At 46.6% G+C, this 60,948-nt stretch overlaps 2 protein-coding genes across 5 annotated transcripts in view; one reads left to right on the plus strand and one right to left on the minus strand.

Annotated features, from left to right (window-relative positions):
* The window catches only part of ARHGEF37 (Rho guanine nucleotide exchange factor 37), a 10,295-nt gene extending 8,288 nt beyond the window's left edge, over nucleotides 1-2,007 (minus strand). The window contains exons 1-3 of the mRNA XM_086471057.1: nucleotides 1,804-2,007; nucleotides 1,283-1,406; nucleotides 735-882 (exon numbers count right to left, since the gene is read on the minus strand). Coding sequence (XP_086327183.1) covers nucleotides 735-882; nucleotides 1,283-1,406; nucleotides 1,804-2,007 — 476 coding nt within the window. The remainder of the gene's footprint in view (nucleotides 1-734; nucleotides 883-1,282; nucleotides 1,407-1,803) is intronic.
* Nucleotides 2,008-23,659: 21,652 nt separating this feature from the next.
* Nucleotides 23,660-60,380, plus strand: CSNK1A1 (casein kinase 1 alpha 1). 4 transcript variants are annotated; one of them, XM_086470988.1, is made up of 11 exons: nucleotides 23,660-24,036; nucleotides 24,917-25,023; nucleotides 37,890-38,016; nucleotides 39,765-39,863; nucleotides 42,267-42,350; nucleotides 45,672-45,811; nucleotides 48,935-49,013; nucleotides 50,017-50,091; nucleotides 51,355-51,461; nucleotides 52,330-52,478; nucleotides 57,679-57,721. In XM_086470988.1, exons 1-11 carry the CDS (start codon nucleotides 23,914-23,916, stop codon nucleotides 57,684-57,686), a joined length of 1,098 nt encoding a protein of 365 aa, XP_086327114.1. In that variant the 5' UTR covers nucleotides 23,660-23,913; the 3' UTR covers nucleotides 57,687-57,721. The 4 variants fall into 4 exon arrangements, with proteins under 4 accessions (XP_086327114.1, XP_086327115.1, XP_086327117.1 ...); XM_086470989.1 differs by having other exon boundaries at nucleotides 52,330-52,442; XM_086470990.1 differs by lacking the exon at nucleotides 42,267-42,350 and having other exon boundaries at nucleotides 23,661-24,036.
* The last annotated feature ends 568 nt before the right edge of the window (nucleotides 60,381-60,948 follow it).

Genomic DNA, 60,948 nt, shown 5'->3' on the forward strand with positions numbered 1-60,948 from the left:
CTGGCTGTGACCCCCTACTCCCTGCCAGCTGCGGGGCCAACCCGCCGGGAGCGCCAGCAGGGGGATGCTGTCCCCGCCAGCCCCGAAGGCTGTGCCAGCCCCGGGCGGGTGTCCTGCCTCCCTGAACAGTGCTGCGCTTGTCTGGCTAGGAGGCACGGGATTAGCGCTTGCTCCAGGGGCAATGAGGAGGGAGGCTGTGGGCGAAGTGCAGGCAGGCTGCAGGCAGGACTCCTCTTCTACCTGCACGCAAGGCATCGCTCATTTGGGAGTCACATCGCCTGTGCCCTGAAACAGAGAGCAGCAAATCCCAGCAGCAAACCTGCTGCCGCTCCTGCTTTTCCTGGCTCTGACAGTGTTTGTGACCCCCTTGATAGCTGAGGAGGGGTTTGGCCAGCCCATCCCTCTGGTCAAGCTGGGAAACATGTGCTCTTTGTGGGCAGAGTGTCTTGGGCTGTGGAGCAGGCGGGAGCTGTGGGTGTCACCCCATCGTATGTTTTGGGGTCCACCATAAAGGACCACCAACCTCTAGCGCCCCTTTGGCAAGTGGCCCCAAGGATGCAGGGCAGGCTGACAGGGGCTACACCAGGCAATGCCACAAAGGTGATGGCCGTGACATTACACTCACCCTGGTGGCATGTACCCATGCGGGTAGCTTGTCCAGAGAGAAGGAGAAGGGTGAGGCCAGTAGGTAAAACAGGGAGAGTGAGGTGGTGGTCCTAGGAGCAGGTACCTACACGGTTGCATTCAGGGTCTCCAAGATCTCCTCCTGCAGCCTGGGGTCCTTGCGGTAGCTCTCCACCAGCAGGAGGGCATGCTCGTAGCTGGCGCAGTAGATCTTGTAGACGGTCTCCATCTCCTCCTTGAACTCCTGGAACAGGGTGCCTGGGGAAGAAGAGCAAGGCTGGAGAGGATCATCCTTTTCTGTGGCCTCAGAGAAAGGCAGATGTTTCTCGGCAGCCTGCTGGAAGGGTGAAGCTGGCAGAGCAGTGCCAGCCAAATGTGCCAGGGTGCTGCTCTGCACCCTGGGCACCTCCACTAAGCTGGGCCTGATTCTGGACCCCATCTCCCACCTTCTGCAGGCTGGGCAGGTCTGCCTTGCCCCTGTGGGGTAAGTGTGGATGGTGGTGTGCAGGCAGCTGTGATTCCTGGAGCCAAGGGAGGTGCAGGTGTCAGGGTGGGTGGGCTGGGGGCTGCATGCAGGCACAGTGGCGGGCAGTGGCACTGCCAGCACCAGCAAAGGCATGGGTGGGTATGGGTCAGCTCTTGGTGCTGCACCACTTACTGATGCAGAGCAGCTGCTCATGCTCCTGGGTGGCCGTGGCCTCAAGACCCTTCAGGAACCGTCTGGAGACGTGAAGGATGTCATCTGTGTTAGAGAAGAGTCCTTCCAGGTCAAGATCAGGCAGCTGAAGGGAACAAAGATGCTCCAGGGTAAGCCAAATACATCGGACAGAGGTGGATCGTGTGTACTGGACCCACTCACACCCTCCTTAGCACTTGTGTGCTTCCAGCTGCCCCATGCAACACCCAAAAAGCTGGAGTGATGCTCTGTTTCATCAGGCATTGAGGGTGCTGAGACCTGGCCCTTTCATGTTACAGGCGCAGGGTTAAAGCTGTAGGATGGCTGTACTGGATCAGACCCCTTATCCCTCCAACCCAAGACTTTGGCTGTTGGGGGAAGCCCAGGAAGGTGGAAGGTGAGCACACGGTGACCTCCCTACAGTGATCTGGGCATCTCACAGCTCTCAACAGATTCACCCTACGGTCCCCAGCCCCTGGGCGGGGGGACATATCCCCTCTCACCTGCTTCTTCTGGAGGTGTGTCCGGATGTCTGACACGCAGAGCTGGATGTTGTGGACATAGCTGGCCTCAGTGGTGATGAGCTCCTCCACAGCCAGCCGCTGGCTCAGCTCCATCCTGTCACAGGGCATCAGCTCCTCGTAGATGGCCTTTTCTGTCTCGGCTGCATCCTCAGCATCAGGTTCTGCCTCATGGGTGCTTGCCATCTTGGCAGGACACTCTGCAGGAGGTTAGGGACAGGCTGTGGCAAGGGCAGCCCTGCGACTGGTGCTCTGGTGCCCAACCCAGCTCAGTACCCCTGCTCCCTCTTCTGTGCTGGGGGCACCCCACTGAACATCCCTGGAGACAATCAAGCCATCTGCATTTGCAAGAAAGCCGTGGATGACACTCCAAAACCATAAAACCACAAAGTGCTGCAAGCCAGGAGCGGGCTGACTGCGGAGCGCAGACACCCACATGTGGCGGGCAAGGACCTGCCACACACACGTGCCCAAATTCCAGCAACCACCTGCAGGGCCAGGGTGCAGGGGTGGGGGGGCCCAGCAGCACTCACCCAGCACTGGGTCCACACAGCAGCTGGTCCCCAAAAGCAGAGCAGGGTTTGCTGCCTCCTCTGCAGCTCCTCGCTGCTGGGGCTAGCTGTTCCCTCCCTGCCTTGGCCACTGGTGCCTGGCACGTTGCCTCGCGTTCAAGAGTCCTATTCGAAGTACAAAGAGTGTTTTTGCAGTGCTGGAACAAGAGACTTTACTGTGGCAGGGAGAGATGATTTAGAAGTGATAGGAATGGGGGGAGAAGTGGGCGAAGCCATGGGTGCCTCTGCCAGAGACACTGGCAGCTGCCAGTGTGCAATGCCCATGCGCTGCCCAGCACAGCCCGCTACCCTCTTCTCTCTGCCTGTGGAGAGTGAAAAATCAGAGCTGATTCACGGTTTCCTTCTCAGGGAATGTCCTCTGCTCTAACTGATGCTGAGGAGGACGGAGCAGCTCCAAAGCATCACAGATAGTGCTCGGTCCCAGGCAGGAAACCTTGAGAGAGAGAGGGCACAGCCCACGCCAGCCCAGCACACAGCTCGGCCGGATCCAGACCCCAGCTGGATGGAGGGATGCTGCCAGGCCGCCTGCTTGTGGAGGCTGCAGAGGACGTAAAGAGCAAAGGCAGGCTGGAGGTGGCTTGGCAGGATAAAAACAAGACGTCACAAGCAGCAGCACAGGGAGGGCGGCTCTGCCTCTGCCCTCTGCCGCCTGCCCAGCCAGTGCCAACCTCCACGACCAACCGTCAGCCAGACCACGGCACGCCAGATGCCTGCTTCAGAGGCTGCAGCCCCCGGTGCCTGCGGAGGGAGCAGGGAGAGGGGCTGGCAGGACAGCCCAAGCTTCCACTGGGGAAGGGTCCAGCCTACAAGTGGGTGACGCAGTTGTGTGCACTGCGCAGAGTATATGTTCCCTCCTGGCACACGCCCACTGCTGCGCTGGAGGAGAGCTGGGCTGGCACAGCAAGCAAACGCGTGTGAGAAGGTATGGGACCTCTGCCCGCCTTACAGGGACACGTTACCCTGCCAGCTGTCATCTCTGCCCTCTGTGGATTTGGCTGCCTCCCCTGCCTGTCGCGTGGCATTGGGTGCTATGGGACATGGGGAGTAGAAGACACTTTCCTGCACCCCTTTGCGTGCTTCGGAGGTGTCCAGGCAGAGGCAGGCCCATCAAGGACTGCTGGACAAGCCCAGCGTCCTCTGCCTGAGGGTGACAGCAAAATACTTGCTCAGAGGAGAAGCTGCAGTGGAGGCAGGTGGAAAGACCTGATCTGAGACACCCCCCCCCCGAGCCCTGGAGAGACGCTTGGGGCCGTGCAGGTGCTGGGGCGCCACTGCCCCCTGCACCAGCAGCCCCCAGAGCACACAGCTGCTTTGGGGGGGGGGTTGTCCCCAAGCTGGGGAAACCTCTCCCCCACCCCCACGCTGACACATCAGAGGAACACGGGAATTGTGCAAAACTAAACAGCAGCGTTGGACCAGGCGGGGAGAGCAGGAGCAGGCTTCATCCCCCAGCCCTCCCCCCAGGCAGCTGCCCGCCTTGACGCGTCACTGCCCCTCGGCGGCTCCGAGCATCCCTGTCCGTAACGGGGGACCAGGCAGCGGCGCAGACCCGCACCGCAGACCCGCACCGCAGACCCGCACGCAGGGGAGGCCGCGGGAGGCGGTGCCGGCTCCAGGCCCGCAGCTCCCGCCCCGCGCCCCCAGCGACGGGCTCCGGCCCGGCCGTGCCGCCCCCCGCACCCCTCGCTGCTCCGGCCCCGGCGTCGCCTCCGCCCCCCGACCCCCGCTGTCCCGGTGCCGGCTCCTACCTGCGGAGGAGGCGGGGGCTGGCGCCGGCGAGCCGTGCCCGGCTGCGGCCGCTCTCCCGCCGCCCGCGGGGAGTTAATGATCAACCCGCGGCGCCGCAGCCGGGGCGGCAGGGCCGGGCAGGGCAGCCCGGGCCAGCCCCGGCACGGGGGGAGCCCGCGGCGGGGGGGGCGGCCCCTGCCAAACCGCACGCCGCGGGGCCGCAGGCCGGCAGCGCCGCTCGGATGAGCGCCGACGCGCCCGCTGCGCAAGCCCGGCGGCGGCGGGGGGGCTGGCAGCAGGGCGGGCAGGCAGCAGGGCAGGCGGGCGGGCAAGCAGGCAGGCGGGCAAGCAGAGCAGGCAGGCGGGCAGGCAGCAAGGCAGGCGGGCAGCAGAGCAGGCAGGCGGGCAGCAGAGCAGGCAGGCAGCAAGGCAGGCAGGCAGGCAGGCAGCAGGGCAGGCGGGCGGGCAAGCAGGCAGGCAGGCAGCAGAGCGGGCAGGCAGCAAGGCAGGCAGGCAGCAGGTCAGGCAGTAGGGCAGGCAGGCAGGCAGGCAGCAGGGCAGGCAGTAGGGCAGGCGGGCGGGCAGGCAGGCAGGCAGGCAGCAGGGCAGGCAGGCAGCAGGGCAGGCAGGCAGTAGGGCAGGCAGCGGGTGTTCGCCGCCTCCGCCGGCAGCCAAACCTGACCGGGAGGGGAGCTGGGAAAAGCGATCCGGGGGAGTCCCTGCAGCGGAGGTGGCGAGGGGCGGCAGGGGCTGTCATCTGCAAAAGCAGCTGGTCCCCAAGCGCCGCACTTGGGTCTGTGTTAGCCCCCGGCATGGCGGCAGCAGCCACCCCTTTTTTCCACCTTATCCATCCCTGTGTCCGTCCGTCCATGCCCTTGTCCCCCCCAACCGTGGGGCAGCGCAGTCCCTAGCGTCCTGGTGGCCTGTGCCGGGCAGCAGCTCCGGCTGGAGAGCAGGGAGCGCACCGGCTCGGTCCTGCCGTAAATAAACAGGGACAAGTCCTCTGTGTCTTTTTGTGGCCTTGCTATGGCCCCAGTGTGTTGCTGCCCCAGCAGTAGCTAGGGGAGCCCGGTTGGTGCCCCGGTGCTCCCACAGCCCATCCATGAATGCACAGGCTTCCCCCTACAGGCAGGCATGCCCCTGGCCGCACGCCCTTCTGCTCTGCCATCACTTCCCAGCCACCGAAAAGGGTTCTGAGCAAATAGAAACAAAAATATATAACCGAGGAAGCGGTTGCACAGATTGGGCCATTGGGAGGTAGTGGCCATTTGTCGTGAAGTTGTTTTTTTGCTCGTGAAGTGTTCACATCCCTATAAACAAGCTATTGAGAAGAGAGAGGCTGATCTGCAGCCAGCCCCTGTGACGTGGGGGCTTGTCCCCAGCCTGGCCGCAGGGAGGGGACGGTGGCACCTGAATTTTTCCAGGCTGAGCCGCAGTGTCCAAAAAGCGTCACAGTAAAAAGGACTCTGAGTCTTTCAGTGACTCGCACAGGCCACAGGCTGCGTCTATGTCTAAAGCCAAACCTCCCCATGGGCAGGACAAGCTCTCTGGCACAGCCCTTCTATCTGGGTCCATTTCTGGGCGTGCAAGCCAGCTTCCCCAGCTGAGGTGCAGGGGCTGATGTGGGCTGGGCAGGGCAGCATGGAGGCCCGCATGCATCTGCCCCACAGGGTCTCACCCAGTTCTGGTGCCAGGAAGGCCAGCCTGCCCTGCTGCCTTCCCTGCCTGCATCCTATCCTGCCCGTGGGGCTGTGCCCTGGGCCCCGAGCCAAAAGCATGAAACCACCCTCCCTCATCCCTGTGCTGGAGGGATGCTGCAGCACGCAGAAGCGGTTGCGGATGGCTAAGCAGAGCAGCAATGCGGCAAGAGGAGCCAGGGTTGGGAAGAGGCAGGAGCCCTAATGCCCAGTCAGGTCTTCAGGGGAGAAGCCAAAGCACAGTGATGTCTCCTGGATGGGTGGGCGGCTGGGGTAAAGCCACCCTGTGAGAGCAGTCCCCAGGCTGGCCCACGCTGCATGGGCTTAGGGAGAGACACGTGGCCATGGGAGCAACCCGCACACAGCTGGACAGCGAGGGCTTTACCTGGCTGTGGCCCTGGGGACACAGATGTCCCTCCTCCCTTGCAGGTGGCAGCAGGGATTCAGTCCTCACCCAGGTGCTTTCTGAAGCAAAATGCCTCACCAGGTGGCCTTTGGGCTGGCATCGCAGCGATGTCAGGATTTCCCCAGCTCCATCCTTGGGCAGGCAGTCTTACTTCTTCATCCAACAAAGCCATCACCCCTTGAGGCGTGTCACCGCTGCTTTCCTCCCATCAGCATCTTGTGACTGATCATGCCAGAGCACAAACTGCACTCCTGTGGTTGCCAACGGAGTCCCAGCAGGGCAGCGTTCCCCCCTCGGATGGCGTCCTCGTCCTGCCAGGGCCGGCACAGCAGGGCGGCATCCCCAGCCACCCGCTCCACCCCATCCAGCTCACGCCGTGGGTGTTGCCTAGGTCATATTTTCCATTCCAGTCTGGTTTTTTGGATGCCGGGTAACCTGGCTCCAGCAAGTTACTTGCAGGATGGCCTTGTCGTCGGGCCCTCCAGGGAGTGGCTGACGCCTTCTTCCCTTGCCCCAGTGCAAGCTGTTTCCTTCCTGCTGTGCTACCGGCCCCATGCTCCTCCTGTCCAGCCCTGGGGCTGGAGCTGCTGCAGCTCCACTCGCTCGCCCAGGGACCCGGAGCAGTGTCACAGTGCTGTCACCACTCCAGGGCTCCCCAGGGAGGCGTGAGAGCAGGCTGGCTGCCCTGGCCTGGCTCTCCTTACAAGGGAAAAGCAAACAGGTGCCGGTTGGTCGAGCACAATTGTTTGTGTCCCAGGACGAGGTGTTGTGCTCAGGTTAAGCTAAGCTAAAAGGTCCCAGTGGGGTAGGCTGTCCTCTGGCACTCTTGGCATCGGCACCGTTGTGGGCAGCCAGCACTCCCACCCTGCCAACATGAAACCTGGCAAGCAGTGGCAGGGTGTGGGACCACGCGTGGGATCCTGCAGCCGCTGCAGAGCGCGGCAGGGAGGCAGGACTGCCTCCTCCTACAACAGAGTCAGGTTTGTGTAATCTCATTGCAAAACTGTTTTTCACAGGATGCTTCTCACAGACCAGCCTCCATGGCACCATCCAGCCCTCTTCATACCTGCTGCTGCCACGGCAGGAGCACTCTGCCAGCTCTTTCCTGGCAGTATATAAGAAAGAAAATAACCCCAAGCTGCTGGTGGGACAAGGTCCCCCCATGACACTCTTCATATGATGACCACAGGCCCAGTCCAGAGGCTGGAGAAACACCTGCTTGATGGCGCCAGGCTCCAGGTTAAAATAGGCGTCGTGGTAAAAGCACCAGCAAGAAGGAGGCAGGTTTGCAGGGCAGGAGGCTGATGGCTGCCTGAGCTAAGCTCAGGCAGGAACGTGTAGCTGCCCAGCCTGTATGCAGCCATCTCGGGAAAAGGTACCATCTCAGCCAAGAAGGTGGTTATTGCCCCCCTACATCCCACTCCAAACTTCTGCTGGCTTCTGAAAAGCCATTTGCTGTCAACAAGGATTTTCCCAGCTGAAAAACCCAAAAGCTCAGACTATTCAGATGAAAGCTAAAGCCGTCAGGGGGCTCTCTGAGAACATAACAGATAAGCTCTGAGTTAGTCAGGGCTTGCTCAGAAAATAAACACAACTTCCAGCCATGCAAAGCACAACAGTTCAGGCTACTCCTAACAACAGCAGGCGGGGGTTCCTCTCCATGCTGCAAGATTGCACAGGAAAGTTACATTTCCTCTATTTAATCTTTTCCATTATTACTGTTCTTTGGATTTCTTTCCCGTCTTGAAAGGACTTTGTGACCACATGCCACTATCAGCCATTCATAGTGGAAATGAAAACATGGGGGAAAAAATAACAGCTCAAGAATGTGCTTGCAGGTGCGTCCTAATCACAAAACTTCCTCCCACACTGCAGGTCTAAGAAGTGGACTTTGCCTCCAACACCATTGCTTCTGTGTGCTGTGCAAAGCTGGGGAATTAAAGCTAAGGTGCTAGGGAAAGGAGGAAAAAGCCCGTGAAATGAAAGGCCTTCATTCTGCTGAGCGGGTCATCAGCATGAGCAACTCCTGAAAAACCACACAGATGTTATTCCTTCCTCTTCCTTCTTCCCTTCTCAGCTTAAATCTGTGCTTAAATTCTCCGTGGGAGGGAAGCAGGGTTGTGTGTACCTGCTCGGGAGGTATCCCATCCACGTACTCAGCCAAGGCTGCGCCAAGGGCCTGCTCCTAAGCAGGTAGAAATGGTGTTAGCTCCAGCGATCTGGAAGGAGTTGCAGGCTCCAGCCTCATGGCTGGGGGGCACTGTCTGCACCACGAGACAGAGCACAGCCTAAAAATAAGCAAATGGAATTTGATCCAAGCAGAATAAAAGAGTCAGCTCTGTATTTCTAAGAGGGTTATTTATGGGCCCTAGGCAGACCTCCTTCATGGAGCAGGCTTCAGCCCCTCTCAGCCTCTCCGAGGCTACAGCAGCTCCAGTCTCCTGTATTCACACTGTAGTGCTTGAAGCTTCATGTCCACCAGCTTCCCTGGTTCTTCCCTCTCTCCACCAAGTCCCTGCTGCCTTGCATTGCTTTTACTACAAGATCTCCATTCCCCTCCCAGGACTGGTGACTCTTTCACCCATCTATCCCACATCCCTGTTATCAGCTGAGCCAGCTGGTGGTGAGGGCAGCTCAAGGAGGAAGCCAGGTGCTGATGTTTATTATTTTCTTCCTTCCATTAGTTCAGGGATGCTGGTGGCTGCTTTTCTTGTTGGTATCTCTGCTGGTGAAGGATAACAGTTTACTGGAGAGCACAACTACCCAGTTAGCAAACAGGTTATTTCATAAGGGCTGTGGTCTGCAGGGTCTCCCATCCCTGCTCGTCAAGGACACATGCACCGGGCTCTTCCTGGACACTGGTGTCTCCACACCTATGAGCAGAACAGGCACTTAGTCTCTGCCCTGGCCTGGCCTGGAAACCCATGGCTAAGTAGCATCCCACTGAGCAACTTCTGCCTGGACTGCGGAGGTAATGAGACACAAGAAAAGTAAGAAGAGTTTAGAAAATTCTGGTGGTTTATGCTGACTAGTCATTTCCACTGATCAAACCAACATCTTCTCCCTGACTTTGTACAGTTTCTGTTCCTGCCAAGTCATTACAACCACCCACCTGCAGAGCTGGAGCTCCTCGTGACCACCGCCTCCTCCCAGCGGCACACCACGCTTTCGCCTTGGGCCACCCACACACCCAGGCACCCTGCTGCTGGCACCCCACCCCTGGGTGCAGTTTCTCTCCTGCACAAGGTGAGGGCGCGAGAAGATAAGCAGAGGTGCATCCCCTCGAGATTCACCTTCTCCTTTGGATTCAGGTACCTCTGGAGTCCCACCAGCACCCAGTCCTCTGGGCAAATTCCTGCAGAGTGGTTATTCTGGAGTCACCGTAGTAGCTGCTGCCTGTGCAGGAGACGTTGCAGGAGCAGACTTCTCTTGCTCGAGAGAGAAACCAAGGGTGGGAGGGAGGCAAGAGCAGCCCTTTGAAGCTGCCAAGCCAGTCCGTGTGCAAGTTCTCCATCCTTTGTTCCACTGACGCAACTGGGAGTGCCTCTGCCTTGACAGGGCTTGTGTCCCTGCCACAGGCAAGCGTAACAGCTGCCCCCTTGAGAGAGATCGTCGTGTGTTTGTTTCACTGCTGAAGGAAGAAACCCAGCCCAGGAATCTTAGCCATTTGCTGCGTCTCACAGCACAGTAAGGACGCCTGAAGCAAAGACCTTGCAATAGGCCACCAGCTTCATGCTCTGCTGGGAAGGAGGGCAGGGGTGAGCAGCCCCCAAGCTTTGTGCAACGGGCTGGAGGAGCCCACAGCCAAGAGAGCCTGTTGAGGGGAACAGCCTAATGCCTGGGCTTCCCCTTCATTTCATGAGCAGATGAACAACCAAGCAGGGAGAACTGGGCATCTCCACTGGAGGCTGCGGAGACCTGGGGGTGGGCAGCTGCCTGGGATTAATGAAGGTCTGACTGCAAATCCCTGGCAGGACAGTGCTGATGGGGCTGCCACATGCCAAGGCTCAGAAGACAGAGATATGGCTGAACAAACCCAGAAGGGGTGAAAAGAGTTTGAGGTGGAAGGAGAGGTCCAGGGGTCCCTGGAGCCCCAGCAGCAGCAGGGCTGCAGGATCATCTCGCAGCGTTGTCCACATGTCCTCCTTTACCCACCTCCTTACATCTTAGCAAGGAGGATGTTTTACTGGGGAGGAGTTTGCTGTGGAAAAAACCCAGCGGCTAACACCATGGACTATAAAAAGGTGGCCAGGAGTCCCAGGTGCTGGTGGCACTGAGGTCTGGCAGCTGAGAGACTCCCACTCAGCCTGGGCAGCACCTGCCCAGGCCCCGTACAGCTCAGCCCACCCCGTACCTGTCGGATTATCCTGGCTACAGCAACATGGGGCTTCCAAAGCAGCAGTGCCCAGCTGAGGTGCGCTCTGCCCGTCAGTCACTTCAGCTGAAAGCAGAGCTCCTCTGTGCGTCAGCAGCCATTACTTCATCTCCTTCCCTCCAGCCACAAGATGACTGCAGCGTCAGAGAGACATCTCCATTATTAATGTGTGTAGATGAGATGCCAGCTCTAGCTCTTCCACCCGCCTTGACTCATCAGCCTACGCCCCAGCTGCAGGTCTCCTCCCCAGGCCATGATGATGGAGGGCCACCAGCCTTGATGCCTTCCAGTTAGAGACCTCTCTGCCAAGCCTTGGGTCCTGCTCTCGGCCAAGGGGGATCATGGAGCCATCCAGCAAGGATGCGTGGAAGGAAACCTGGTTCACGTGGTCCGCTGGGGTGTCCAGCATGCTGCCTGGCCAGGCCTCCCACCACAGGCCCTTGGGGACATGGTGCTCTACAGGAGGGAGAGGGCAATGACCCCCTAGACAGATCAGTTGGTACAGGCAGGAAAGGAGGGAGTGAAGTAAAGGGTCTGTTTTCACAGTGAAAGGATGTTAACTGTGGAGAACCATTGAGTGTGTCCAGAAATGACCTGAAAAAGGGCAAGGGTGGCACAGTGACCGTGTTTGCCACTAGCACCAAGCTCTTCAGAGCACAGCAGATTAGGGCAGGCTGTGAGGAGCTGCCAGATCCCTCTCCTCAAGTGGTGGGACAGTAAGGCGGCCAAGGAAACTCAGGCAAAGGCAGAGCAAACACACAAAACCCAGTCCTAATGTTGGTAGCCTAATGATGGGCTCCGACCAGTGTGTCTCCTCCCAGAAAGGAGATCTTGAGAGTAGTGCTAAATGATGTTTGCAAAATGTCTAGAGAGGAGAAAGCAGAACATTGAATGTTGGAAGTGAGTAGGAAAGAAACGGGACAAGAAAGGAAACACTGCCGCTGCGTAAGCCAGCGATGTGTCCATGCTCAGGAGGTGCGTGCGGGTCTGGCTCTCTCCGTTGTCTCTGTCTCAAGAAGGGTATGGAAGAGGCTCAGAGAAGGGAAGCAGGAACGACCCAAGCTCTGGAGCATTCCTCTGTGTGAAGAATGGCTCCATGGCCCAGAAAAGGGATGATGGAGTGGGGTGTGATGCAGATCTGCACCATATTGGAAGGCATGTGAGGGTACGGAGCGGTGATTACTCACCACCTCTTCCAGTATAGGAGTACGAGCTCCAAATGAAACTACCTGGAGGGAAGTTGAAAACAAGGAAAAGGAAGTGGTTCTCAGTGCAACGTATAGTTAAACCGTGGAGCTCCTCACCACAGGATGTGACAGGTGCAAAGCATTTAAACAGGAACTGGATGAATTCATGGAAGAAAAATCCTTTGGGTTATTAAATACAAAGAACCACCGTCTCTTCCTTAAGGCTGGAGGACTGGTGAGAGCTGGGGGACTGTTCTCAGGAAGTCTTGCTGCACCCTTACTCTGTTCCTCTGTAAACATCTGCCACGGGTCACAGCTGGAGCCAGGATATTTGCCTAGAGGAGCTGTCACATGGCTCTTGTCTTTTGCCAAACCGCTGCCCTGAGGTGAAACCACAAACCACGCAGCTCCCCAAGAACATGGCACACCACGTCCTCACCCAAGGGAAGCCCAACCCGTACCATGTGCCAGACCAGCCATGCTACCATGAGATGATCCCTTTCCCTTTGGTTTTAAGAGAATAGTTGATAATAAACACTGAACTTCACTATTTTTCTTGAAGCGCTTTTTGAAATGCCTCACCACAGGGAACATCCCTCTGCCCAGTCTCCTCTGGATTTTCAGGCAGCATTCAGCCTAAGGAAAGCAAATACTTCTGCTGCCAACAGCTGTCTGGTGATGTCCTTGAGACAGCGGAGGGGAAAAGAATCTGGGAATTCATGGAAACGACAATACATGTTCTGGTCACAAAAAATCATTTCTGAAAAGTTCTTTTGCTAGAACTCAGTCCCACCTCCTTCACCAGCCCGCATGTCTGCATGCACATCTCCCCTCCACTGCTTAATGCTTGCAAGAGTTTTAATCAGCTCAGAGGTGGCAGGAACTGGCTATTCAGACACAGTGGCTGACTCCAGCATCTTCTGTTTGCCTGCTGCCACAGGCTCTGATGATCTGATCTGATCATTGTGATAGCCAGGCAGCCCTACTGAATTCAGTCTAAGTTTGGAGATTTCAGAACATCATCTCCAGTTCCCTGGGGCAATAAAGCAGCAAACCTCACAGCCACAACGGGCATGCAGAGACGCTGTCATGTGCCTGGAGTTCCCTGCAATGCACCAGTTCTCAGTAGCTGGCTACCAGCTACTTAACAGATGTGACGCCACCAGCTTTAACAGGAAAATGTGACTGTGGTCTGTCTCCTCTGTTGTTTAGGAGAGGGTCCAGCAGAGGTGAAACAAGGAGACATTTCTATTTTTAGAAACATTTGTTTTCGGGATAATTTTTCAAAGAGGTGACTGACAGGGCTTCGTGTGCTCCAGAGACTGAACACACCAGTCGCAGCGTGGGTCACTCTGGCAGCTACCTGATCCTCAGGAAGGGAACAGGACACTTTGGGGGGAATAATCCTTTTTGTAGCTCCTGTCCCAAGCTGCCTTGAGAAACCATCCTGGTACAGCAGCACAGAGATGCTGGGGATATCCAGCACCATGGCTGGCAGAGAGCTCCCAGCCAAGGCCTGGCACCTGCTTTGACTTACTGCATCGCTGCTGCAGTTCATGCTGCAGCGTACAGGGGTGCTCTGGATGCATTGTCTACATTTTGGCCAGTGGTGACACAGGACAGAGGAACACTGTTGTCTGCTGCACCCCATGGCTGCAGCAGGTCTACCCTTGGGTGAATGTCAAATACTCATTCCTTCCCCTCTGGTCTCAGACCTTTCTTTGTCTCCCTGCAGAGGGGAGGTAGGTCCCACAGGTCTGAATTTTCCCAAGAAGCTTCAGAGTGATGTAAATAGCCTGTCTGAGACAGGCCAGTTGGGTGCCTGTCCTAGGAGCCTGGCTCCACCAGCCCAGGTATCGCGGGATCGCTGTGGGGAGACACGGCCCATCCGCCGCATGCCTTCCCCTCCTCTGGGGACCTGGGAGGACTCTGCATCCTGCTGGAGGCAGGATCACCAGAGACAGCAGGGGAACTGCCTCACTTCGGAGAGAAGTCTAGTGCCTGAGTCACATAAGATTTTGATCTGCTCCCCAGGTACTAGTGGGCTTTGGACCAGGCCAGAAGCGCCTGTAATCAGGGTGAGCCATCCTTGCTGCGTGACATTCCTGTGCCAGGTGTCAGTCCCCACCGCACAGACGTGGCCTTGCAGACCCAAAGGAGATGGCTGCTGAAAGGAGTGTGGGTACAAGAGCTCTGCACCCAGAGCCGCACACAGTGATAACAAAAATGCCTATATTTTCCCTCAGTCTCAGTGCCAACAAGACCAGGCACAGAGCAGTGACTAGCAGAGCTGTGTTCCCGCCATGAAGCCACTCCGCAGCTGAATCTGGTTATGGGCTGCCAGAGGTGCTCGCCTGCTCTGTAGCAGGGACCAGTCCCCACCAGCACCTGCTCCCCCTCGGTGGAGGGTGATGCAGAGGGAGCTTGTGCCGCTCACGCCAGAGCTGCAGTTAGTGCGGAACAGAAGGGAGGCTCACCCCAAATTTGCATCATAAGCGTCAGCAAAGCGCCCTGCTTGTCAAGGCACCCAGCTACTTCCCAGGGCACTCAGATGACTGGCCCTGTACCTCTGAGCAGCAAGCAGCCGTTCACTCTACTGCCAGAAGACACAGTGGCCAAAAGCTGCCTTGCTGTGTCACAGAGCCCAGCTGTCCCCACAGGGTCTCGCTGCCAGCGAGATCCCACAGACCCATTTCTGTGTTGGCTGGAGAGTCTAACATGGACACCTGCTTTTGCAAACCACAGCCCCTGCCCCCCGGAGCTGTGCTGAGCTGCTCTTCAGCTAAAATTAGCTGAAGACCCATCAATAAAGGAGCCCTTGAAAGAGCTCGCTTTTAAGAGCATCAAAGCAGGACAGCCTGCCCCCTTTTTATCTGCTTGCTCTGCTCCTCAGATGATAAAGTGGTACCTGCACGGTGTGACTGCTGCTCCAGAGGAGATGTGGAGCAGGGCCTTGTGCATCGAGGGGCTGATTGATTTGTTAGTGATATTTCCAGTGCTGTAGTGACAATAACATGTGATGAGCCTTTCCCCTTATCTGGCACTTTCCACCCTGCGCTTTTCACAAACGCTAATGAACCGGAGCTCGTGATGATCTTTGGAGGAGGGGAGAGAAAAAAATCAGGCATAATCAAACAGCATCTCTCAGGCCATGTTTTTTTTTTTTAACTCAACAAGAATCAGCTTTTGAATTACATGAAAATCTGCTCCATTGGGTAGAGATGTTCAAGTCTGCAGGTGACTGTTGGAAGGGACAAGACACAAAGGGATCCTACCCCTGGGGGGGCACGCTCACACGGGGGCTGGAGCCCCAGGTTTCCAGCCACAATTTGTCTAGAATCAGGTGCTCTGGCCTGATGTTTTGCCCAGTAGCATCCCAGTGCCATGCCCTTGTGCATGGCTTCTGGGAGATGTGCCAGCACTCAGCATCCATCAGAGCTAGTCTCCTGTGAATCTCCCCCAGGATTCCACCAGGAGGTACGAGGCTCCTTTCCACTGCGCTGCGCTCTCCAGGCTCTCTGGGGTGCTCTCAGACATGCTTTGCTTTCCAATCTTGGGAGAAAGCAACTTGCTTTAAAAAAAAATGGAAGGAACTGTAGTGCCCTGAGGCCACAGGACTAACTCCATGACCCCTGAGGAGGTGCTGATAAAAGCTACCATGTGATGTGCTGTTAGTGATAAAATCACTGGACTCAGCAGCGCCTGACTGGGCCCCTCACCTGCAATCTGCTCAAGTGCTGATTGATCCTCATCCAGAGGGAGCCTCTAAGTGTTTTAGGATTCAGGAAGTGGGAGGCAGAGGGAACATCCCTGCTGCGGAGGGGCCTGGAGGACAGGGGTACACAGCCTCTGCTCACAGCTCCGTGTCACTTCTCCTCCAGTGTGTAAAGAGATCCAGAGCACACCAAGAAGAGGGTGATGGGGAGCCCGCTGGGATGGACTGTGCTCAGCTGGCTCCTGCCACTGGAGAGCAGCAGCATCCACCCAGCACAGCCAAAGGCTGCACTGGGCAGACAGGATTGAGCTGGACACATCCTGCACTCCAGGTTCTCGCACTGCTGCTGCAGCAGACACTCTGCACCACCTGCTTTCATTCCTCTTATCCTCCCTGGCATCCTAAACCACAGCACATGGCATGTATAAAACCCATGTTCCCTAAAATGATTCAAGAAATTATACTTAGGGGGAAGATTTACTCCCAGGTGCATCAGCCATCATCCACAAGACGAATTATTTTGCGTTAGAGCAGACTCACCTCAGTGATCTGAATCTGACTGATTTAAGCAGTCTCACAGAGGAAATGTGCCTCGGTTGCCAAATACCAGTTCTCTGCACTAGCAGGGTAATTAATTCAAAAGCACTGGAGAAACTGCTGCCGAAGACTTATCCATAGCACTTGACATGCAGTGAATCAGCTGTGCTGCCATTTACATCTTTTTTGGCCCATGATTTCTTTGGAGTGTCTTGCCTCACCTCCCACTGCATCTGCTCAAGTACCCAAAGCAATTTCAAGCCTGACATCACTGGAAAGTTTGGACCTCAGCTTCACCCCCATTCAGCAAATTGTCCCTAGCAATTGTGCCAGAGGAAAGGAGATGCAGTTCTTCCATCTACCTGCAAACCCTTCTGGAGCTGCACAACCTCTTGCCATTGGATTAGGGAAGGAACCTGTTTTTGGAAATCTCATGGCCTTTCAGAGATTTAAGGCAAGATAAAACAAGGTATCCCAAAGGAAATCAGATGAACTCCATCAAGAAAGAAACTTTTAGGGATTTCATGTCTCTTTTTGCCTGGGTGAGTAGTCTGAGCTCTGCAGCAGAGTCAAGGCAATCCAAGCAGCCTGCAGATGCTGCTGCTTGGCACTAACATGTTTGCTAGAGAAACTCTGCAGGAAAAAGTCTTCCAGGGAACAAGTTCACTAGTTTCATTCCAGCTGTGCACTAATGGTATTTCCTATGAATCATCAAAATTACTTGAAAATCCCCCTTTTCCTGCAATACTTAAAAAAAACCTCTCTCCAAAGAGCCAAGAAAGTCCCAGACTCCAGAATTCCCCTCTAGCTTCTTGCAAGGCTTGGAAACAGTGCTATTAGTTTATGGATACCTTCTCCCTGGATCAAGATACCTTTGGTTCAATTCAAGCACTGCAAGAACGAGATTTTTCCCACTGTCCCAGCCCTGCTCCAGGCTCTGCCCAACCAGCCAGAGCCATGCTCCAGCTCCAGAGCCCCCCCCGTGTCCCTCTCCCACTGGAGGACGAGCAAGGCACGATGCTCGTCATGGCTGCGGATGATGGGGTCTGTCTGGAGACACAACGCGGCCAAATGCAAGGGTTTGGCACAAGCGGGGAAGGCTTGCCCCAGCCTTGCCTGTCTCTGCTGCCCTTCTCCTGCAGCAGTGCCAGAAAGAACATCTCAGGCTTTGGGGCAGACATGGCATGCCTGTGCGTATCTTTTCTGATGTAATAAGGCAGCACTCGTGCCGGCTGTAACCCTGGACTACAAGGGATGACAGCTTTCTGAGGGTTATGCGAGAACGCTTAAAGCAGGCACCCTTGCCAAAAATCATGGTGCCTCTTGCCTTGTGCCAGCACTGGCATTGAAGCTTTGTGCTGAGAGCCAGCCTGGCAAATGCAGCCAGTGTCAGACTGCTCTGGAAAAACAGAGTTATTTTCAACCTGGACCAGTTCCCTGGGCTGGCTCCCTGCAGCCCCGTGCCAGCGCAGGGGAGGGAGCGGTGGGAGGGCAGGGATGAGTAGCCCTGGCAGGGGTGGCCAGCAGCACCTCTTTGGTGCCTGTGGATGCCCTTGGCGTGGGTGGGTGTTAGGCAGGACATTGCCCAAGGAATGCAGAGGGACCGGATCCCTCCTGCCCCACTGGAATGCTGTGGTGAGCCCCACATCACCCCGCTCTGCCAGAGGCACCTGCAGGGGAGCAGCGTTTGGCCAGATGGGTGGCAAAGCCACCCCATGAGGTTCCTCGGGCATGCAGACAGGACCGTCCAAAGGTGAGCTACCTCACATGGGGTCCCAGCACAAGCCTGGTTTGGTTCCTACCGGTACAAGCTGCTTCTCTCCAGCCATTTTCCCAAATGCCATAAGCTCTGCTAAAAATAGCTGAATGGAAAATCAGCCAAGGTCAGCACAAAGCCAAAGCCCAGGGGCTCAGGAGGGAGGGCAAAGGCCCCTGTGTGAAGAGTGTGCTGCTGGTGTAACGGCATGGGCAGGGGAAGCACGAGGAGATGCTAGAGCAGAAGGGGTGTCCCCAGACAAGCCACTTGCTGTGTTTACAAACCTGCAACCCAGATCTCATTTAAAACACAAATCCCTCAGCTGTGTTAGAAGCTCACTTGCCCCATACTGAGATGACTTTGACTGCCCAGGACTCAGTGAAACCCATCAGTGGTGTCTTTGTTCATCTGCACCTGGGTTGTGCCCACTTACTGGCAGCAAAACTGCCTTGGGTTCTCTGTGTCTCTCAGACAATAAACACTTTAGAGAGCAGATCAGACCTTGGGTTGAAGATATGGACCTTGCTTTTTCTTGGCTACACAGAGTACACAGGGTGACTGTGCCCCTCTGGAGAGGTGGCTGGAGGGGCGAGTCAAAAGACAAAAGATAGCAGTTTTAATTCTGAAGATCTTGGGCTTCCTTTGCATCAGCTCCACCCTTGCACAAAGGACCTTGCCATGAGACAATTTGACTTCCTAAACCATCAGTAAACTGGCAAAACAAAGGCATTGTCTCATGCCAGGTTAGGAGGTGCATTGCCTTGGTGAGAGGCTGGCCTGCTGGAGCAGCTGGCTAAGAGCGAGCAGGACTCTGCCGCTGGGCAGGGGCTGGGATCTGTCAGCTCAGCTCAGCTGTGGCCCGTAACTTTGCCCTTTGCAGCCCATACTGTTGCCCTGTGCCGTCTGTATCGCAGGAGTGCTCAGGAAGCTCATCCCTGGTGCTCCTGGGTCCTACCCGCAGCAGCAGGAGGAAAGCCTTGGAAGATGGCGGCGCCGCTCCAGAGAGGCTCTGAAATTATAACTTGACCTGAACACGAACTGACCGCTCTGGAGCAGAGGCGCTGCGTGCCCTTTGGCTTTTTCAATCACGACTTTGCTCAGCTTGTCATTTCACTGTTCCTCCCTCTCCAGGAGGCTTTAGGCAGGAGCCCGGGATATCCCTGCTGCCCAGGCGGATGAGCACTTCCCTCCTGCTCCAACTTCACAGAAGCACATATTTGCTGACGTGGTTACAAGCATGCAAAGAGGATGCTGCTCCATCAGTGCTGCATCAAACAGCTGGTTTATTACACTGAAAACACTCCTCTCCTTCTCTGGGATGAAATTGAGAGGTTTGGGGATGCTCAGTTGCAAAGCAGGCAGAACTAGAGGATGAGCAACACTGGGATCGAGAAGGGCCAGTCACAGTGGAGGCTTGGTCATGCAGCAGGACTTCTGGCCTATCTTCTGGAAAGAGAAGAGAGAGGATTTATTCCTTTCACTTTATCAAGTGATGCCGCTATAAACATGTTTTCATCATCTCAGTGTCCCTGAAAGATGTGACAAATAATAACGAACAGGAGCTAAAGCATAGCTTGTGGATGCTCTAGCTGTCCAGTTCACCCCATCCTCTCTGGTGATGCTGCTGAGGCTGGTGCTCTCCCCGTTAGCAGTGAATTCAACGATTCTCAGGCTCCCTCCTGGGTGTCTGCAGAGCGCCTTTCCAGGCAGCAGGGGATGTTTCTTCAGTTTTCCCATCTGACTGCTCCCGTCTGGTGTTTTGGCTGACAGCGTGTCATCACCAACAGGGGACCACCCTTGCACTGTCCCCTGGAGCTCCTTGAGCCATTCAAGTCATGAGTCTGGCAGAACATTAACCCAGAGAAAACACCCAGAGAAACCATTTGGACAATTTTCTGTAGGCTTGGAGAGCCAAATTGACCACAGAGGGTCTGATGAGGTGCCAGAGCTGGGCATTGGCAGCGAGATGAGTAGGAGGGGAGAAGGATGCAGAAGTGAGACCACCCTGTATGAGCAGCAGTGAGCCCTTAAATCAGGCCAGCTGCTGTGAAACAACAGTCTAAAATTCCCCTCCTAAGTTACATTTTCAGTGCTTTTAACAGATATAATTTAAAATCCAATCAGTATCTCCATGGGTTTTATGTTCATGCAGATCTCAGTATTGTTCCTGTTTGGCTTCACCTACTTCTGTGCTTTCCTAAAGACTAAGGACACAAACCACAGGGCAGAGGTCGTGGTGGGATTTTTACAAGGCCAGGACTGCTTTCAGACTCAGTATCTTCACTGCTCAGCAAGGCAAACTCCAAACGTGGTGCCACAGCATGTGGCTTTCCGCAAGGGGCTAGGAGGGGAATTTTCCTGCCCTGTGGCATGAAGACAGAACAGATCTGTTGGTCAAAATAAAAAACAGCAAAAGCTCTTGCACAGGTGGACTTCATCCTGACACAGGAGGAGACAGCACACCAGGTGAGACCTACCTCCAGATCTGATCAGCTTCTGGACATCTAGGATCCACTAGGATGTGAGTCTCCTCCAACCCATGCTCTGAATAGTGCTGTTTGTTCACTGGGTTAAATGCTGCCTACCCAGAAATACACATGTACCTTCCCTCTTCTCTGAAACTGAACAAAGCTCTCCTTGCTACTGTGGAGACGTAAACAGAGCGCTGGAGTGGCTGAGATGTGAATCTGGAAGGTAGGATCCGACATGGTGTCCCCAGCCCACAAACAGATGTGGGTGCTTGGCTCTTCCTTCATGGAGCAGCCAGAGATGGAGATGGGGTGGAGGTTTTCCCCACGCTCCTGGTCCCAGTGCAGGAGGGTGTGCACAGGTATCTTCTTCACTGCTCCTGGCCAGGGGGGATGGAACTGCAGCTCTGCTGATAGGTCTTTCTTCTCTTCTGTGTCCTGGTTTTAGCCTGGCTTATGATCCAGACTGATCGTCCTTCGAATCGCCCCGTTCCCATCCCTCCTGCAGGACCCATCTGTAAATGCACGTTGAAAACAACCAAGACAAAAAATACCAAATGCTGATTGCTGGTCATCTTTTTTGCACAACACCCAACCAGACTGCAGACATGGTGGGGAAGATGCGTTCCTGGGTGCGTTTGCACTGGGCTCGCCTCGGCCAGTCCCTGTCCTGTGTGATGTTCCCCGGCCCAGGGCACCGGCAGTGTTCCCGGGCCCCAGAGATGTCCTCCGGCAGGCAGGAGGTGGCAGCATTGCATAGCCCAGGAGATCCTGCTCTCCTGCACACCCGTGCAGGGTCTATTTACCGGCCAGGAGCTGCAGACCTGTTTTTCCAGCTCCTACAAGGACACATGACTCAAGACAAACGCCTCCGAACTGCTCAAATCCCATCCAGAGCAACCATTAAAACCAACTAAACCCCAAAGGCCGCTAAGTGCACATCAGTCCTAAGCTGTCTGCGAATCACCATCCACAGCGATGGGAGGGCAACTGAGGACACAGGGGCTCTGCATTTAGAAATGAGTGTGAGTTTAGAGATACCTCATTTGCCCTTGAAACTCCAGCCCCCTTAACTAGTGTGTGATGCATCTGAGCTCCTCCGCACAAGATCCACATTCTCTTTGAGTGACAAGAGTGCAGATATTCTTGCTTGCGCAAATGCTCCTTGACAGAACCGAGGTGGGAACGAGTTGGAGGCTAGCTTGCTCTCAGAGCATCATTTTCATTCTGGGTGCATCTGGCACAGTCTGGGCTGATTTTGAATCCTTCATATTTTATTTTTATTAGAGATGTGGAGACACCTGTGGTAAAACCTTGAATCCAAGCTCCTTGAAACACAAGGGGAACTTGGAGCTGGTATTTGATGTTCAGGGCATTGCTGGCTGCCAATCTTCTCTCTCCATTCCTCCTGGTCTCTCACTATCATCCTGTAGCTGACTGAGTCCACCACAGGAAGAAACACTGGCAAATCACAGACTTCCTTCTCTGCCAAACAGCCAGATGGACACAAGCCAGGACTTTTTTGCACTTGTGCAGACAGAAAGTGTTTGTATCACAGTGCCTTTACCAAGCTAGAAAGCAACATGGTGAGTGCAATAAAAGCCTCTATCACTGTGTGGATACTGTTCTGTTAAGAGGACTCCTCTACCTTGATATGAACGACTTGTTACCAATATAGCAGTGTCCTGACCTGGACCTCTTAATCTTACTTTTCTCCAAAACAGATAGCTATCAAAAAAATATATCTGTCCATAGACCAGTCTTAAAATCAAACTTTTTATTATTCTCATGGCTTTGGGTGTACCAGGCAAGCTGGAAAGCAGTTTCTCTGACTGTGTCCCTTAAAAGCAGACACTCTTGAGTCTGAGTAGGCTTTCCTTCTACATACATCAGCCACATTACTGTAGGAGCTTTCTTCTTCCTGCAGACTGAATCATTTCCCAAATGTAGGCTTGCACAGAAGACACAGCTCTGACAGGGAGTGGTGATGAGTCACCAGGAATTCACAGTTTTGTGTTCCTGCAAAGAAAAAACTCACAGTGCTGAGCGAGGGGGCACCAGAGGAGATCTTGGCTTTGACAGACAGCAAGAAACAGCTCCTGGAGCATGAGCTGCTGGGTCAAAGCAATCTGGGGAAGGAGAGGAGCTGAGTGTAATGGCCACATGAAGGTGGGGGCCGCAGGGTCAAGAGATGTGGCCATGACGGCTGGCTCTGCCTGCATGCTGTGGTCCTTGTGAGGGGACCTGAATCCTCGCTTATATTGGAAAACTCCTGGCAGAAATGCGTGCGGCCCATCCAGGATCTGCACCCCGAGCAGGCCGAGGCTGAAGGGATAAATCAGATGTAGCAGGCCGGGCAGGGAAGGGTAATGAAGCAGATGCCATGTGTGCTCAGGAGCAGGGAAGGCACCACCGGTCCCTCAGCTCAGCCGTACAACCCCGCAGGCTGCGGACACCGCAGGGCCTTGGTGCCGCAGGAGGACAGGAGACAGGCTGTGGTGGGTTCCCCTGTCTACAAACCCGGACCGTCAACACGCCCGCAGGTCGGCGTTTGGGATTCGATAAGAACCTTGAAGCAGTGCCAGCAGCCCAGCCACAACCCCACACGAGAGGCGTGAAGCCTGCGTCACGGCGGTGACTGGCCCGGCCTTATCTCCTGTCCCCAGCCCCAAGGCCCACCTCGCAGCCAGCCAGGGTGGATGCACAGCCTAGCGGGGAGCCCCCCGCCGCCGCAGGGGTGCGGGTGCGGCCGGGCAGAGCAGACACCCGGAAGGCTCAGGAGGAGCCTCGCGGCTTTGGATCCACCTCTCTGCTCCCAGCCCTGAGCAGGGCAGCGCCCTCGGCAGGCCCGATCGAGGCCCACGGGGCGGGGGCTGGAACGCCTGCCCCTTTAAGTAGCGGGTGAGGGCACGTATGCTTCTCTCCGCCCTCTTCCGCCCGGGCTCGGGTTCGGGTGGTGCGCATGCGCGCAGCTGGCACGCAACGAGTCGCTGGACCGGGGGCGGGTGAAGAGGGACGCCGGTCATTGACTTTGAGGGCAGGCGGCGTGTGCGCATGCGCATAATTCACCACCACTCCCCACCCCCCACCCCCCATGTTCGCCCCGCCCTCTTCCCCGCCCGGGCAGGCCCGCACGCAAGCGCGCTGCGGGAAGGAGGTGGCCTTTCCGTGGCGCATGCGCGCCAGCCGCCCCGCCCCGTTCCCAGCGTGCCCCGCGCGGTGAAGAAGCGGCGGCTGCAGGCTGGGGGCATTTTGTGTCCGCGATAGCAGCGGTTGAGAGACAAGATGGCGGCGGCGGCTGACTGAGGGGCCGGCGGCGGCCGGGACCCGGCGCAGTCAGCGGGCTTCGTGTTTCCCTTCCCCTCCCCCCTCTCCCCTTCCCTACCCTCACAGCACCTCGGTGGCTGCCTGTCGTCTTTCTGGAGGGCGCCGAGAGCCGAGCAGCGGCGGGACAGAGCCGCGGAGGGGGGCGCCCGCCAGAGGGGCCCGGCTGGAGCTGAGCACCGCGGACCAGCCTTTCTTGTTCTGCCCCCTCTTCCTTCCCCTCCTTTCCTTCCCCTGCCCCTTTCCCCTTCTCTGGGGCGGCGGTAGAGCCCTCATTCTTCCCCCGAGCCTCTCAGCGCCGGGAGGGCCCCTCAGCCGCCCCTCGCCATGGCGAGTAGCAGCGGCTCCAAGGCAGAGTTCATTGTCGGAGGCAAATACAAGCTGGTGCGGAAGATCGGGTCGGGCTCCTTCGGGGACATCTATTTGGCGATCAACATCACCAACGGGGAGGTAAGGGCGGCTCGCACTCCCTAACCTCCATGGGCACATCGGCGCGGTCCCTTCCGCACTTCGGGGGGAACCAGAGACCAGCGATAACCTTCCCGAGGCCAGCTTGAAGCGTGTTTTTACACACCCCCACCCCCACCCCCCCCTTGCCCCTGGTATCGCTGCTAGTGAGGCACCGGGCGGCCTCGTCTTGCCAGGGTGGCCAAGCCGCCCTCTGCGGGGTGAGGGAGTGAAGGTGCGTACCCCGGGTTGAGGGGCTTCCCCCGCTTGATGGCCTTCATCGCCGGGGGGTGGCACAGCCCCTTCCGACGGCAGAGCCGTGCGGACGTGGTCTCCCCCACCCAGCTTGCTTGCGAGTGGTAGGGAGAGGAGACTATCATTGTGGGAAAACATAGTTTTGTCTTTTATGAGCGGCCAAAGTCGTTCCTCTGCCGTCAATCATCTATCCCCCTCTCTCAGCTGGGGAACACTTTGTCTCATTTTCATCAACAGTAATAGAAACAAAGAAGATCCCCTGTTTTTTCAGCTCTTTTTTCCTTGGTGTTTTTTTTTTCTTCCTCCCCCTCACGGCTTTGAGCTGTAAAGAAGAAACACCCACGTATGTTCTTCCTCACTTACATGGATCTGAAGACTTTACATCTCCAGCTCAGTTTCATGACCTGGGATGGATATTTACGTACAAATCATCACGATGTGGATTTTATTTGAAGATGCAACAAAATGCAGGACGTTGAGCACCGAGAACTTTAAAAAAAATAATACCTCAAAGCATTTGCAGCAGGGGTGTATGGGGGATATTGAAGTGCTCTGCACCTTAAACCTCAGTGGCAAAGCTGTGCTTGGTGGACGCTCTGCTCTGACTCCTTGTTCCCTCTCACTGTAGGAAGTTGCTGTAAAGTTGGAGTCTCAGAAGGCTAGACATCCCCAGCTGCTGTATGAAAGCAAACTATACAAGATTCTGCAGGGAGGAGTTGGCATCCCACATATACGGTAGGAATCATTCGTGTATGCCAGTATAGTGACTTTTCTTTAATGTTAGTGTGAGGCAGGATACCACCATTAAAAAGAGATTTATCTGGAAGGGATTGGGCTGTTGGGAGGGAAAAATGCTCCATTCCAAGCTCTACAACTGGTTGGGTATCCTGCCCACCGGCCCGCTGTCTTTTCTTAGCTGTACGTACTGTGCTTTGAAAGTGAGATCTTCAGCAGCTCCCGAGTTGTGAGAAATTCTTGTCCTGCTTAGAACAAAGTGTGAGACTCTCGGTGAGAGCCACTGCTCTTGATGAGGTTGAGAGTTTGGAGCCGGTACTGGAAATGGCTGCTTTCTTTTGTTGCTTTCTTTTTTTTTTTTTTTTTTTTTGTTCCAACATGTCTTCCTCCTCCGCTCAGAAAATGGCGGATGGACGTGATTAACCCTCCCCCTTCTCGTGTTGGGACAAGGGACGTGCTCAGGCATGTATCTTTTCCTTTCATAGTTATGTGCTGCAAGGCTTGAGACTGCAGAGAACCTCAACCAGGAATGAAATGGCAGCCCCTTTCTGTTACCCGCAACAGATGCGTCACTAGGATTTCCGTACAGTTAAAGTGCCAAGATTAATCCCTCCCAGTTGCTCATTATGCAGGTTCCTTGTTTCATAGTCTGTCTGAAACTTTCAGTAGTGTTTAATAATTTCCTGATCTGGAAGAAAATCAGTGGTGCAGCAGACTCTAGGAGGAGTTACTTCGCTTGAGGTTATTGAAGTGTCCTATTCGCTTACTTCGCAACTACTGAATCTATACGTCAGAGTAGATTCAATGCAACTTCGGTTTTCTCCAGAAAGACTTTGTTCAAGAAGTTGTGCTTTTTTTAAACTTAGTTAATAGTTGTTTTCAAAGTTAGTATTTCTCACGTTTGTGCTATGCCATAAAGGAATTTCGTTCTTGGAGCTGCAGAAACGATTTCGATTTAGATGCTGGGTCAAACTGGATTACATTTAATCTGTTAACCCTTCCCCGGCATAGTTTTATGCGCACCTACATCAATAGCGGCCTGTGGGGTCTATTGTAAGGTTGTAATTACAACACATTCTAGATCATGTATTAATTTTAGAAAACCTAAAACAAGTCTACATTTCCGAGGTTAATGGCTCCCCTCCTCGCCCTTCTCCCCGAACACAGCTGGCTGTAGTCCTGCATGTAAGCTGGAGCTGTGCAGTGGAGGAGACAGTGTTGTCGTGGCCATCTGTCCTCATTCACTACAGCCTTTTGCAGGAATAGAATAAACACACCTGAATTAAGCAGAATATTTGCAGTTTAAACAGAGTTGTTTATGTGAAAACAGATTTAGTCTTTATTTTATACTGCACTTTCCTTCTTTTCTTGAATTGGGTGCCTTTATTTCACAGCTGAAAGAATAGGAATTGCATTTTGAGAAGCTGTGATGGTGTAGTTACATGCTAAAACAGGGATAACTGGGAAAGCAGCCAAAGCAAGCAGTATCAGGTGTTTCATAGAAGAACTGGAAAAGCAGGCATTCTTAAACTTTTTTTTTTTGAAGAGTAAATGTACTTGGTGCTATAATGAGGCCTAAGTTGCAAATTTTTCAACTTCTCCATGTAACAAAGTGAACTGCTGTTCTTGGATTTGGTTAAAATGCCCTGTGAGAGTGTTTTGTTTAAAGCCAAATACTGGATGTAATCTTACATGTTGAGGTTGTATGTTGAGAAACTTGCGTCTGGCTTCAATTACAGCAGTCGTCTTAAGTGTTCTTCCCTTTGTATCTGGTGTTCTTGTATCTGGCTTTGTTTTCTGTGTAACCGGTCGGTGACTGGTTTAGAAGTCTCACCACCACAGGGGAACTACAGCCTTTGTTAACACACACTTCCTCTCTGCGGCCCCCCCCCCCCCCCCCCCCCGCCTCCAATAATACAAGATTACAGGAATCTGAGTAAGAATGGACAACTGAGGCAATACTCAAAGCAACTCCAATTGATTCATGAACCCGTTGTGCTAAAGGTGTGTGATCTATTTGATAATGTCAGTGAGTCTTAAAGCTTTTCACTTTCAGATGCTCGCAGTGTTAATCTTTGTAGTATTTTTCTAGAAAAGTGTCTTTCAAAAAATTTTTGGAAATACCTTTATTGTCTTTAGAAGCAGCATTAATTTTAAATCTATTTGTATGTACCGGATGCTGCTTGACAGGTTTTTTGACTAGGCTTATGTTACTAGTTGTTGTCTTGCTGTAGGATGTCTGGTAATGTTTGAAGAAATCTAAAATAGTATTTTTATGTTTATCTCCTAAGAGGAGGCTGAGCAGGGCACCCAGCACAGTTCTTGTGACAAACGTTAAAAAGTGATGTGTTTAGTAGAAGTAGAATCTATGGTACTCTGAATCTGAGGGGAACCAAATGAGATCAGTCACTGAGGTGCTTAACAAGGCTATGTCTTTGAATAGGCTATTACAAAAAGTAAGTCCAAAGTGAAATAACTGTGTATTGTTTCAGACGATTCAAGCTTTTCTGACCTGCGTTTTTGGCAGCAGCTAAGCTGGGAGAATGTATGACTTTGTACTTCGGTCACTTTGCATGTGTAATTGATAATACGTGTTCTGCCATTGTTTTATAATGATATGCTGTCCAGTTGGAATGAGCTGTTCTTGATTCGGTGTATTTAGAAGGATGAATCAAGTTGAAGGAAAATCTTTCAATACATTTGCTAAACTTTCTGTAATGTGACGCCTTTAAACAACAATAGTACAAACAGCATTTGATAGAAAATTAATTAATCATTCTAAGCTTTTCCCATTGCCATGCTGTATAAGCTGGGCTCAGCAGCATTTTTATCTCAGTGCTACCTGTCTGGGAAACAGAGGCACATAATCATGGATTCCTCATTTTAGAGGGACTTGTTCTCTATTTTTCATCTACTTAAGTAATGCAGTGGCCAAGATCAGCTTACATGAAGCTGCATGATGTAGCTTTGCCTTAAAGTGCTCTGTTGTAGATCTTTGACTCACAAAGCTGAAGTAATAGGTGAGGTATGGATTGCTCATTCATTTTGGGCACCTGTTCTTAAAAGTGAATTCTGCTCTTTACATGTGAATGCGAACTTGGTAATGATAGCATATTTGGAGTGTTTCTTAAATTACCTAGAACCAAGCAATTTTTTTTACAGCCTTTAAGGTTGATTTGATGGCCTTTCTGGCGGATTGCGAGAAAGCTAATGAGCAAAATCAGTTTTGGAGTTAAAAGTTGTTTGATATTACTTCTGTGGGATCAACTGTGAGCCTTCACTTGTTATAGAGGGTGAACAAGGGGCACTGGTACTCCCAGTCTAACAGAACACATTGTTTGCATGTGAAATATCAAAAATTGAGATTGGAATGTCTTTACTCTCTGAATACTCTAAACCCTTTTAGACTTGCAAATCTACTGCTTATTCTTGTTTCCTGGAAGACTAGCAAAGTTTCTGAACTTGTTTCTGGAGTTTCACAAAACCTTACGTAAATGTGCTACAGTTTTTAAGCTGTGGTTTGTTCTTGATGTACAAATTTTGGTTTATTACCTTCGTTTTTCACAAAAGGCTCTTGAACCAAGCTTAACATTATAACAATCTGATCTGCCTTTAGGACACAATGCAAAGTCCACAGTATTCTGCTGGGCTTATTCTCATTGTTCTCAGCCATCAGCTGTCTTTTTCTTTTTTCCTCTCTTTTTCAGTGGCAAAGCATTTTTAGCTGTAATCTTGTTAACTGGGCACTGATCCTATTAGTTTAGACTAGATGCCCTTATTCCCAAATTCTTCGTACTGGCTTGGAGGAATGCAGCAGAGCGTGTTTGGTGATTTTTGTGCGTTGTTCACAGTGTAACTGTTAAAGCGTTCTTGAAAAAGCAGTTGAATGATCTGTGTTTGCCATTTATGGTGTTTATCAACTATTGTTTGTCTCCTTTGTGAAGATTACCTTTAGGTACTCTTTCAGATGTACTTTTGAAGAAAAGTCTGCTTCAGATTTTTCTCCTGAGAATGTCATGGGAGAACTTGTTTTTGTGATCAGTTTCAAGTGGAAAATGCTGTGCTGGAACCAGCTGTGGCTACTGGTGATGTATTAGAAGTGTTGCACTTCAGAGCAGGAAGAGAGGCTAGTGAATGTGAAACAGATACTGCGTAAATTCTTCCGTTGGCAAGGCCAAAGAGATACTGCACAGCATGTGAGGCCAATCAAGGTGATAAGCTACTGACTTTGGGATTTTTTTTGCAACATTCTCTTGCAAACCAAACAAGTAAATCCTTGTATTGCTGAACTTTTCAGTGCAGTAAGTTCTTGCAAAATATTTTGATGTTGAGAAATTCAGTGTTGCTGCCCGTGTATCACTATGCAGTCTTCTAAATAGTGAAGCATATTTTAAAGTGTCTGGAAAAAATAATCTATACAAGTATCTACGATTTTTGTTCTGCTGGTTGCTTACTGCCATGTTGTTGGATAATCTATTAATAACAGACTCTGCCTGTATTCATCTTCACTAAATAATACATGGAAAGGAAAAATGTGGTCAAGTTTGGTAATCTTAGGGTTGTTCTCACAATGTATTTTTCCTTGAGCACTTCAAATTTTGATCTCTTTAAGCAGTGCTTAAAAATCTGTGAATACACCTTTTAAACACCTTCATTTTAAACTGTTTTTCCAATAACTTCCTGCAGTATTAAAAAAACCCAAACAAACGAAACCACTACCCCCAAAAACACACCACCAGAGAAAAAAAACATCAAACCCACAAAGAACACGCCACCAACTTCCGGCATCCGTCCTGCCCTGCACCACCGCCCCCAAAAACTAGTAGTCAAAGTCTGAGAAGTTTTCTATCTTCTTTTCATTGGTAAGACTGATACTTTCATCTAGGTCTGCAAGTAATGAGGAGGAAGGTTCTAGCAATAGAGCCTCATGTTATTTAACCTCCTGTTATTACTTAAGGCTGCATACTGAAGGGCAGAACCACTGTAGTAGATAAGAGGAAGCCTCTTGTTCTGGTAGCTCAAAGTAAAATTGAAATATAGTATTTTAAATTAATACCTAAAATTTTTCTTCTGAGAGAATGAATGTCTTTAAACAAAATCTGTCTGCTGTTTTACAACAATTTAAACTTCTGTCTTAATGGGTCTTTGTGGACTCGTTAGAAGCATCCAAGAGAGACCACAGTTTGAAAACAAATGAAGCTGTCCTTTTTCTATTTTGTTGTTCGGTTGGGTTTTTTTTCTTTTTTTCTCCTAGCTGTAACTCAGCATTTGTAGAAACAGCTGCAAAAGTATGCAGTTTCAGTTCAGTGTTCATCTTGTTTGGAAGAGGTGATCAACAGCAGTACTACTGAAACACTCTTTGGCTCAGCAATGTTTCCTGTACCTACTGTGGCTTAATGGCTTACCTTCTCAACTGAACTGAACCTTCTGACTTTTCTGGAAGAAAGTTGACTTAGGTTCTCCTCGCTTCCTACTAGGTATTAATGCACCTCGTTAAACAGCTAGCAAAGCAGTGAGTCAACTACATGGAAGTACGTGTGCAACCCAACGCTAGGGAGATGAAGTGACCGTATTGCTTAGGAGATGAGTTGCACTGTCATACTTCATGTATTCATATTTCTCTCATAACCGTACAAAAAATGATACAGAATTTTATTTATAGAGTCTATCTAACTTCATAGTGTAGGGTGTTCATTGCTCTTTCTTTATTTAGTACTTGGGTGGCCTAATTCATACTCACCATGGCAACTAACATTAGATGACATCTGCTGAATATTTCACTTCAGTATTTCAGTCATGCCATATTATGTTAAGTTCATTTGTATTACTCCTAGCTGGCTAACAGTTAAGTGCTTTTCCAGCTTCAGGGGAGATACACTAGAAATAGAAAATGTGTGTCAATTTAGACATCAATATTATGATGATAGATTACCTTTCTTATATGTGTTGCTTCAGTATCAGTTAAGACTAAAGTTAGTGTATTTTTACAGGCAGAATATACTTCTTAATTTGTCTGAAACATCATTATTTGTCAGGAGATGTCTGTCCTGAGAAGTCTAGAACATGGGACCAGAAGGGACCACTTTGGTCCAAATCCAGCACCTGTTTTGGACAACGTGCTTTTCTGTCTGTGAATCAGTCAGGTGCAATGTTAAAACTTTCTAGGCTAGCACAGCAGTGCTCATGATTCTGTTGCTGCTGGACAGAGAGAGAGAGCTTTTGTGCCTAAAGGTAAATGTTTGTACCTGTAGGCAGTCAGTTCCTATTTATTTCTTCCCTGATTTTTCTTTTGGTGGTTAATAACCTTCTTGCGATGACAGTCTTCGTGTATCTATAAAGAATAGTTGCATAACTTCATAGCTGCCTTGCTGAGCTGTTTGAATACTTGGTTACAGTGGTCACCACTTTCCTGTCTTTCTTGATGTCTCTCTTCTGTCCCTGTTCTGATTTGGATTTTCTTTCCTGAACATTGGTGACAGGGCTTGCACGTCAGCGCCTTAAGCATTGATACCGATTGCTTCACAGTTTCTCTGTAGAATGCCTGTACTTTTACTGGTTGGGATTACTTACTATTTTTCAGTGATGCCTGACACTAGAGCTGTATAATTATAGGGAGGTCTGTGTTCTCTCTTCAGTCGCATCATCTGACTAATGCCTAGAGACATTTGTGTAAGTGACTTAGTGCTTGCAGAAATGGAATACAGTTCCAGAGTGTTTATCCATTCAGTCTCATGTAGTTTTCTGTAGGATGTCTGAATCGGGGGCTGGAGCACCTCCACTGTGAGGGCAGGCTGAGAGAGTTGGGGTTGTTCAGCTTGGAGAAGACTCTTGAGAGACCTTACAGCTGCCTTCCGGTGCTGAAAGAGGATCTACAGGAAAGGTGGGAAGGGACTGTTTACAAGGGCATGTAGTGATGGGATGAGGGGCAATGGTTTTAAACTAGAAACAGGTAGATTTAGATTGGATATTAGGAAGAAGTTCTTTACCTTAAGGGTGGTAAAGCACTGGAACAGTTTGCCCAGAGAGGTGGTGGAGGCCCCATCCCTGGAGGCATTCAAGATCAGGCTTGATGGGGCTCTGGGCAACCTGATCTAGCTACAGATGTCCCTGCTCACTGCAGGGGGAGTGGAGTAGATGACCTTTGAGGGTCTCCTCCAGTCCAATACATTCTATGAGGCCTTCCAGACTTATATATTCACCCTGATGTGCCTGCTGACCTGTCAAACGTAATAATAAGGTGATCTTGGGTAATTCTAGTAGTAAGTTCCTTCCAGCTTGCTTGTTCACTGAACACTTTCTGTTTTAATAGCATTTTAAATCCACCTTAGTTCTGCCAATCTCCGTCTTTGCCATGTGAACTCCTCCACTTGGTTTTGAAAGCTCAAGTGCTGGGAAACTAACTGCATAGGACTGCGCAGAGTAATCATAGGGTCATGTACTGTGAATTATGAAAGGGGTGAAAGTTTATGTAATGTCAAAGAAGGCCAAATTGGCCTCTCTTTTTCCTTAATGTGACTATAAAGGTTTCTGGAATTTTGAAGCTTTGAGTTTAACTGTTCAAGTCTTGTCACAGAAGGATTGTTATTTCCTTCCAGTGAGGCACCAGCAGATTTTTTTTTTCTCACAAAAACAGACCTGCAGTTCTGTTCGTAATTCCAGGTTGCCACAGCCTCCACTGGTCTAGTCGGTGATCAAATTGACAGAAGCCTTTAGTGGAGGTTAGGCTACCTGGCAAAGCAGGTGTTGACTGAGGAGAGCTTTTATTAGGCTGGAACAAAATAGTCTTGCTATAGTTGGTCTGGTAGTAGGAACACTTTCATGTGACACTGAGCTGATGTTCTGGTTTTGTATATAATAAGCTGAAGTCAAAGTAATGTGCCATTATGCTAATGATGGCAATGCCTTTACTGTCTTTGTGGTTTCAGAATGCATGAGATTTGGGGTTTCTTTACCAGTGATTAACAACTATACAGTTAGTAGTTTAGTTTATCTTGGTCTGAATTTGAGATTTTTTTTCTCATCTGAATCTTCTGATGGTCATCACATGACCAGCTCACACAGCTTTGGTAATTGCGTTGGTTTTGTTATGTTATTGTAATTACAAGTGCCAATGTAATGGATGAAACTGCTGGTTGACTACTATAAAGTTGTATAAGTGGTACAGTAGTGTGCAACTGAGCCTGTAATTTCATGGCCTGTGTCTGAATTCTGTTAGCACTTCGCCCACCTCTCTTTGCTAATTGACCTCCCTCAATTTGACCCTTTCAAAGGAAGATATGCTAGATGTGAAGAGTTTATAATGAGGAAATAAGATGTTTTCTCACTTAAAAACCAACCAAACAAACAGAACAAGCTATTAACAAACATTTTCTCAAATATTTCTTTTGTCATTGACATGATTTACAAAATACACAGTTGCTGAAATAGGCATCATGCAGTTTTTGAAAGATGCAGCTCTGAAAACAGAAAAGGATTTTAAGTTTGGGTAGACCCGACTACAGTGTTTGCTACTGAGTGCTAGATGTGCATCAGTACTTCACTTGCTTGTCTCAAGTTTAGTCAAGGAATTAAAAGAACTACCCCACATGAGTTTAAGTCAACATTCACTTGCCATGGGATCTGGCATCAAACCATTGTGTCATGTGACTTCCTTGTTCAGCTTAGAGCTACAAATACTGAAATTCAAGATGTTACAAAATTTCAGCTGTGTGCCTGTACTGGGGCAATGTATCAGGCTGCTGAGCCACCTGATTTGGAAACTTGTGACCTGGTGAGTCTTGGTCATTCAAATTAGACAAGTCACTGAAGTCAAATTGAGGTCACTGTGTTCAGTCTTTACCCGTGCTTTGATGGAAAGCTTTGTAAAGGATATTTATGGTATCCTAACTGATCTAGAGTAATTTGGGCTGTAGCTTTAAACAGATGAGGCAAGGGAGTGACGAAGCATTTTCATGCATGTGTGAGTTTGGGCACGCCTTACAGCTTAAATATGGACTAGGGTTCTTAACAGCTGTATCAGATGTTACTGTAACGCTGCCAGTTCAAGGATAAATCTTAGCCCGTAATAATATTGTCCTGTAATGTTTTGTGTAGTCTTGAATAAGATCATCTACTGCTGTTCTTCAGGAAAGGATTGATGACGATCCGTACTTTGTGGGGGTTTTTTGGCATAAGTAGGTGTAAATGGACCTGTGCTACAGAATCAAAATTTTCTATTTAGGAAATATGTCCTAATAGGACATACAGCACTGTGGGAATGAGTTAGAGAAATACTGAGTTTTCCTAGTGTAGTAATTAAGCTTTTCTTTTTGAAGTAAAACATTGTATGTAACTATGCAGAGTCATTACCCTCCCAAAGTGAACTGTCAAGTAGTTACACCTCTTGTTCCCACTCTTCACTCCCTCCCAAAACTTTTCTCTGCTTAAAATGTATTGCTCCTGTTGCTTCCTCAGCTTTAGTATGAGAAAGAGTACTTCCAAGTATGCTTAAAAAAAAAAAAAGTCCATGGAGCTCTAACAGACACGTGGGACACTTGTGTTCTGAGATGCTAGTGTCGTGTAAGGGCTTTGTATGGATCATTCCTTCATATTAGTAGTTCATTCCAAATTTCATTGCTGATGCAGTATTAGAACTTCTGAAGATTTCTCTTTGAGACACTAGCTTTTTTTTTTGTAGAATTGTGCTTAGTTTGTTGCCATATTGTTTTGCTCTTTAGCCTAGTAGTGTTAAAACCTGCATGCCAAAGTGCTCTGAACTTGTGCCTGTCCAAAATGTGTGCTTATATGCCATCTTACATTGATTGTGCAAATATGGGACTAAGGAGTACTTGCCAAGCTCTTACATATCATAATGTTCAAGTTTCCTAGGAAGAGCCAAGACTCCTAACACTTTTACTCCGAGTTGCCAGCAGTCACAGCTACTAGACTTCGAATGGACATGATGTAGCCTTACTTCTTAATTCCTTTTTCTCTGGAAATGCTCCAAGGGAAACGAAAACTTACTTGCAGTGTTAGCAAGGTGAATAAAGCACAAGTTACTCCAGTACCCTAGTAGGAGTTTCACTTGCCAGTGGTGAAATTAATAAATGCGGTAGTCTTCTGTGACGAACTACAGGCAGGTAAAACATGAAAATGAAATGTTAAGAGGTTCTGTCTGTCTTTGTCTTGCAGAGTTGATTCTGCTTTCCACCAGTACAGAATGGTCAGATTAAAATTTTCTTGTTCATATGTAGGAGTAAGCCAAATGGAGGTTGTGCAATCAACCTGAATTACTGCACTTACTAAGCAGAGATCCCTATAGAGGAACCAAATGCTTTTTGAAATGTAGCTCCCAGGGTAAGCTTCCTTTTTATCAGCTTCACTTTTTCTGTGGTGCTGTAACTAAATTTTCTTAGCTCAGTTGAAGACTGATCTTTGATCCTTTTCCCTTATACTGCAGTCTCTTGGGCACTGAACCATTACTGTGCTGAACAGTTGCACTCAACATCTGAATTAGACTTCCATTTCTTGAAGATCATATTTTATCTAGGTCTTTATTTACTCCTTAGAATGCTTCAATTCAGCTCATTATTCTTTAGAAGTTTTCATCACAAACCTAAATTTCATGTAACAGAATAACTAGGCAGGTCGTTTAGTCCATATTCATTACTCTAGATGATGGTGATGTTTCATTTCCAACTGTGACCTGGGGAGTTGTGCATAGAGCTGTGTCAGAACTACTGAGGCACTTGTGTAGGTGACTTTGATAAGAACGAAGAAGTAGATTTACAGGCATAGTCAGTAATTCTTGAACAGAAGGTGGTTCATAGTTGACTAAGAACTTTTCTCAATGGTATCTCAATTTGATTCTCCATCTCTGCATTGCAGTTTTAAAATATTCTTCTTGGTTGCTGTTGTGGTTCAAACTACATTCTGATCACTCCTTAAAAGGGCCTAGCTAGGCAGATCTCTTTGAAATGCATATGTTTCATGGCTTGGTGTCATGTTGCTGTGTGAATATTAACCTTTTCATAAATTACAGACTTTATCAAATAATACCATCAGCATGCTTTCCTAGTTGAGCCACTTGTAAGTTGTGGGGGGTTTTGTACATCATAGTACATTGAATTAATTTTTAGAAGGCAGAAACTGATGAAGTGAACTTACAGTAGTGGAGTGATCATTAACAAGTTGCAGGAAAACTTTGGTTGACATTTCATTTGAATGACTGCTTTCAAAATACTTTTTTTTTTTTGCATCCCCTCTTGATGAAGGGAATGAATAAAGGTCCTAGACTGACCTGTAAAAGAGTGGGTATGTTCCACATCTCATAACTTTTACCAGATTTATAACAATGCATTATGAAGTGCATGGTTTCTACTAGAATCCCGACAGTGGGAAGGTACAGGCCAGTAGTTCCTGAAGCAAATCCAAATATAGAATCTTTTCTTTGTGGTTTTATAAACATTTTACTTTACTATCCTGGCTAAGCTTGGAATAATCCCATGAGTACCAAGGAATTTGTTGAATTTGTCAGTGGTAACTATTCTCTAGACAACCACGGATTAGTCTCCTGGAGTCATTGCCTAAAGTGGAAATAAAACATCTCTACAGATCTCTTTAAGCCCCAGCTATGACTGTGTTTGAGCTGAATCTTATTTTTTTAAATTTTATTTTCATGTTCTTATGGGATATATTCTTTCTGTATCTTATCTGCACCACTATTGTTGGAAACTTCAAGACTCCTCCAGAAGAAAGCTTATCCATTGACTGCTGGTACTGGGTCCTTGTCGTAAGGACTGGGTGCCTAGCAAAGGCAAAATGCAGCCTCATGATGGATGAGGTGTTGAATCTTCACAACGATGTGTCGGTACTCAGCGCAGCTTCATAAACGTTTTTTCACACACTTCACTGAATTGAAGGTATCTGGAATGTGCAGGACTGTAGAGAAGACTATTTAGGTTCTATCTTTTAGTGCCCATTTAAAGTATGGAAATTCACAGCTGAGATTTGTGGAAGTGAAGGATATGATTCCAGGTCTTCTCAGGCGGCTTAAGTAGTGAAATACTGTCCCCCAGTTGCAGATAACATAAAGCAGTAGTGTGATGGAAATGGTAGACATGGATTGGAAGGAAAAATAAGCCTTCTGCTTGTCCTCACAGCATTGGTAACGTTAATTTTTTTTGCTGTGAAATGATACGTCAGACACTCAAGGGTGGGTATCACAGTCTGTTTGGCTGCAAATGATATTTTGCTACATTTATGTTTTTTCTTCTATGACACTTAAGTGAATTTTCCCTTTATGATGTTGAAAACCTGGTAAAGAGCCTTTGTCTTCTACTTAATAGGACAGTAGAACTTGATTGCCATTTGTTAAATTTGGATGAATGAATGAAGAGGTGGTATGTCAGTTAACTGCATGACCTGCTTTAGACTGTTGCAGAGAAGTCATACTTGAAAGCGTAAAGCATTTAAAGATGTTTCTGTGAAGTTAAATAGTGCAAGAAACAATGGTGGGAATGTAAGGTGTCCTGTAGATGAGTTTCAGTTTGGACTTTATACATACATGTTGGTATATTAACATGTAATGGCTTCTGCTTTGATTGCGCTTTTATTTTGGTGTTTGGTATTTCAGTTGCTGCTAAAGTGTAGTAGTGTTTCCTCTTAAGGGGAAGATAAATGTGTGTGCACACACTTGCCAACTTGTATATTCTGTTTTGTCCTCTGACTTTGTTTCCAGGAAAAATAAGACCCCACTAGCCTTTGTTTTTAGTTAGCTTTCAAGACTGAACATCAGGCAGGCACGTGCCCTTGCAGGCAAGAGGGCTAATGGTATCCTGGGCTGCATTGGGATTACTGCTAATGCTGAATAATGTTCTTTGTTGCAGGTGGTATGGTCAAGAAAAGGACTACAATGTTCTAGTTATGGATCTTCTTGGTCCCAGCCTTGAAGACCTATTCAACTTCTGTTCTCGCAGGTTTACGATGAAAACAGTACTTATGCTAGCAGACCAGGTACGTGCAAATCTTACTCAGAGGAAGTTAAAAACCCTAAAGTATTTTGTGCAACATGGTTCTTTTTAAGTGGGTTAAATAATATGTTGTGCAGTGTTGCATGTAGCTAAGTGAAGACTTGACCTATATAGGAGCAAAGTAATGGTGTGGCACACAAAATGAATGTAGGCCTGTGGCAGGAGGGCAGTGCTGATACCAGCTCTGGATGCTGCAGGTCTAACAAGTGCAACTTTAGTAAAGTATCAAGACTAATATGGGTGGATTAACTCCCAATATCAGCTGTGGGGGTGGTGTTAGAAGGTCTGAAGCAGTGTCCAGTTATGGTCGATGTGATTCAAACCTGTTACGTGTTGGCCAGCTGCGGTGACAGGTGGGCAATGTGCAAGACTATGGGTCTGTTCTTGTTGAATGCCACTACGCGCTCACAACCTCCTGTAACTTCTAGTACCAGACCGTAAGCTAATAAATACTGTCTTGGTTGTTGTGGTGCCTAAAGACAGTTCTTAAATCTGTTAGTGGAGATGCCACTCTGCCTCAAACTTAATGCCTCTGAAGCTGAGGTCTCTTAAGTCTTTCTCTAGCAACTTACATTTTTTCATCTTGGTCATGAGAGTACAGCGTTTGAAATGGCCAGCCCTATTTATTTCGTGCTACTCAATAAATAGCTTGATTGTGCTGTCTTCAGCTACTGGAAAGGCAGTAAGGGTTTCACAAGTTGAATTTTCAATGGTAGTTTAAATTTCATCTGCTATCACGTAATTGATGTTAGTACCAAGTTGTCACTTAGCCAGATGCTTGTAGAATCCCAGGCTCTTGGCCAAGGAAGCTCACGGCATTTGTGTGGAGACGAGGTCAGCTGTCCCTGTGCACTGCTGCCTTGAGTGGTGTGGTTGCTTCAGAGAGCCATTTGCTTGCTCACTTAGCTGGAGTCTGGGTGTTAACAGCATCTCCGGGGAATCTATATCGGTTTTGTGCAGTATTCCTTTGGATGATAAACACTAATTAGTTGTCATCTGGGAAACAGACAGGATGATGATACCAGTGCATGGAACTGGCTTTTAGAGCATAGTCCAGTAGACCAGATGTCAGGCGTATGGTGTAACAGTTCAACTCATGACAGACTGCGTAAAGAGTGTTTTAGTAGCTGGCAGGCTGTACCGCAGAGATGCCTGTGCTGTGAGCTCACGCGGGGGAAGTCACGTGACCATATATGATGATATGGATGTGCCATGTTTCTCTGCGTCTTCATTGCTGACTGTTTTTCCCAGATCGTGGTAGCCTAGATAGGACAGTATGGGCCACAATCGATTTGTACTTACTCTGAAAACTGTTACCTGGAAAGGTGACGCTTGATGATGAATGGATAACGAGATGGAAGAATAACAGGGATGGGGGAGGGAATGAGCTTTAAAACTAACTTGGGGTATGTGTAGAAAACCTTTGTTCGAAGTAAGAAAAGAAATTACTCTTTCATGGGACAGTATAGTTAGAACATCATCTTGCATGTCTGGGAAATAGTTTCAGGTATTTGGCCATTTCCTGACGAGGATTATGGAATTTTAATATATAAGACAGATAAATTTGTTTGAGCAGCATAAAAAAAAGGACTTGGTTTTCATTAAGCAAATATATCAACTTAGGTTGCAGAAGAAGGTAACACTAAAAATTCATGCTTTCATTGAAGGTTTAAGTGAATTGTATTGCTCTCATTGAAATCTCCCGTTTTGTTGTTGCTCTTTTTTTTACAGATGATCAGTAGAATTGAATATGTGCACACAAAGAATTTTATACACAGAGACATTAAACCAGATAACTTCCTAATGGGTATTGGGCGTCACTGTAATAAGGTTAGTCTAATGCTCTTTGTTTAAAAGATCCAAAGGAAATGGCTATGTTACTTGATTCAAGCTGCACAACCCTGTTTAAAACTCATTGCTAAAACTGATGTTTTGGATGCTAAACCATGGTTCTTTGATGTGAGTTTCTCGGTGTCTGCTTCTAAATGCAGTAGCATACACATGTGGGTCTCTGACCCATGCTGTGGGATGCGCTTCATTGCAAAATGATTTCTAGGCTTGCTGCAAGATGATAAACTAACCCTAGAAAATACTGAGCTAGTTTTCTCAATGATGGAGTTTCATTATCAAGATGACTGTTGTAATAGCATTTTTTTTTCCTCAATCATAAAGTCAAATCTTATCTTTGGCTTTTGGGCTGACTTCCTGGGATGAAAAGAATTGGTGCCAGCGTGGGAGCTCCTGACCTACCAGTCATCAGGGCATTAAATCTTGCAGTGACAGACTGGTAAAGAGAACTCTTCTGCCATCAGAATTGTGGATACAACTAATAGCCAACATGTAGATCAATTGCCTTTATAAGTAAAAGAAATTAACGCACAGATGTTGATTGAAAACTGTTAAGTTGTAGAGAACCTGAATATGTTGTACAACAAAAAACTGCTTTCAATTTACTTTGTGGGGAAAAAAAGCAGGGTGGGGGGGCGGGCTGAGTTTGGTACACTTGTTTGGATGGGTAAACATAGTCAGAAGTGCATGTTTCCTGTTGAAAACCTTATATAGAAGAAAACTTCTTAATTTTATTTTTAGTTCTGAGTGAAATATACTTAATCCTGCAATTTGTGTGTCGAGCTCGGGCAGACAGGCAGCATTGGCAATGCATTAAGCATGCTACTTAATAGAAATTAACTTCAGGACAAATGTACGTCATCAAGCTGTTTATTGGAAGCAAGATTCCCACTTATCTTCTCTATATGCCATCTGAGAATGTCTCATCTCTTTAGGCACTACTAGTGTTTAAAATGTTTACCTTTGTTTGCCTGTATGAATGCCAACTTCAGGGCCATGAACATTAGAAGGGGAAAACTTGATTAACATGAGATAACAGCTCTTGAAGAGGTGCAGTGCACTGAATGTTTAGATACAACCGTTGTTGGAAAAGCTTGTAAGTCCAGCTGAAAGGCAGTCTTTATGTAATCCTGTTGCTGTTAAACTTTGCTTGTTCCCAAGTTTCATACTTTCACTCTGTAGAGCTCTATTTTTCTCTGCTGTGTCGAGCAGTTAGGCTCCTTAATTTTCTGGCATGACTTAGAGTATAACTTAAACTTTAATTTTTTTTTCCTAGTTTTAGTTTCTGATTTCCAATTCTTTTTGGGCCATTTTTCTATACTTTTGCACAGTCATGCTAGGTTGGCATTGCTGCACTCTGTTTCATCTTGATGTGGATTAATGGCCTAGAACTTGCTGTTGTGCTTACTTTAGTGGAGGAACATAGTAGATTTGCATCAGCTGAAACGAAAAACAAAGTTGCCTGTAAAACATTATCATTTTTCCAATTAGTAGACTAGTTAGGGAGCCGTGCAACAATATGGTGGTAAGCACTGTCTGTGGGCATGGGCTTCGTTACCGTTGCAGAGTTTTAGAGATGAGGGAGGTAGTTCTTGATGGAAGTGTAAACTGATAGGTTTACATGAGCAAAATGAGGAATGGGTTGCTTCAGTTTGGAACCAAGTGTTTTATCTAGGGAACACTTGCCACCATACAGTACTTAACTTTTGTTTCTTTCTGTAACTAAGTGTAGTTTGGGGTTTTTTAGCGATGACTATACACAGTTTAAAGAAAATCAGCCACAAAGACTAGAATAGCATGGTAATCTTGTTCCAGTAGCTTCCTGTCAGATATAATTTTTTAAAAATTAAATTTATTTTTTTCAAATTTTAATTTGGTGTTTGGGAGAAATTTTGCTCCCACCTTAAAAGATGAATTTTTAGCTCTGCTAGAAATAAGCCCTGCATGCTTATGAAAGTAAACTTTAAGGTGACTAAATGCCTTCTACCTCTTCCTTACTGAAGATTTGCTTTTTCTAAATGTCTTTTGGGGGAAGGGCAGTTTGTGGAACCAAAGGATGCTTTTGTAAGCAAAACTTTAATTTCCTTTTTTATTAGAGCCAAATGTCACCATTGCTATCCCTGGTCAAGGCAGTGCCATTTTGGAGTGGCTCACAGTTGAAATTTACCTTGTCACATCTTTCAAATTTTCTCCTTGGAAAAAAAAAATAAAATAAAAAAATGAACATACATAATTTTTTGGAAACTACAGTGCTTGGTGGAAGAAGGATGGCATTTGGCTACCCTGTTCTTTCTCGAACGCCTCGGTGTTGCCTGTCTGCGCCGGCCATTGTTGCAATGTAAGCAATACTGTTTGATGCACTGCCACCCTCTATTGTTTGTTCAGTGTTTAGAATCTCCAGTGGGGAAGAGGAAAAGAAGCATGACTGTTAGTACTTCTCAGGACCCATCTTTCTCAGGATTAAACCAGGTCTGAACTATCTCCTATTCCAACCTCAACCCCAAATTCATGTGCTTTATTTTTGTTTTGTTTTTGTTTTGTTTTCTTTTTCTGGAGAATGTAGACCTTGCAAAAGCACCTCTTATGTTGGCATTATTCAGACATACTTGGCAAACATGTAACATTACTAAGATGTTTCCCTGTGGCGCTTGTTTAAATTGTGGAATTATTTCTAAACTCAATATTAAAAAGGGCTAAGTGTACGTGCTTGATTTCAGATGCAGAAGCAGGTTTTACTTTTGTGCTTTAAAACTCAAAGGCAATCTATTGAAAGTGTTGAAGGATAGGCATGCCACCCTAGTGAAAGAAAGGGCTTCTGCGTAGGGGCTGTCTGTTTGCCTTCCTGTAGGGTTCCTGCAGTGTCTTTGAATACCCATGGAGAAGTTCTGTTACTGCTTCAACCAGATTCTTCCCTTGTAGTTTTTGTTCAAAATCTTTGCAAATGTGTAGTGAGGACTCCCATATTTTCATCCATTGTGCTGATAAAATGAAATTACTCCAACCAGCTGTGTCTTGGAGAAGCGTGAGCTTATCTTGTAGTTAAATGTAGTACTCTTGACTCTTCAAGAGAAGATGAATCCAAGAGAAATTAAGACGTATGCCAGTTCATAGCAGGACAGCTGGAAATTGCTGAATATGAATCATAGCTCAAGAGTTTGGCCATAGAATCAGTCCGTAGCTTTCCACAATGCTAGCTTTCGTGTATTAAATTCCAGGCAGCTAGCTGCTGTACGCAAGCTGACAGGCTTCTGTTGTCTGCTTCTGAAACTTTCTTATCAGTTGAGGCAGAGACTTTGATCTACTTCTCTAGTTGCTCTTGGCAAAAATCTTGCCCTACTTCTCCATTTTCCTGCTGATCATGCAACAAACAGAATTAAGGTTGTATGAGGTTATCTGTGGGAATACATCTGTGTTCCTGCTGGCTGGCATCGGTACATTCTGTGCTCGTCCAAATCTGGCTGTATCTTCCAACTTAACTCTTTACAAGATGGACGTACTCCTTTGCCTTCCACCCATCTAGAATGGGGCATACAGGATGAGCCAAAGCTAGGGAACAGAGTAAATTTCCCCAGAGAAATCAGTGCCATAAAATATCATCCAGTTACTTGCCTAGCATAAAACAAGTCTGTGTTGCTGAATTGATTCCTTTTTTTTTTTTAAGAGGTTCTACCCATACCTCTTGAGAGAAGGCAGAATTACCTTCTTCAGGTCTAATATCGAGAGCTGGTAGCAGCTGCAGAAGAGGCAGACCGTCATTAACTTTTACAACTCTTTTGAAGAAAGTAGTCTTATATGTCTGTGCTAAACAGGGCTAGACACCAACTATTTATGTATTAGAGGCACACTTCAGTGTTAATTTTGATGTCATGAACTGTGACTTTGTCCCTTCATACCAATAACAGCAAGATCCCCAGAATTACAGAAAGCACGTGAAGGCTTTGAATTGTTTAACGTGTTTGTAACTAAATGTGCAGTGAAAATATTCTGACTGATGTGTATGGTGTTTGGTTTTCCCTCCTTCTGAAGGCATAGCACTTTGCTTAAATGGGTAAAGGCCCTGCAAAAGTACCCATTGCAAACTATACATCAGAGGCTGTCATCAGATCAGAAAGCTTTAATCAGAAAATAAGGGTTGCATTTGAGCTCAGGCTTTGCTTCTAGGAAAGTTGCATTTGCAGTATAGTAGTCACATAGACACTTTATAGTATCTGCTCTAGGAATTGAGTATCAAAATAGCTAATTTCCTGGTAGCTGGAGAAATATCTATGCTCACTGAGTGAATGACTACCTCTAGTGGTGGCTGTGATGAGTGCAACAAAGACCCCCGCTTTCCTGAACTGTCTGTTCAGTGTAGTTGATTTAAAGACTTGGTTTTATGTCCTCTTGCTCAGAGCATTCTGGTCTTTTGGGGTGACTTTCACTAGAACAGCAAATGTAGAGCTGCTGTGCTTTTTGATTCCATATAAATCACTGCAAGACTTCAACTTAAGGTTTTCTGCTCTGACATCAGTAGTTTAAGAGGTTTTTAGCTTTTTGGCCTGTACATGCTACTATAGTTAGATCTTCTTCAGCCAGAATTCTAAAGCATACCCACCATGCAGTTCATAACCTTTCAGTATCTTTGATAATTCCAAGTGTCACTTTATAACTCTCAGCACTTCTGAGGTGCCAGAGTGACCCTTTGGTTCAGTCTTGGATTCAGGTATACCTGCATATCAATCTCCAGGACTTGTTTGCGTTTAAAGCTGCATCTTCTGTTCTGGAATCACCTTTAAGGTGATACTGAATAGGTTTTTACTGAGAACTTCTTGAACTATATGTCTTTTTTCATCATCTTCTTCTTCCACCCAAGTTACTTCTGCAGTATTCATTAATCTGGAGGGGTTGTAGTCCCTGATCCTGTAGCATTAATTCAGCACTAGAATTGGGAGCTCAGCCCGATGATTTGTAGCTTGAAGACTGATTGCTAGAATTTGAAATGCTCCTTGCGTACTTCTGCCTCAGCTTTTTTGCCTAGTCCTGAAATCTTGTCACAAGAAGGTACAGTGTGTGTTAACCTTTGTAGATAGGCTGGCTGTTAGCACACTAATTAGTATGCACTCAGTTGTTGCTAAATATCAAATCACTGGGCAAGCTTGGTTATTAGAAACCTAAATTGGGTTCCATGTACTAGGCTCTAGCTTCCTGGCTGTGTTAATATCATCAGCAAGTGTGTCATGCTGCTGTGATAGTGTTCTGGTAGTCTTAAAACGAGCATATGATTGAAAGCAAGATGTCTTGTTTGCTGTTGAAGGTTTTGGCCTTATGCTCTGCAGAATGGCCAGTGTTCTTTGAGGCATAGAGAAGAATACAGGATGTGCATCACTTGCATTAAGCTGCTGAGCTGCCATTAACTATCTGTATGTGTAAACTGCTCTAGTGTGAGTGGGGTTTTGTGAAGTGTGCTTTTGCACATACTAGTTCCTTCCGAAATTGTGCACTGTAGTTATCGCGCTAATGTGATACAAACTACAATAGTAACATAAAATAGTTGTAGAGCTAAGCTGTGGATGCTGAGTAGCACAACCTAATCCATTCCACTGGATTGAGAAAAGGCTTGAACTAATTCACTATTAAGTTTTTTAACTAGCAGTTAAAACTAGTTGCGACTCTGCACTGTTACTTTGCTTCCTCTTAACTGTAGGCTGTTACATTGTGTGGATGTCTTAAACTGTAGCTAATGCCTAGTGAAAGAGGTTGGGGATTCCTTGCATTGTATAGAAATATAATCTGTTTTCATTTTTCTTTAAGTTATTCCTTATTGACTTTGGTTTGGCCAAAAAGTACCGGGACAACAGGACAAGGCAACACATACCATACAGAGAAGACAAAAATCTCACTGGCACAGCTCGATATGCCAGTATCAATGCACATCTTGGCATTGAGCAGAGGTGAGTTCAAGGAGATTACTTCTGTGCTTACAGAGGCTGCGGGATGATCTTATTTGTGAGCTTCTGCAGTGTCTGAACTAATTTTATATGGATAAGTGTATATATCCCTTTGCAAATTGGCTGCCTATGCAAGGGGAGGGGGGAAAAAAGCACCGAATTTGCTTCTTGAAGAGTCTTAGGTCTTGCAGGCATGGGGTGGATATTCTGCATGCTGGTTTGGTTTGGGTTTTTTTTAAAGAATAAGCTACACTTTCGTGTGGATCTGTCAGAGGATCTTCACAAATAAGATGGTGCACTTCCCTAATTGTGTTGGTACCTATCGATGCCTCTGCTGACTGGCTTGAGATGCAGTTCTGTAGCCAGAAAGGGTGTTCTAAAGCTGGGATCTGTGTGCTGTTTTTCTCACTCTCGCTTCAGGTTTGTAAACTGTTGTTTAGCCTTTTGCCTGTGAGCAAGACTTAAAGATCTTCTACCTCATTTGCACTGTATTTTGGTTTCTGGCATACACAGTCATAGTTGTGGCTCTGTATGTGTATGTACACATGTATGTGTGGATACATATATTTACACTTTTGAGCTTTGCTTAATCAACAAACGTTTTTATCATCTGGACTAAAAGCATATTGCTGTTACTGTATCCTAGCAGCGGTCCAGTGGAGATATACTTCCAAACAACCGAAAGTGCTGTTAGGTGCTCATGAGCTGTGAAGTGGTCCCTCTCTTGTCTTCCTTACCTATATGCCTAGATATTGTAAAGTATAAGTATAATAGTGTGGCTTTACCACATGATGCTGAGGTCACTTAGACATGGTTAAAACTGCCATGAATGTTTGTGTCTCTGACCTTTGATTTAATCAAGATGGGAATGACAATTTCTAGTGGTCAACTTCAACAGAACATGTAACTTACAAATATTTGGTGCTTTAAAATGCTCCATGTTTCTTCTTTAATTTCCTTAAGGTTCCTTAAGTGCATTTTTTTGTCTGTCAGTGTCATTATTTAAACCTACTTGACATGTAGGTCAGGTAGAGTAGAGGTGTCATTTCTGAAGTATGTTTCCTAGAGCCCAAGCCGTTCTTGTAAGGGAATAGCTGTGCTGGCACCTTCCAGTGAAGGGAGGGAACTGCAAAGGACTATTGCTTTTGAATTTAGTTGGAGGTCTTGTGCCATGTATGCTGGTACTGGAATTCTAATATAATCAGAAATGTAGCTTGGTGCATGCTAAAAGCTATTCAGCTGTCTAGATCAAGCCAACAGTGAGGCAAACAAATAATCTTGTAATCAAGAGAAACCAGTCCTGAAGTTTATGGCAGAGTATTTAAACTTTTAGCACTGTAGTCTTAACTGTTACAGAACATATTTTCCTGTATGTAATGAGAGCTGTTCTCAAGGAGCTGTTTGCAAAGTTAGCCATTTCTTGTTTTACTAATGGAGAGTGTTGTCCTGTTTTCCAAATCCTGAAAACCGCTTTTTATCAGTATATGCTCAAATGTAATCCATCTGTTACAGATTTACAGAACAAAATGTTTCCCACTTCAAAATAAAATTAAATTAAACGTTATAGCAATGAACTGCATGGGGGATGGAAACTACTAATCTCTTTATTGCTTCTGAATTTACCACTGCATTCTCAGAGTGTAACTTTGTCATGGCCTTACACCAGTTCATTGAATTCTGTTGATGATTAAAATCTGCAATTCTAATGGAGTTTATGGTCTTAGTATCATTCTTCATCCCTCTGTCTTTGGCTGTGGTTTCATGCTACAGCTGAGATGACCTCAGAGCTAGCTGCTGTCAAGAGGAATGAACCAGTCTTCTCTTCCCTGACCACAGCTAGTGTTTTTTTGGCCTTCTGGTGAAATGGTTTAGGGAGCCAAGCTGATTTTCTTCTGGGATGGCTCCCTGAACTGATTCCCCAAAGAGTCAGAGAGCTGGAACATGAGTTGAGGGGGTAACGGGCAGGCCATTCTGGTGATTATTAGTGGTGATATTGGGTTGGCTATAATACAAAGCATCACCTATAACTTCTTCCCTGTCATACCAAGATCTGAAGGTAGATCTATCCGGCTTCTTAGCGGCTGTTTTCATTTGCAGGGAGCTGTTTTACCTCCACCCATATGTATAATCCTGTTTGCAATACTGCTGTCAGCCTTTATAAGTTATTTTTCTGTCTCATGTTAAATAGATGTCAGCTGCAGAGGGGCAGTCAGAAGAAAGATCTGATTCTACCACAGCTGGGAATAGGCAGCTTTGCCAAGAGGAAAAAAGTCATGGAGTGTTTTTTCCACTTCAGTGAACTGTACTAGCCTTAGTAATCATGAAAGCTGTGTAGTAAAGTGTGATGGTGTTCATGTGGCTGAAGTGTGGATCTGGAGTATATGCAGTACAGAAAACATTTGAAGCCTTTTAGATGAGAGCTTGCGTGCAAATCAGTGAAGTCTGTGGATGGATAACTCTGGAGTTCTCTAGTTGCCTTGAAACAGACTTCTTGTGGGAAGAAGGCACCTCTCAGATTGATGCATGCGCCTTTCTAAATATTGCTTGTCTTCTAAAAATCATGGAGACAATTCAGAGGCTTTTTTTTTTTTACAGAAGTGAGGAAAGAAAGGAGTTTTGCCCTTTTGGGGGTAGATGTTCAGTATTGGTGCCAGGCTGAGGCAAGGTTCAGGGAAAAATCTTCCTTAATGAAGTTAAGGCTGATGTTATGTGTCTCTTACAATGCATTCTGTGGTTCATGCAGGTAAAACATTACTTTCTATCCAAGCTACTTAATTAAATGGAAAAGACATTTAATATGGTTTTTTTATTGTCCAAAGCTTTTATGTTCCCCAAATTATTCTAATGTAGCTGCAGATGGAAAGTTACAACACACAATACCTACTGACTTCCTTGCTTGAAAAATGAATAGGATCTCCTTCCTGCTTGTGAAGACTTGTTACATGCCTGCCAATGGAATCCTGAACATCTAGATGTCTTAGCTGTATTAGAAAGAGACCTTCTTTGCACCAAAGCTTAGGTTTTATTCCTTAATTATTTTTTTTAAATTCTGAATGCTTGCACTATTTCGAGTAAAGTATGAAATGCCGAAATTTGTAATTCATTGTGTTCTTCCTCTTTCTCCAGTCGTCGGGATGACATGGAGTCTCTAGGCTATGTATTGATGTACTTTAACAGAACCAGTCTGCCTTGGCAAGGATTAAAGGTAGGCTATGTTGCCTTTTTTTTCCCCACCCTTCCTTTTTTTTTTGTGTTTGGGTATCATGCTTTTGCCTGCTGGTTTGGACAGGTGGCTGTTTATAATGTTTAGCTTCAGTTACACAAAGCAGCTTTTCCCAAGGCATATTTATAGAATGTAGAAGAAAGGTTCTTTTCTGCTTCTGGTGCAGCAGGCAAAATGTGTATTGTTTGACTGCCTTAAAATTTATACTAAACAGTAGTTTGTCATCTTTGCAGACTATTATTGTCCTGTTGTAGGCTGAGGCCCTTTTTGGGAAGTAGGAAATAACATTGTTAGTGACTTTCTGAATTGCTGTAGAGAGGATGGAAATACTCTCACCTAGCAAGCTCAGCTTTAGTGATATTTTCAGTCCAGTTTATGGCATGACTGAGTAATTATTAAGCAACAGGCTTGTTTTAAGTATTTATATATGGTACCCACGTACAAGCATGGCAAATATTTCTTATTTCTGATATATAGACTTTAGTGATTTGTTTTCATGTTTTAATTGTTTTTCTTCCTCCGTGTGGGAGTTGTGTAACTCAAATGGTATTGCAGCTGCAAGTTTTCTAAAAAGGCAAGCAGCTTGTGAAACATTAGAACTCTTCAGCTGCAAACGAATGTAATGGCTGCTTACTGAAACATGCAGGCAGCCCTTGAATGGGGTGCTGAGTGGGAATTAATAGAACTTTGGCAAATGTAAACGCAAGTCTGGTCTGCTTAATGGACAAAAGCAGCAGTTAGAGCTACACGAGCTGTGCCATGTGATGGAAGCATTAGACTGCGACAAATGGTATTAAACTGTGTCCAAATCTTAATACCAGATTGACCTTCATTCTCTTTGCAGTAAGTGTGTGGGACTTGGAGATTTCATGTAAAATACTTCTGGTTGACCAAAGGATTTTTGTCGGTTTTTTTTTTTTGCTACTGTCCTTGTTAATCCAGTGTTGCACAATATCTCTTATATTGTGACCTACATGTTCCACAGGCTGCAACAAAGAAGCAAAAGTATGAAAAGATTAGTGAAAAGAAAATGTCCACTCCTGTTGAGGTTTTGTGTAAGGTAAGAGTTTCCAAATGATGTCATACTGTGAAATGGAAGTTCTTTTCTTCTTTTTTTTTTTTTTAAACTAGAGCCAATGTATTAGATAGTCTCACATGGCATTTGCTGTTGAATAATACTTCTCTGGCAGTCTTGGGTGCCTTGTGTTTGGCCACCCAGCAAGACTGAATGTGTGTGACAGGGCAGGCATTTGCTGCTGTTTCTTGGCGTAGTTCATGCCACCATTGTTCCAGTTTTGGGGACTGTCAGCTGAGCAAGCTCTCCAGCTCCTTTAGTCTCTTAGGTGAGGCATGCTCATTTCTTCCGACTTCTACAGTAAAAGTTCTACATGTGCCCTCTTGGATAAATAAAACCAAGGTAGAGCTGTATAGCTTGCCTGTATATACTTGTTTCTGCCTCTTCGAGATTGTTCGTGTTGTCTTCCGTATCTCAAATAGAGGCTGTACTGGAATTGGATGTCAAGTGATCTTTAAAGCCATGTGGCAGAATGATGATTTTCCAAGCTATCCTTTGGGTCTTAAGATTCCTCTTGAACTGTAGCAGCCACATGCTTGTTAACAGAGGTCCTTGAGAACACATCGTAGTTTTTGCACATCAAAGAGCAGCACCAAGGATTACACTTTCTAGTCATGCACACTTATATATCGTTACAGTCTGACAGCATCTTCCAAACTGCTGAACTGTTAGACCTTGTGTTTTCTTTCTTGTAGTACAGCACTATGCAGTATGCTATTACCTATTTACATGTAGGCTTTAATACAGCATTAACTGTATAAATATGTAACCTCGTAAACTATGAAAACGTCTTTCAAAGAGGTTTTCATAGTTTACGTCTTGACACTTAATAGTGGTAACTGACCTTGCCTTCAGTATGCTCAGGTAGTTTATCAAGGAAGCATGAGTGGAATCTTTTAAGAGACAATTACTAATTTCAGAGACTTAGTTAATAAGAACTAAGTTTAATTAGGATGGATGAAGTGTTTTCAGTATGTTGTATGTTGAAAGTTTTAATAGCAGAGAACTTGTGATTGCAAAACATACATCAGGTAACAATTCTGGGGAAGGAATGTGTACTTGGTAACTTGCTGATCAAATCCACTTTCTGAAATACAGAATAAATTAATGACTAGAGGCAAAGTGGAATTCATGCTTACAAATCTTCAGCCAGTTTTTCTGTGCCGTTATTGCCTTTTGCCTTCTTACAGGGTTGTTAGAAGCTTTTTTGCTGCAAGCCATGGCTTGATTAATACTGTTGATTTACAGGGATTCCCTGCAGAATTTGCCATGTATCTGAACTACTGTCGTGGCCTGCGCTTTGAAGAGGCACCAGATTACATGTATCTGAGGCAATTATTCCGTATTCTTTTCAGGTCAGTCTCAAAGTGGAAAAGTACAGAAATTTGTCAGTGCTTTACCATTTGGTAACTGCTCTGTGGGACTTGCACTGCAGAAAACTCTTCCATGTATGTAGTGTAGCAAGTTCTTCTGGGACTTCCTTTCATTTCAGAGTTTGAAAAGCTGTTTAAAGGACCTGAAAAATACTGTTCGCTGTTAAACATGAAGGAAAAGACGATCTTGGGTTTTGTGTTGCATGATCTGACAACTAATGGTAGAGGGTTGAGCCCATACTTCAGGTTCTGTTGCAAGTAGCTTAAATTGACCCCTTGGTAGAAGTGTTTGAAGCTTTTTGTGTTTGGAGATCGGTGATGGGACTAGCAGCGGTGCCCAGGAGGTGGATTTCAGTGGAGGGTAATAGTGCTGTTTCACTGAGCTTGTTAGAGAAACCAGAACATGAACTCAGCCTTGTGGAATGAACAGCATCTGTCAAAAGAAGAGCTGGTACTGATCTCTAGGGAATCTTCCGCCAGGTTTCTGGAATCCAAAGCAATTTTTATTCTACGATCTACAATACTGAAGTCTGTCCTTAAAACTATGTATATTTGATTTAAAAAAAAAAAAGCTGAGAACCTCAGTGCCCACAGCTGGGTAAGCTGGGTTGTGAGGAAGTGCTGCTTCTACAGCGTGCTTTTGTGTAAACAGTGAAGAAAACACCACTTGATAGTATTTGGGCTTGCTTCAAGAATCCCTTTAAGTTAGTAATACTTGACATTTATGTACCATTCATAATCTCCAAAGCAGCTTAGAGTTAACCTCTAGTTCTGGGCTTTCAGGAGAGGCTTGGTATTAGCAATAAGGAAGTTATGATGTGTTACAGTAAAGTATTTCACTCTTTTCTAGGACCTTGAACCACCAATATGACTACACATTCGACTGGACAATGTTAAAGCAGAAAGCAGCACAGCAGGCAGCCTCTTCCAGTGGGCAGGGGCAGCAGGCCCAAACCCCCACAGGCAAGCAAACTGACAAATCCAAGAGTAACATGAAAGGTTAGTAGCCAAGAACCAAGTGACGTTACAGGAAAAAAAAAATTACACTAATTTGGACAATGTCAGCAATTTAAGTGTTAGATCAAGGAGGTGGTTTAAAAAATATATTTGGCTGTTAATTTAAAAAGCAAAGACAAAAGACGTCCTTGGAGAATTTGACTACTAACTTTATACCAAAATGTCCTTGTTCTTCATATCATTTCCTCTGGGGATGTTGGGTCATTTTAACCACTGCATCTTTTGCTCCTGCATTAACCACTTCCAAAAACAAGAAACTGACTTGGTGTTGGGAATGTGACATTTTTATTTATTTTTATTTATATATATACATATATATATATTTATATATATATAAATATATAATACAATCCAAAATCCTAGACCTAACACTTCTTAAGGGATAATTCTCATTAACTAGGCAAGGATCTAGAGACTTTGGGTTCCACTCTGTTCCAGCTGGTATAGTGCTGTGGGTATGCTTCTGTTCTGTATGCCTCAAACACTGGAAACAGAAAATTGTGAATGGTCTGGTTTCCTCCAGTGGGTTTATGTTGAGACATTTGGTCCAGAGTTAAAGAAAAGGACCAGTGAGCTCAAAATGTCTTGCCTAAATCAAGGAGTAACCCCAAAGTGATGTGGACTGCCAAGTCACAATTTTCTGAGGTCTCTGGATGCTCTGGGGTGGGGCTTCAGGTTTCCTGACTGTTTTTAATGGTTTAGGTTATGGTTTCAAAGGGAAATGTAAAATGCTAAAGATGTAATTGTGTAAAAACTGAAAACTGGGTCCTGAAAAGGCACGTATTTTTTTGCACGTTCTAGAAGCTTTTTTTTTTTTTTTGTGATGTAAACTTGCCAGTGTTAGTTTAGTAAGTCGCTAGAATGAAACTGCTACAGCTAGTGACTATTACAGCCAGTCTTGTAATGAAACTGATTCCTCAAGATGAGCTGTGGTATAGAATTGATGCTAATGAGGTTGGTTGAGTGAGACTGGAGAAGCTAGGCTTAAGTTATGTACTGAGGTATTGCCAGTACTTGCCACTCCTCAGAACATTCTTGTCTTGACTATCCTTTTTATATGTATAAAATTATATATTAAGCTAACTTGGCAGACTTGGAAGTCAGATGCGGGAGTGTTACAACAAACTTATCAAAACATTGTTTTCATGTATTGTGGCAGCATTCAAACATTACCAGGTGGCTTTAGTCAAAATAGTGATCCAAAAAATACAACACTTCATCCAGAAAAATGAAGTAGTAAAATACCTGCTGGTCTTCCCAAGGCTCAATCTGAAACAGTTTATTGAAGAAAAAAAATTCCGTTGGATACCATTAAATGTCAGACTTTGTGGCAGAGAAAATCCAGCTTGTTCTTCTGGAGCCAACAAGTGTTACAACACTGAAGGCTGTAAACCAGTTTGTTCGGCTGAAACACTGGTATGTGGTAGACTCTGTGATTAAGCACCCAGGCTTAGATTGCTTCCTGAAATACAGAAGCCCTGACCGAAGTTCAGAACCCACTACTGAACCCAGCCCAGTGTTGGGGTGTGGAAAGGCTGGCTGTTAGAGCAGGAGGAAATAATCTGAGCAAAAATGCAGATTCTTCACAACAGCTCGTGCTTGAAGTGAAGGTCTTAAAGGAGGTGATGATCTGTAAATGGACACTGCTGTGAAAATAAAGTTGTATGCACTTGAAATACTGTTTTGCTGGTGAAGTATTCTGAGGTCTAACATGCTGTTCTCCTGGCTCAGGTGGTCTCTGACCAAGTGCTATACTGTAAGTGAAGAAAAGGCCGTTATAATGGTTATCTGCCTCCACCTTCCAGTGATGAGTTAGTGACAGAGCGCAGAGCTGCAGCTGGCTGACAGTCAGGAGTAACGGGGAAGCTGTCTAGCAGTTGGACCTTACAGACCACTTGTGTTTCTTGATGGACGTTCTTCATCGCACTGCCCTTTGTTAATGGGGTCCATCGCTATATCTATGGAGAAGTTGCTCTTTTTCCAGCAGAATCTCCTTGGCTCTTTCATAGAGCAGCAGCCTTCTGGGGGAATGACTCTGTCCTCTCCCCTCCCCACCACAAAGAAAAGGCTTGTGACCTTTGGATCAATCAAGCTGTAATGTCAGCAAAGCATTAAAGTACTGCTTGTCAAACATCTGAAGACTTCTCCAGCTTCCTAAAATAGTTAGCTTAGTCTCTTCATCAAAGTAAAGATTACAGATTTCTAAAATCCTACATGCCTTTTTGTGGCAAATATTGCCTGTTAATGAAGATTTTTCAACCAGCTAAGCTCAAGCAGGAGGCTGTAGGGCTTATATGTTGCTGTCACATTGAAGATTAATGAAATACCTGCTTATTTTTTCCAGAGTTAAGTTAAATTCTCATGTAGCTGCCATAGCAAAGCCTATACTGTAGTGGCTTAAAAGGCTTCATGGTATTAAATTATACCCCTCTGGTAACCATATCCAGTTTAACAAGAGTACTGGAAATAGCAATTTACAGATGCATTTACTGGTTAAAGTCTTGCAGTATACTGTATGAAGTGCTAGTAGCACTGAAGATGTGTGTTTGGGGAGGGTGGTGAAATCTTAATTCTTTCAAACAATGTCCAGGGACTTACGTGACTTAGATTGTGTGCACATTTATAGATTTTACTGGCCCCCTTAACTCAGGTCCATATTAAAGTGTCTCACTGAGTCATGTAGGTTATTCAGGCTGAATATTCTGTTTGGTTCCAGGGTAGCCTGTTCTGTCAGTGGCGCTTTTTTTTTTCCTGTCCCTCTCTGGAACCCTGTGTGGTGTCTTTTGTAACAGCAAGATCAGCTGTTTTTGAACTTGGGAGAAGTGAACTGTTTCAACAGATAAAGCTTCTGTGCTGACTCTGGGAAGTTTAGCTCTCTGTCCCTCGACAGTGAGGCAGTTGTTCAGGTGTGATTTGTGACAATGCTTACAGGCAGTTTCCCGTGGTCATAAAACTGACTCAAGCAGTCAATCCGCAGGAGGAAGTCTGTCAGTTCCATTCGTGAGAGATGTTTTTAATTAATTTCAGTATAGAGTTCTGTAAGTCTATCAGCAGTCCCATTAGCATTCACTGGATGCCTGTGGTCGTGGCAGTATTTCTCAGAACAGACTATTAGTTCACTACTTGAGATTTAGCCAGTTGACAACTAAATAGTTTTCACTGCTTGTCTCTGCAGCTACTTAATAGAGGAAAAAGTCTGAACACTTCTCAAGTAGAGGAGTTTCTTGGAGTATGACAATGCAGTTACTCTTCCCCCATTGATCAGCTCAGCAGCTATGGTAATAATAAAGCAATTTGAGTATCCCTCATGTAGCATGGAGATTATCAGAGTTTTGGGTGACACCCTGGAGGGACAAGGAGTGGTGAATGTGCAGAATTGAGCTGGCCCTGTATATAGTGAAGATCTGTCAGAGAGATGCCGGCATAAACTCTTAACGTGTTCTTCATGCTGGCGAAGGCTTTGTGTGCTCCATGAATGTCTCAGCATCTCATTTGGTTATGGTTGGGGTGCGTTTGGGAACACTTCTGTGTAGTCTTAATGGGACTTGGAAGGGATATTGTGGGTTGAATCCAGCTCCCCATTGCTCTCTGTAGAGTTGGGCGTTCTCTTGCCCGTAATACCCTGAGGTATCTAACAAATAGCAGCGTATCATTTGTTAGCATCTCCTTCATCCTCAGGTTCAGGATCCCATTTTCATTTGAAACATCCAGACTTCTAAAGCAAACTAGTTGATCTGTTTCGTTCCGCACTGGGAGCACACTGCGCCTTTTATTGACTTGGTTTTGGCTGCTTTGATGGAGAAAGTGGTTCAAGTGATGAATCAGTGTTCGCTGCTGAACACAGTAAAGGGAAAAACAGTGTAACTTTTGTTTATATGCATCAGGTAAGGGTTATGGACAACTTTATGCCAGTGGAACTAAGGAATCAGTGAGATTTCTGTGAGAATTTGCACTCAGGTGGGAATGACTGTTGTGACTCTGGTGCAGGATTTTTTTTTAATTGCTAGTGCTGGGTAAAGAAAGTGCATTGAGATTGGGTTCAAAGCAAGCTATTGAATCTCTTCTAAATTACCTGTAGCCTTTTCTGGAAGAGTTAAAGCTGTCTTCTGGTACTATCCAGTTACATTTTTGATTTGAATGTCAGGCTATGTTTAAGACTTGTTTGCACTTGCTTCTCTCTGGATGACAGCACAAGCTATAGCTGAGGTCAGCTTTGTCTGTATTTCACTGTGGAGAGATTTCTGTTGCAAAAACTCAGAGCTGTTGCTCAGATGAATTCATACATCAACAGAATACCCTGCCGTTTGGAGGGCATCCAGAACGGAAACTTGCTTGGCAAAGTAGTCTTTGGTTGAGACTCCTGTTACCTCTGTAAGGCACAGTGCTACTACCTGAGTCACCAGAAATGGGTGTATAAGCAGTTGCATGACGACTGGCTTAGCTTGCAGTAACTGGTTCTTTGAGATCTGTGTACGTATTCCTTTACTCTCCCTTTTCCACCATGTCTTGAACTTGTCATTTGGAGTACTGTACTTTAAAATAGTTGTTCTTGGCGACCAACCATCCCTGTCACATGAGTTGTTTCGCTCTGCCTTCCAAGGACAGAAGGTATGTTGGGTTCCTAGTCACTGTCAAAGGTTCTCGCTTCTGTTCTGGTTGCCCAGAGTGTCGTACATGAGTGAGCATGTAGTGAACACCAGTTACTGTAAGGTAAGTTATTCCTGTCCTTTTCCTTCTGTCTGTGTGACACTGCTGTACTGCCTCTCTGAAGAGCACCACTGCAATCAGATGACAGTTTGACATTCAAGGATATAAACATGAGACATTGCAGACAAGTAGAAAACAATCCTATGAAATTACATCCTGCTTCCTAGTGGCAATAACACATCTTGTTTTCAAACTGTTGGTCTGAATTCCTGGTTGAGGAATGTGACATCCAGCTGGTGCACAAGCCTGTTTTCCAGTGCAGCAGGAGGTGTGAGTGAGAGGTGTGCGTCTGAGCTGAAGGGTGGTGGCAAGTGCTGGTTGGCTTTGGAAATGGACACCAGGAACTGTGCAGTTCTGAGATGGGGCAGCACTTTCCCCTTTGAATGACCATAACTGATGTTTAACTCTCCTACTGGGAAGGCTGTTTCTCATTTTCATCCCGTATCAGTAAGTTGCCCTTGTGTTTATCTTGCAGGTTTCTGAGCATGGCGAGGATGGGACAAAGCAGAGCAGATCGGAGCAGGACTTGTCACTCCCCAAATCCTAGAAATTTTAGTTCATACGTACACTTGCCAGTGGCTGTGGGCAACCATTTACTTGGTGTAAAGAACTTAATATCAGTATAAACTGGCTCTGGGCAGTGTCAATGATGCTGCACTTTGAGTTGTAGCAGCTGTAATTGTGAATATTACTGAGATAGTGAAACATGGTGTCCAGTTTTCTATTGCATTTTTTTCAAGTGGAAAAGTTGACTAATGGTTGACACACAAGTGGAGAAAATTGTGCATATGCCAATTTTTGTTACCTTTTTACTTTGAACTACACTGCTTATGAGATCTCATTGTTTTGGAAGAATGGCATGAACAGTCTTCGGCAACAGTTGTGATAATTGTAAATGCTCACAATTGTGCACTCTTTTCTGGTTATTCCTCCCTGGGTTTTGAAAGTTGTACACTTAAAACATTCTTAAAGTTGTTGGCTTCTATGTGCAACATACCAAGCCAGCTGACATGGTAGTAACCAAAGATTCCAGTTTTTAAGCGTATGAAAGACTCTGCCTGCTTACCTGTGCTAGAAATAACAGCATCTAAAGTGAAGACTTAAGAGAAACTTAGCGACTACTAGATAATCTTTAGGACTCTGCATTAACTCTATAATGTTCTTGGTATAAAAGGAAAAACAGCATATTTGTCACAAAATTTAGTTAACATCTTACAACTGAACCTGTATGTAAGTTGCTTAGATAAATGTAATCACTGTAAACATCTATATGATCTGGGATTTTGTTTTTATTTTGAAGCGGGAGCTTTTTTGTTTACAAGTTCATTAAAAACTAAAAACTGTTTCTGTAAGGAAATGAGATTTTTTTTTAATTTGCCTTGTTAATTCAGTTTAAGAAATCGACATCACCCTGTTTTTAAACCAAGTTTCGAGGCCATTTGTTAAGCAAAAGAAGTCATATTTCTTTCTAAATCATTTTAGATTTAGTGTTGTAACTCTTCCTCATTTTGTTTTTAAATAAATTTTGTATTTTTTCCTTGAGGGGGAAGGGGCAGTCTTGCATTTTTATAGCTTGTTGTTTGAGACCAGCCCTCTATACTAAGATTGGATTTTTTTTTTTAAATGAAGTGGCATCTTTTGCAGACCCGGTATTGGCAGCCTCCAAGCGTTGCCATGTCATGCATCGGCTGGACTGACTTGTGATTGCTAGTTTTGAGAAAAATTTGAATGGAGTATTTGGATGGTTTTAAACCAAGGCATTTTCTTTCAAGTTCTTGTGAAGTGGATATGACCAGATTTACTCTTGTTCTCGGGGACAGCCTCGCGCCATGCAGAGTTCACATTGGTTACTGCCCCAGGCTGTCTTCCTTCTCACTCCTATTCTAGCCCAGCTGAAAGAAAGAAATACTTTTATTGCTGGTAATTCTTTAACAGTGTAATTTATTCCTTTATAGCATGTCAGAATAAATTAAAAAAATGTCTGAAAATGCTGCCAGATGCCTATGTGTAAATGTTGTTCGTATGTTAGCTTTTTAGACAGTTTTCATGCATGTAGCAGAGTTCCTGCTCACAGTTCATATTTTTATTGTTTGAAAAGGTCTTTCATTTTGAAAACCATTTCTTCAAGATCATAATACTTACACTGTGCCCTCTGTCATCGCGGAGTGGTAGCCTGGATCAAGTCGGCCGCGCTCCCGTGCGATCACTATGCATACTCTCTTTACAAGAGGGATCTGCCCTGAGAAGATGTTAACTTCATCTGGAGAACGTTGCGTGCTTATAAACATTCGTATAGATAATCTGGGAGTAGAGGGAGGCAAAAAGTCTGCCGGGCTTCAGAGATACCGGTGCATATTTGGAAACTTGTCTTCCAAGTCAGAGCGGTCTCTCTCTGTTACCTGCAAGGGGGAAGAAGAAATGTAGCTCATTCTTCTGGCTAGGATGTTTTTCTAGACTGAGTATTGCCCCATCCAAGTACGGATGCTTTACACGCAATGCCTCACATGAAAACTGATATGTTTCTGAGAACTGGTATGTAGAATACTGTGTTGTTATGTCGTCTGTGATTTCTGCTGTCTAGGCAATGCATCTGACAACACGCATTGGCAGAACGGGAAGAAGCATCAATGAAAAATGCCGCCTTGGCAGCTGTTTTCAGAGTGGCTGCTTGGAAATTGGTTTGGCACCACTTTTCTTGCTCTGGCATGAGGTATCCAAAAGTTGGAGGAAATCATTTGGTTTCGGGAGAAAAAATTATTTCCTCTGTCCATTAAATTTACTCATGACTTTGAGGAGGGTTGTCAACTTTTAGAAACAAAGCTGTCCGTGATAAGCACTGTGAGCAAGAACAGTTCATCTGCTTGTGGTGTCAAAGTGCATTGGTTTGTAGTTCTTACAACTGCAAGCCTCATCCCGCCGAGGAGCGCGGAGTCCAGTTAGTCCTTCAGACACGGTGTGTTAACAGAGTTTACTTCTGCACGCAAGTGTGAGCTTAAACTGTCAGCTGTGGCGTGCTGCTTTGCAGAAAACCAGCCTGCACCAGACATGCTGAACGATGAACAGGATGGCAACCTTCCTTAAAGAGATGCTGTGATACTGAACACTCATTTGCTGTATAATCTATTTGGTTTGTAACAGACTTAAAATTGAAAGCATTAAAAACTATGTGGATCTTGACTTCTGGTTGCAGCTCTGCAAAGGTTTTGTGTTGGGAGGTTTACTCTTAACCTGCTGTCCTGGTGCACAGTCTAACTTCTGCAGGCAATCTCAAGCCCTTTACCAGCAATCATCATGTAACGAGGCCATAAAGTGCCAGAAGTACAGCCTCATGCTCCCTGGAAAGTGCTAGAATTCGGGGAATGACATCAGGCTGTGACAACAGGTTCTTAGTCATCTTCCTAAGCTGTGTGCAGGGTTTTGAAGCAATTTATTAACCTTGTAACAAGAGGCATCCTAAGGCCACCTTCTAAAGACTCTCTTAATTTGAAGTGTGGAGTGCTCATGTGCAGCCTGCTGGTTCATTATTTTTAACCTATTTAAGCTGTTCCTTGTTATAAGCAGTTGAAAGCCTTTTTCTCTTCTGCCATAAAAGGCTGTGAAAGGACAGACGGCTCTAGGTCTCACTGAGTAGTAACGTTGCTCTCGCTGCTTTGCCTGCTGTTCTGCAGGGTGGTGGGTGTCCGTAGGAAGTGACGAATTCAAGCCCTGGCTGTGCTGAAAACACTGTCAGCCTCTGGCAGCCAGA

This window comes from Leptosomus discolor, chromosome 10, assembly GCF_034619465.1.
Source record: "Leptosomus discolor isolate bLepDis1 chromosome 10, bLepDis1.hap2, whole genome shotgun sequence".
Taxonomy (NCBI): Eukaryota; Metazoa; Chordata; class Aves; order Leptosomiformes; family Leptosomidae; genus Leptosomus; species Leptosomus discolor.

Bases quoted from the DNA above. Each gene is read 5' to 3' on its own strand.
- CSNK1A1 (XM_086470988.1), top strand. From the start codon at position 23,914: ATGGCGAGTAGCAGCGGCTCCAAGGCAGAGTTCATTGTCGGAGGCAAA. The intron at 42,351-45,671 runs GTCTGAACTATC...TTTTTCTTTAAG, and splicing joins CTTTCTCAGGATTAAACCAG to TTATTCCTTATTGACTTTGG. The intron at 49,014-50,016 runs GTAGGCTATGTT...CATGTTCCACAG, and splicing joins TGCCTTGGCAAGGATTAAAG to GCTGCAACAAAGAAGCAAAA.